Source organism: Thermobia domestica, chromosome 1 (genome assembly GCF_964235325.1).
Source record: "Thermobia domestica chromosome 1, izTheDome1.hap1.1, whole genome shotgun sequence".
Lineage (NCBI taxonomy): Eukaryota > Metazoa > Arthropoda > Insecta > Zygentoma > Lepismatidae > Thermobia > Thermobia domestica.
Genome location: NC_137454.1, coordinates 344,735,719 through 344,807,807, shown reverse-complemented (window position 1 = coordinate 344,807,807; position 72,089 = coordinate 344,735,719). Strand labels below are relative to the sequence as shown.

The 72,089-nt window shown below is 35.6% G+C and overlaps 2 protein-coding genes across 2 annotated transcripts in view; both read left to right on the top strand.

Moving 5' to 3' along the window:
* The window catches only part of LOC145668079 (uncharacterized), a 36,248-nt gene extending 25,880 nt beyond the window's left edge, over positions 1 to 10,368 (top strand). Inside the window, exon 3 of the mRNA XM_081735592.1 lies at positions 10,219 to 10,368. The gene's annotated coding sequence lies outside the window, so the exon portion shown is untranslated. The remainder of the gene's footprint in view (positions 1 to 10,218) is intronic.
* Positions 10,369 to 16,128: 5,760 nt separating this feature from the next.
* LOC145668070 (uncharacterized) lies at positions 16,129 to 50,649 on the top strand. Its single transcript, XM_081735581.1, has 2 exons — positions 16,129 to 16,698; positions 47,073 to 50,649. The coding sequence occupies exons 1-2, from the start codon at positions 16,206 to 16,208 to the stop codon at positions 47,363 to 47,365; spliced, it is 786 nt and encodes a 261-aa protein (XP_081591707.1). The 5' UTR covers positions 16,129 to 16,205; the 3' UTR covers positions 47,366 to 50,649.
* Positions 50,650 to 72,089: the final 21,440 nt, after the last annotated feature.

Sequence of the window (72,089 nt, the reverse complement as noted above, 5' to 3'; positions counted from 1 at the left end):
CATGTTCAATTCTCGGTCGACCCACAAACCTTCTTTCATGCGTAACCCAAGTAGCGGTTCGGATGTCAGTTTAAGCGAAAGTCTTCTCCTTGATAACCTCGGTATTTCGTAAGGATGTTAAGCCTAAATATACGAAACAAACCAAATTGTATATTTCTGCATGCCTAAATGCGTGTTGTTTTATAAAGAAGAAAATATTGCTTAAATATATTGATAGAAATTGGCAAAATTTATCGATTGCCTACGTAGCTTCCAGCATTAGCTTGGATTGGACTTTCAATGATATCTACGTACCGGTACTAAATTTGTAATTTAATACCTCAGTTTTAGCGTACTGATTATGGTACGTTAACCTTTAAATTTTACATGCAAAGCAATAACAGGATTTTCCCGTTATTGTCTTACATTTCAAGTAATGACGGGATTTTCCCAATGGCTAGGGCGGGAGATTCTCAATTTAAGAAATTTACTGACCGCACGTCTTTAGGCTTATGGGAGTTCTTCCGGCATAACCCCGCTGTTGCATAATAACATCAAGGCGAAACAAACTTATTTCTGTGAATATGTAATATAAATACATAAAGCAAAAAATCTAAGTCAAAAAGCCTGGTTTAAACCAAAAAAACCTAGTTTAAACACCCCCCCAGAAAACGGGTTTTTGGCATTTTCAAAAACAACCACGGTTCTTGCCAACTCTGCTTACTTTTGTATATAGGAGGTTAAAAAATTCTTATTATATACATTGGTTAATCCTGTGGAATTCATAATGCAAAGAATGTTGAAGAAAAATTGTTTGAAATATTTTTTCGAAATTCATAGTTTATTTTCGATGTTTTATATTATTATCAGCATCAACCACTAATTAAATGATTTTTTGTGTTATAGAGAAGCGATACAAAGTCTGTTTTATCAATTTAAAGCAGTATTTTGAAAAAAGCCCAAACTTTCCGAAGCAAAAAAGCAAAGCAGAAAAAACCGAGTTTTTTTCCAGAAAAGCCGGTTTTTTTCCGAGCCCTTGCATCTCTAATTAGAAGGCGTAAAAAGATTTTAAACAGGATTTTTATCTATTATTTTCATGTAGTCTACACTTGCGAACTTTTATTGCTTAAGAGTACTTCCTAGTTTTAACTCGGGAGTAAATTGACGTTTTCAGCACCTACAATGCCGTACAATGGACTGATCAATAGAAATAAATGATCAATGGAGTGCAACTAACTGAAAAAAAATTTTTTTGAATATGAGTGAGAAATGTTAATTAAAAATCCAATGGATATTAAAAAATGTTAATGTTTAACGAAATAAACGTTTAAGAAAACGCAAGTTTTAAGGTCAATTTTTGTGATTTTTAGGGTCATTTTACAGGAATTTTAGTATCATTTTATAGGTCACTTTTTAGAAAATTTTAGGTCAACAAGATTCGGGCCCTGCTTATTACATTTCTGTGGGTGATTGCTATTACTACCATGTTATACTGTAACAAAGAAGCATTGTATTACGGTCAAAATGCTTAATGTAAATTCAGATACGACCAGATTTGAGTGAAGATCTACCATTTCTGTATTGACGTCTGTGTGTCTGTATTATGTACGTTCAGAAAATATTTCCTCAATGATAAATAATGTAAAAGATTACATATACACAGGGTCCCTGCACAACTTTCTATTTGGTTAAATATTCGTGAAGTTCATGACATTTAATATGCAATACCTTGTAAACGGAACAGGCTACGCTAAAACTCACTACACTAGAGAATTTCCGAGAAAATTGTACACGAATTTGATATATCACTTGCACCTACTCCTACTTGAAAAACCGAAAGTTGAATCCAATATAGCGGGTCCAAGATGGCGGCCGGGGTGGGCAAGTGTCAGAGAAGCAGTACTTGATCAATTTTGTTTTGTATTTACCCACATTCATGTCCAGTTACATCTAAAGAAAATAGAAGTAGTTTTAAGTTAGAGCGTTATAGTAGTATATGATTGAATTCTGGATATATGAAGGCCCAAAAATATCCAAATTACCGGCACGAGACGCTAAAATTAGTACAATACACGTTGGGTCACGGAGTACTTTGTATTTGAATCAATTTTACAGAAATCCCGAGGGAACACTTCGTAAATATACCTTGTTAGACACGAGCATTCAATGACAGTAATAACAAAAGGGGAGGTTATATTTATTTTACCTGAATTCTCCGTAAATCTCCTTTTGTGACAGAGCTCTCTGGTAGCTATATGGTTAGTGTATATACGCTACTTCGGTGCAGGAGATCCAGATTTGGTTCCCAGTGGGAACTTAGTTCGAATCCCATTTTGAGCTGTAGATCTATGTACCATTTAGCATCGGTTCCGAAAGGGGGCGCTAAACTTCCGAACCAGAGAATCTTCTTGTGCAAAACATTATTCCTATATTAAACATAAAATACACGAGTTGGCAACCCCGTAGTTTTTTTTTTTTTAATTTGTCATCTCAAATCTTATGCAAATGACCTTCAGTATGTAATAGAGTTGAAAACAGGATTGAGATATTCTCATCTCTAGGTATAAATTTATTGTTACCAATTCATAAATTTCAGTGGTAGATATATTCTCGTTGTTTCTATCACAGTGTATATTACTCGTATGCTATTTTCCTTGTACTAAATTAAATGAAACGCTAATTTTATGTCCCTATAATAGAGAGTGTAATGTAGACAATGATGTGATGAAACATCCCAAATCAGAAAGATAATTAAGCTTAAACAAATTACCCACTTATTTACGTTCTATTTATTTGATTTACTTAATTTGCATGTATGTGTACTCTACGTTAAACATTAATTTGTTGTACCTTCGTCAGAGCAAATTATGTCAGTTATATATTTATGCAAACATTCGTGTCATAAACTTCATGAAAGTAATAACACAAGTACAAAACAAGCGGAAGACAGTCGGTGAACCGAGCTCAGAAGTTGCGGACGAGCAAAGCTATGGGAGACACACACCTTCTGTTGACGAGATACTCTACATCTGGTTGAGCTTGAGCACCAAATATAGCAATTGTATTATTCCTTAGGAGATAAGCTATTTGCCCACGATATTTAATTTATATCCGACTAGTAATTATCGAGAAAGAAAATAGCAAATAGACACACATACCTACACCTGGAGTGAAACTATAGGCTCTCATATGCTTACACTCGGAGGCTCGGAGGTATATATATATAAAAAAAAATGTCAATTAGGTCTATAGCAGGAATCCTCTTCGTTAACTGGTATATATTTTCGGTTTATAAGTAGGAGCTCTTGATTCGATTTCTCGGTACAATTACGTGTGGTTCAGATTTAAATTATAGTAGCCCTATAGTTTCCCGTTTCATCGTCTACTGCTGATAAGAAAGGGCATTATACTGAAATTATCAGTTATATTATTATTAAGTATTCCGTCTTTTTGCAGGTTCTAGGACTAATGAGGTGTATTTATTTTTATTTATTTATTTTAAATTTTACGTTTAAGCGTGGAAATGTTTCTTCTACATTTCTCGATCTTCAATTTCCTTTTTGTAACTCCTAATATTTTTTTCTATTTTTCAAATCATCAATCAGTTATGCTCTTCTTCCTATTCCACATTTTCCTTTCGTCGTTCCTTCTATGGTGGTATGAAAAAGAATTTCTTCGCAAGATGTGCCCAATCCAATTGGCATTCCTACGAAGGATGCTGGCTAAAAGTGTCCTCTTTCCTCCAATTCGTTTTAAAACTTCTTCGTTTCTTACTCTCTTTCTCTCCATTTTATCGTCTCCATGTTTCTCCAACGCCATTTTTCAAAGCTCTGTAAAAATTTCTTCTCTTTCTACAGCTTCTGTAGTGTCCAAGTCTCCGAACCAGGGCCGTGCAGTGGAAAATCAGCGCCCGGGGCGAGAGTATATGACGTCGCTTCGATACATATATTCCAAGCAATTTTTCCTATCTTTTTCCTTTTTTTCCCGAATTTTCGCCCCCTTACTTCGGCGCCCGGGGCCGTCGCCCCGCTCGCCCCCCTCCCTACGGCACGGCCCTGCTCCGAACCATACAGTTCGATACTAAATAATCAACGCCTGGCCAACTTCTTCCTTACTCCATTATTAAGCCTTTCAGCTAAAAGTTATCTCTTCTTGTTGAGTTCTATTGTCCATTTAACTTTTTCGATTAAAATTTCTGAGACCTAAAACAAAAACTCAGTAGAGTAGAAGCATATAACCGGATAAACAATAGCTGTTGGAACAGCTATGTACAGATTGAAAATGAATATATATATTGACTATATCTAGTTATTGTGCTGCCAAAATGTCTTGAGCCGTGGCAAAAATGCGAACTAAAGCTCACATCCTCACACACCCACGCGTTGAGCCAATAAGGGTTCAGCTGTTGCTAAGCGAGAGAAAGGGAGTGGAATTGCTTCGCCGATAGCAGCGCTTGCAACGGAAGACTAGGGATCAAGTCAATGTGGTATATCTTTAGTTGGTTGATTTGAGATTCAACACCCTTTTCAGCGCCTAGACTATGTAAGACGTGGATCTACAGATTTATGTGGGATCCGAACCACTTATGAGGAACTTCCTTCAGAGAAGGCTATTTTGTAATGAAGGATCACTCGAACTTACCCGACCAACCAACCAAAAAATACAAAATTAAATCTGGCAATCATCTTCACCTGAATTATCAAGCTCAAATTACATTATTTATTTCGTGAGGTGAGGTGGTTTTGAGTTTAACGTCCCTATCAGCAGCGAGGCTATATGAGACGGGACCTACTGATTAACGTGCAATCTAAACCACATGAGCTCCCTTTATTTATTTCGTTACACTATTGTAAATATTGAACCTTCTTATCTGATGCACATCCTTACCATAGACATGCGGCATTGTTTAAATAAAGTTTATATTCCTGAACTTGAGTTTTTCTTGGGGAAGCCGGGAGAGGGGAGTCGCCAATTTGGACAAAAGTTCCTTTTATACTCCTTTTTGGAAAATTATTATCCGAAAATAACGTGAACTATTTTGTACAGGTTATCATCACTTCGCACATAATCAAAAAATATATGTAGTGAAAATAACTTGAAAATAAATAAATAATTAAAACTAACAATATTTGCATAATTCTTTGTTCACAATATATTTATGATACGTACATAAAGAGATGTCAGTTCGTACAATTCATCAAATTTATATCCTTAGACTCATTTTGCTTTCAACCCGTTGATTTATATGTGGACTTATTATCATTATTATTGTTTTGAGGTGACTTGTAATTTTAATTGTTTGATCTTACTGATTTATTTATCTATTTATTTTATTATTTATTTTTTTATTTATTTATTATGCACTTGTCGGCAATTTGTTTTATTATCGTGAAAACTAAATTTTTCGGGCCTTATGCAGAGTCGTTTTCATGTATGATTAGCGTGATATTAAAGATTGGTTATCAGAAGTACGTATATTCAGAATCTGAGATTAGCACGTAGTAGTTTACTAACGTAAGTTAATGGCATATGAGTGATTAATTTAGAGCCGAGGGTACAGTGGCGGATCTAGCCCTTGGCCGGGGGTCTTAGGCCCCCAGTTTTCCGAATGGCAAAAATAATTTAAGCTATTATCCTATTTATATATTTTTCAAAGATTATAGTAAACTTATGATATACCTATCATAGTCTGGGTTCTGGGTGCCCCCCCCCCCAGATTTTACCTTCTAGATCCGCCAGTGAGAGGGTACCATGATTTAGTCACAGCAAATTTATATTATAAGAATACAAAGGCAATTAATTACCTGTCTTTCTTTGTTTCGTTCCTTTCACTTCATTGGGTGAAATTAACTATGAAGGAGCAAGTCCTCTACAATAACAGAACTATTTCTTAAGAATCTTCATCCCGGTGAAATTAAAACACCGCTTATTTTACAGTAATTATGTGATATCTTCAAATAGATAAAAGATAATCGAAATGTGGTACAAGAGCGCAATAGACAATATTATTTTACATGAGAAACCGTTATCACGACTCCCTTATCTGCTTTCGATTTCGAGCCATTTTGAAAATCGGCATTTATTTTCGCGTTTCTAAACAGCTGAGAACGGAAAGCCACTAAGTGACTTGTGATAACGGTACCTCACGCAAAACAATATTGTCTAGGGCGCTCTTGTTCCATATTTCAATTATCTTTTATCTATTTGAAGATATCACATAATTACTGTAAAATTAGCGGTATTTTAATTTCGCCGGGATGAAGACTCTTAAAGTTAACAATGAGAGATGAATAGAAAATTTCCAGTTTTCTGAGGGATACAGGCAACTCATCCATAAATTTTCTTTCCTTGCAATTACAACATTATCCTTCTACTATCGCTAATATTAATTGACTTACACTTATTTTTTCCATTACATCTTTCACAAATCATTAAGTTAATTATAATCCGATTTCGTAACTACTTATAAGTTGTTGTGGTGCCAAACCACAAAGAAGATATTTTGAATTTCGTATTTCATGTATTTTCATTTTTACAGACTACGCATGCGCACGTCTAGACTTCCGTAGTTGCCACATTTATTTTTCTCACGCGATGTATTGGGGTTATATTAGTTCCAAATCAACTTGTTAGCTAAACTCAAGCAGACTCTGAATACCAAAACGTACACCCTCGTTAGTATAGAACTAATTCGACACTAACTAATCGCATGACTAATGCTTGATTAACAAATTGTCTCTGAATACCGCCTCTAATGTTTATTTTTAAAATGTTATAATTTATTTATTTCATTTAAGTAATTTTAGATTTATATATAATGCAAGTTTATTTTCAAAATAGCACGACGCATTTAATTAGAGTTGAAGAACAAATCAACAAAAATCACATAATTAAAATTCCAAAGGAAACATACAAATAAATACATAAATAAACTACAAAAGCAAAATCACATACAGTAAGTATTTGTAATATGACTATTAAATAATACAAATGAAGTCTCTTCTGATTATATTATGCTTGTAATAACTTAATTCCTTTAGGTACCTATATTTCATAGTTATTATCTTGTTTTATCTTCTTTCGTGATATATAAATTGTTCATACTTTTTATATTATTATTACTTTTTATCTTTATCATTTTTATTGTATTATTTACGTAATATTTGTTCTTGTTTATTAGTGACATTCTGTTATATAGTAACTGTACTGTAATAATTTCATAATACACTTGTTTTACGATATGTTTATAAATTTTCTTTTAAGTACTTTCTACGTACTATAAGTCATTTCAGCTCCTTTATAGAATGAAATATGAAAGAAACAACGTATTGAAATTAATAAATAAGAAATTTGAATATAAATTAATAAATTTTACAATTCTACTCTCCAATAAATTCTGAAATTTACCAGCGCTGAACAAGGAAATAAAATTGTCCAAAGATAAAATACCCACTAATTGACACAACTGATTTAGCTGACTAAAATAATATACGTGTGTGTAAAAGCTTATATGTAGCTTTAAAGAATTAGGATTACTAATTAGATTTCTGAGCTTTCTGCATCTATGACAATGTTAGCTCTCACTATCTGAGGAAAGGGGAAAAAGGAAGTGGGCTGGGACCTATATGGTAGGTACCATCCTAGCATTCACTTAGTGTGAATTGAGGATAAACCAGGAAAACCTCATTCAGGATGGCTGGCCTGAAAAAGCTTTCACACCCTTTCGACCGAGTGCCTCCACCGGGAATCAAACCTGGGACCACGTACTAAAGACTAGAGCATTAACGACTACGATATGAGCGGCCACATGTGTCGCTTTAAGAAGAATCGAGAAAAGCCAATTAATTTACAAACCAATAAAAAAACAAATTAGTACTGTATGACAACCATACCACACTTACTGAGGTAAAATTGGCACACTGAAATTACCCTCAAAACAAACATTTCATTGTGACAGTTGCACAGTGCGATTAATGACGTATACCTTAAAAGTATAGCTAAGTCTTAAATTTTAATTATATGTTTAATTAAAATATTTGTCCAAAGATAAAATTGATCAGTTGATAGGTCATTTTGATCTGAACAAAATGAAGTACCTGTGGAAAAACTCTTATGAGTAATTTTAGAGAGTAACGAAGTAAAAAAGCTTTCGTGGCATTAAAAGGTATGTCATTCATTTACAATAATAATTGTAATATACAGGGTATCCAATATACAATGCAACCCGGAGTTTGGGATAATAGAACTTTTGAACCTGAAGTGATACACGAATAATAGTTATACCAAAATGAAGCCTTGTTCATCCATATGTTTTTAAAGTAGCAAGCAACGATTGAAGTACACTAGGAACAACACAGTGTTGCCAGATGTAACCGAAGGTGTAAATAATTTTTTTTTCAAAACATGTAAATTGACTCATAACTCATACATATATGTGTTCTGTTGTTAATTTTCAGCTTGTATAGTTGGAGTAGATTGGAAACTATGGAATGGAAAAAAGAATTTTTCATTTCCACCGATAACTAATGGGATGAGGCCTCTGTAATGGGTTACTAGGGAAAACGTGGTTTTCATAAATTAAAATTCTGAATTGGCAACAGTATTATTGTTCCACTTTATCAAAAGATGTGTTAACGATCTGTCTACATTATGCAATTCCTGAAAACAATGAAAAACAAACTTTGAAATTATCATTATAAAACGTTTACTTACATGTACCCGGCAACACTCCCACTATCAGAAATGAGTTACCAGCTCTACTGCGGATTCTGGGAGTGTCCCTTGTTTTGATTCAAACACTGGTTCACACTTTTAACCAGGTTGGCAGCAACTTTACGAAGATTAAAAGTGTTAATGTTCTCAATGGCACTGCGAATGTTCGTTTCCAGGTCTTGAGTAGTTCGAGAATTGTTCTTGCATACCTCCTTCTTTAAATACCCACATAGAAATGAATAGCAGTATTGCCGGATGCATATAAGTAAAAATTATATCATGATAATTTCAAAGTGTGTTTTTCATTGTTTTCAGGAATTGCATAATGTAGACAGATCCTTATACGCTGAAACATGAGCAGGATTTCCAATTCAGAGTGTTAATTTATAAAAACTACGATTTCCCTAGTTCCTTTTCAGAGGTCTCATCCGATTAGTTATCGGTGGAAATGAAAAATTCTTTTTCCTGCTCCATAGTTTCCAAGCTACTCCAATTAAACAAACTGAAAATTAACGACAGAACATGCATACGTATGAGTTATGAGTCAATTTACATGTTTTGCACACACACACAAAAAAAGATTTACACCTTCGGTTACATTTGGCAACACTGTGTGGTTCCTTTGTATTTGAATAGTTGCTTCCTAGTTTAAAAATATATGCATGAACAAGGTTTCATTTTGGTATAACCATTATTTGTGTATCACTTCAGGTTCAAAAGTTCTACTATCCCGAACTCCGGGTTGCATTGTATATTGGACACCCTGTATATTCATATCAGGTGTTCTGGGCAAGTCAGCGATATTCTTTAGGTCAAAATAAAGCGAAAATGCTATATAACGGGATAGCCTACAGGACCTCCTTAAGTCGGTAAGGGTAATCAAAAATTGCACTATGTGGCAACGACGCTGTTTAACTTAGAACCATTAGCATTGCTCCACGAATTAACACAATGTATCTATTAAACGTATTAATGAATGTGCTAAGGATATGCAGAATACAGGTGCAAATGCATTCTTGTCAACGATAGTACATTTCTTTTCCATGGACGGATCCGAACAGAGATACTTCACACTTAAGCATATATATCATAGGGAATTTTAAGGAGGTGCAGGTAATTTTATTTTCCAGCAACCCGGCAACCCTAATTACATAACTTTGTTTATCTTATCAATGTTTATATTTTCTTATCGGTGGATCTTTTATGCCAGTGTTGAATATAGCACGGGACCGGGGGTTTCCAGGTCCCCCAATTTTTTCCGTGATAAAAATAAAAGAAACTATTATTTTCATATTTTGGAAAGTTTATAGTAAACTGATGATATATCTATCATAATCTGGGATCTGGCTGCCCCCCAGTTTTTACCTTTTAGATCGGCCATTGCTTTATACAGACACTACTTAAGTAACTTCTATATAATACTTTGAGCACAGAATATATGATGTAAAAGTTTATTTCATGTAATCATTGTCTAATATTACTAATACACCAAAAATAAGCCATTATTTCTTTTATTTATTCTTGTAGACTTCTGACAAGATGAAAGCATTCGACTATATCTACGAACAACTTCCTGAGGTTCTGCAGATCTAATCCAAGTGTTATGCCTAGCTACAAGTACTTGTATTTTAATTATGCTGTTATTATTAAGTTTTTGTTGTTAATATTTTACTTGTTGAGACAATAATGAATACCATTCAAAATGTTATGTAATTAAGTAACAAACAATTAATAAAAAGTATCTAATCAAAGATTTTAGTTCAGTTATTATATTCACTTCAGTACTACTTTCCGAAAGAAAATGAGATACAGTAGACTACCAAGTATCCGGTTCCCGGCTCTTCGGCCTAGTTTTATTTTTTATTATAATTAAATGAAAAAGGCAAGGCGTTCCATTGGCAACATTGCCAAGGCATTGGAAGCCGGCGTCTGCTACGATCCTCCTACGTGTCGTGTGCAAAATACAAATTGTGGTAGGAAAAAAGCTACGTTCTGCTCCTTGTTCATTGTTTTCTCACTGTCAGTGAGTAACTTCCCTCAATATAGTACACTTGCCGCTGTTCCTGATTATAACTGTACAGTACGTACAGTACTGTATTCGTAAATTGTTCTTGGTGTATGCTTAATGTTTGTCTTCTGGTATTAGTGAGGTAAAGAAATGAGTTCATAGAACTCCGGCCTATCTAATTTTTTTGTAATCCGACCTGCCCATCCCCCACATTAGGCAGAATATTCGGAGTCTACTGTATCTACAGCTTCAAGAAACTAACATCATAATAGAATCGGTTATAAAATTATTAAATTTATTGTGATTTCAATTTGATATAATTGTATGACAGTTGTCCATTATCTGGTTTTTGTGTGGTAGTATTGCATGCATTCGGAAGCAGTTAGACCTCTTACCTACCAGACCCCATAAACCATTTAGAATGTGACCCAGTCTGACCCATCAGAGACGACATGACCAGGGGACAACGAAACATTGCCATAGCCTACATATGGAGAGTACGATGTAGCTAAGGTAACTGTAAGAAATATTATTATATCTTCTTGTTCCCTCTTCTCAATAAATCTATTCTTTTCTCTTCCCCTTATTATATCTTTGTGCAAGGGTGCCCATCAGGGGAACAAGGTGGGGCTTGCCCCCCCCCCTTCTTTAGAGGAAATTGTGCTTCGGAAGATGGAAAACCCAATAGATTTTTTAGAATAGTTACCGCAAAATTTGAGACTACATTTGAAATGTTGCTTATACTTGCCCCCCCTGAAACCACAACATGGGTGCCCTTGTATTTGTGTGTGTGTGAAAGCACTAAACTTATTCTCCTCTATAATACCGTATTGAACAGGGGTAAAAGTGGATCTGAAAAGGTAGGGGGATGCATGACGTCACGCCGTCCCCGTGTCTAACTTTGCCCATTGTATATTTTTCAGAAAGTGGAGGGACGCCACAGATATTTTCTCGAAGTGAGGGGACGCCATCCCCTCGCGTTCCCCCGCACTTTTACCCCTGGTATAGATGACTGGGAAACCTGGGGATTAAGATGTTCAATGTAATGCTAAGTTAACCACATCACTTCCTATATGTGTCGATGTCTAGTAATTAAGTGTAAAACATCCCTGCACAATCTTCTTAGGCTTTATGTACCCTCTCCCAAATAGTGATTGAGTGCCCTTTAATCACTACTTTTTCTGTTCTAAATATTAAAAATAGAATGAGAACTATAATAGAGATAAGAATTATATCAAAATGAATTCGGGATATGACTATGGGAAAGGAGGGAACCAGAAATGTTTTTAAGTACAGGGCCGGCTGTAGATATTTTGACACCCTAGACGAGAAACATTGCACTGCTTCCTGTGATATTTCATAGCTCCCTGATTTAGTGATATTACTTTTTTTTTAGTTTAGGCCAAGTGTCTTTACCTAAGCAAAAAATACTCTTCTTAACTGAATATAAGTTATGTCATTTCGATTTCGATTAATCTTTGTAGTTGACAAATACCGTGTTCGTAGGTTTTCTTGGAGTTGTTCCGTTTCCTCTCAATGTATTCATTCCATCATTGTATTCATTTCTCATCATCGCTTTAGCCTAGGCTACATAACCTTGGGATGTAAAACTGAAAGATTTAATTTCATTATGTTGAATTTCATTAAGTACGCGTTGAAGTATGACAGGATCAGTGGCGTATTTACGATTTTGTTTCGGGAGGGGCTTTGCTAACTTTCGGGGGGGCTTTGCCTGAAAATGTGAAAATTCTGCAAGATATTTCATATATTTTACTATAGTAAGTAAGATTTCGGAGGGGGCTTAAGCCCGGAAGTCCCCCCTAAATACGCCACTGGACAGGATGGTAGCATGGTTTAATTCTTTTAAGTAGTTTGCTGTAATAATTCTTCGCCCAATTAATATTCCAAATTCCGCAAATAATAATAATAATAATAATAATAATAATAATAATAATAATAATAATAATAATAATAATAATAATAATAATAATAATAATAATAATAATAATAATAAAAAGAAAGAAAGAAAGGAAACGAAAGGGAAAAAGGACCCTCTGTATTGACCCTAAAATTTGCCGTCCTGGGCGGCTTCCTATTTCGCCTACATGAGTAAGCCTGCCCTAGTTACATATGAGACTTAGGTCTATATATACAGTGAGGCTATAATCAGGGCCGTAACTTGTGGAAGGTAACGGGGCAACTGCCCCCCCAGAGAATCTCCCAGCCATTCGAAGGAGCCCACTTTAAGACAAAATTTTCTTACTCCATATACGATACAAACATGAAATTATAAATGAAGCATCAAACCGGTTCACTACATTACATGAACAAAACAGCATGCAAAAATGAGTCCTGGACCCATTTCAGTAAAAAAATGTCTACTACTAGGGGCCCTACAAATAATATTTATTCGTATGGCTTTGAGATTTGTTAATATTGTCCCCTTAATTAGTCATATACGAAACGTGTCCAGGGGCGTAACTAACGACCCACAGACCTTGGCGTGCGGGAGGGCCCACAAAGAGTAAGAGAAAGAGGAAAAAGAGAGGACAATTTTCTTTCTACGGTCCAACTTTTTCTAGGGGCCCAAATATTAATGCTTACCCCCCTTCCCAGAAAAAATCTAAGTTACGGCGCTGCCTATAATCCGTACAGATTGGGAAGTAAATAGAACTCGGTATAAGAAAAGGAGACAGAAATTCCACCTAGAAAATACCCTAAAAATTGGTTCCTCTTTAGTGCTCCCATGATGCAAGCTTTTCTTCCCAAATTTAAAATAAAACACAAAATTAGTCAGTAATTTTTATTTTTGTATTTTATGTAAACTTCCAGCTTCAGTATGCCAGTTCGATCTGTACCATTATGGTGTACTATCAACAATAATAACAAAAATTATAATAAAATGGAAGTTATTCATAAAGTCCTATTTCAACATCAGACTGAGAAGAGGAAAAATCTGGAAAAACTTAAGAATGACGGACTGCTTTGAATATTGACATTTGTATAGCAGAAACAATCAGAGATAGTAAGATGAGTTTTTTTTATGAATTCAGTGAGGGTTGCTAACGAGACGAGACAGAATTTCTGTGATGATATACAACACGAGACAGAACTACTCAATAGAAATAGAAAATCTTTCCGAGACGAGACATCAATGTAACTATATCTTTTCTAGACAGCCTCAACTCTTGTGTGGTAAGCAATAGGCCGGTAGCCAGCCCAAAAATGTAAGTGGAGGGGGGAGGCGGTAGAAGTTAGGGGTGCCCGATCCAACCATTTGCAAGCCTATCGTGAAAATTTTAGGGGGTCAATAAAAATTTTGATGGGCCGGCCCCTCTAGACCCCCGTGGATGCGGGCCTGGTAAGCAATCCTAGATTGAACATCGCAAGATGTATCATCTTAAATTTATCTCCGTATTGAAAGCAAAGAGTAGAAGCTTACCATTTTTGTTTTCAACAGTGATCACTATAAAATGAAAACGATAGCAGACAGCAAGAAGCATTTTTTTTTTTTTTTTTTTGGTATGGATTTAGTGTTGTAAAAAAAGATTTCCTCATTTGCGTCCTTATCTCTCTATTGAAAACAGAAATGAAAGAAATATCCGAAATCAGAGACCTCGAAAGAAGCATGCTAAAAACTCGCCTAAGTCCGTTCGATAATTATTCAGTGCTTCGATGTAATGTTAATCAAAAATCTTATTCTTACAGTATAAAGGTGAGTTTGCTAAACCATTAGAACCGATGGTAAGATGATCAATTCTATTATCGTATGGTGAAGGAGAGAACATTGAAAACTGGAGAATGGTTCCTAGAGGGAAGTGATAGAGAAGAAAGTTTGTTGAAGACAACAGATAAATAGGAACTGAATAATTATGATATACTTTTCTCATCCACAAGCCTCATATTTACAATGTACTTGAATTTCTGGAAACAAGAAATGCTAGAAATTGTTGTCAAGTTGATAGAACAGATACTTCCACACATTACTTCTTTTTTCTGTTTGCAACGATAGAAGTCGTAAGAATTTCTTCACTGTTTATATTTATCTAAACAAAAATTGGAAGTTTCAAGGAAGGCTGCTAAAGGTAGTCGTAGAAGGGTGCTGAGTTCAGTATTGTCGAGTTCTGTATAATATTGCAGAACCCAGTAAGATATTTTCATTATGAGATATCGAAGCAAATATATCCAGATTCTGAGGCGTCCAAGCAAATTTGGGGATTGAGAAAAGTGGTCTTTTAACCCTTCCATGGATAAACTCCTGTGGACATCCTCTAGCTACAAGTCTAGTATGTAGTAGTCAATGCTCTTTCATAGCCAAATGACTATCGTTCATACATTTTATGCTCGCGTTCTCAGATTCAAACTTCAGTTAGCACACTAGCCTCAGATATAAACCCGAATAACTATTCAGACATTACTTTAAGTAGTGATCCTATGCCACACACCACTGGTGCTCAAAAAGTACGTAGCGCGGTGGCTCAGTGGTAGAGCGTTAACCTCCGGTGCTTGGGGTCCCTGGTTCGATCCCAGCTCGCGCCGTGTGGACTTTGTGGTGGACAAACACCGTGCTCGTGGGTTTTCTCGGGGTTCTCCCACTTTCTTCATTCCACCATATCACTCATTTCTCATAATCACCGTCTCCTTTAGTCTAACCGGCATAACCGTGGGACGTTAAACTTAAAGATTTCATTTCATTTCAAAAAGTACGTAAAATTCAAATTAATCAACCAAGAAATTATAGTATTATCTGTTGAGATCCGCACCATTGCTGACATATCCCCATGTAATGTGTTTGTTATTTATTGTGCTTTAGAAAGAAAATAAATAAATAAACATGTTCTTGTTTGTCATTGGAAAACGTGCTAAAACAAACAAACCAAAAAAAAAAGTATGTCACTCTTTCAAACCAAGTCATTGGAAAGACAGTACAGAAGAATTTTAATGATCGAAAAAATAAGGAATTACTGTCTAAAGTTGCGTGTTCACGCGCACAATTTCTAGATGTAACAACGATTGTTACATGAAGTTTTTTTAAAAAAAGTACAGAATTCCAAAATACCTCAAAAAAGCTTCTATGACATATCATTTGATTTAATCAACACATCAACGAGCTTGTGGCACATGGATTGTAAGCATTTGTGTGTATATATATAATAAGGACATAGTTAGCGAATATGGTCCGCCTACTTATTACATACACAACATATACTACTTCCGATAATTAAAGGAAGGGAAAAACGATAAGACAAAGTGTACCAGTTTGCTACAGAAAATATATAGAATTATATATATAGTTTCCGAACCACACGCGAGTTAACTACCTTTTGATGCCTTGAAACACATCACACTCCAGAAACTGCGTGAGGTCATGTGTGACATGATAAAATAAGGTCTGTGCTCCCTCAAGCATCACAGTTCCTACCAGAAATTTTCCCAGTCGAAGTCATTTTTATTGAAGTGTTAGTTGGTGGTAGTTTCTGCCGACTCAACGGAACCGAAGGAAGAAATGCGTTATTCAACTTTCTTTCTGGTTTCCTTAATCGCTGTTAGCACCACAACATCTCAGCCGCAAAATGCTGCAACAATCCAGCGAACACTGGATGAATCCGAGACTGAAGATAATAACAGCAAAGAGCAACAAACGATGAAAAAGAGTTTATTTGATTGTATAGCGGATGATGATTATTCTTGTGTTCAAGTGACTGTTTTAAATAATTTTAACAAAATTTTACAACAGAAATCGCTAGAACTTTTGGATGGTGTTTTTGTAGAAACTAGACCAAGTGATGATGCTAATGAGGACGTTAGTAGCAACACTGAAGGACGTGCAATGGACAGCGAAGAGTCAGTGGTTTATACTGCAAACAGGTTATTGCGAGATCTAATTGTGAAAATTGAGCTTCTTCCCGGTTTAATGGCAAGAATTTCCCGTGGAAGGAAGGTGAATCGAGTGCTTGATTTAGTACTTGAAGTAGAAGACAGAAGGGTGTCCAGAAATGGTAAGCGTATGTTAGTGTTTCTACGTATAATAGAACTTCTCTTTGATCTTTTGTTTTTGTTTATTTTTTTTTATTTACCATTGAACGACGATAGGGGTGGGGAGAATGTATGGCAATCGTGAAAAAAAGAAAATTTAATTCGAGATTTCAACGAATTAACATATTCCATGGCCACTACACTCCTAAACAAAGCTATTTTTCGTTGTCCGTCCGTTTGTCCAAATATAGGTTCGCTCAACCCAGATCAGCGTTTAGCAACCGCTGTGTCGCGACACATTGTTGTGTCGCGAGATTTTTAATGTCTTTGGAAAGAAACACTGGACACAAAAATGTAATTTCAATAACACGAATTTTTGTTTACTTCCCGATTAAAGGCACAAGAATTATATAATTTTAAACAATTAATACACCTGCACCGGGCGCGTTTCTGCGTATTCTGTAATTTTTAAAATGGATTAATTTACAATTAACGCGATTAATTTAGAGCTCCTCCGTGGCTAAGCGGTTAGCGTACGCGCCTTTGGCTTGAGAGTCCCTGGTTCGATTCCCGCCTGGAGCTCATGTGGTTCGGATTCCACGTTAATCAGTAGGTCCACGTCTCATATAGCCTCGCTGAGGAACGGGACGTTAAACTCAACTCAACAACAACAAGCGATTAATTTACAAATACAATTTTTATGTTTCCTTTTTTCTTTTCCAGCTAGGAAAAGAATTACATGCAAGAGTGTCGCAAAAGTTTGAAACGTACTTTGGCGTGCTCAAAGGGGAAAAAAAAAGTTAAGAAACGCTGACTTACACCATGAGCGCCGATTTCGGTGGTGCCCAAGGGCCCGGCTTCCCTTTAGTTTGTTTCGGAATAAGTATTTGTATTAAAATTCTCATTGATGTCTTGTTAGATAATATCTGACAAACCTAGATGCCAAACGCCAACAGAAGTTATACAGAAACCGTGGTCACTGAGCTAGCGGTTATGCAATTTAGCACATCCCGACCTAATTTTAAACTTTACTTTAATTTAGAAAAAACGCCCCTTTTTAAAAAATTGTTTTGTACTTCAAAAACTGAGGATGGGTCAATGAAGCGTGAAAACAGAAAAATAATGTGAATGTCTCGAAAACTTCTCTAACGACTTTGTTTATATTTAATCTAATTAATGAATGTTTCAATAACAACTCCATAATTTGATGTAAGTCGATATTTTTTCTTCTTCTAGAAAAAGTCCAGGAGGGCGAGTTTAGTTTTGAAAATTTTTTCCGACGAACCTTCTGAAAAAATTATTAAGGCAATTTAGTTCATTTTTCGCAAATACATTTTTCGAAATGAGTTATAATTTTTACCTTTAAAATAGTTTTTTTACAGAGAATTTTTGTAAGATGTTTTTTTTTAAATCCATTCATATTTCTTTAATAGCACTACAGTGTAATGTAAGTAATTTCTCATAAAAAAAACACAAATGGTTAATTTACGGTTGGGCTGAGTTTCTTTTTTTCGAACACATTTCTTAAATACAACTAATAGCCTCCTCACTAGTCTAATGATTAGCTCAAGGGCTTTTCCGTGGGGTCCCGGATTCGATTCCAGGGAAATCCACGAAATTTCAACTTATTATTGTAATTTGGAAATGAAATGAAATTAAATCTTTAATATCCCACTATTATGCCCTTATGCTAAGGGAAACGATGATTTAGACAAGAGAATGATAATGGAAGAATTGGTAGAATGGGAAAATGGGAGGAAACGGGAGTGCCTCGAGAAAACCCACGGACATAAGGTCGTCCAACCAAACTTACTTGGCCAGGGATGGAACCAGGGACCCCATATACCAGAGGCAAGCACTCTACCACTGAGCCACCGTGCTTTTTCTGGTGATTCAGATTTCACTTTCAACTATACACCTGAGTCTCATGAAAACTCCGTGTTGAAAATTGTCGAAAACGAAAACGGAATCTCTTATCAACCAAAAAATGTACTTACGAATATTTCATTAATAATGTTACATAATCATTTTTCATGGAAAAGTCTACAAAGCGTTCTTTAGTGTAGGTGGAAGTTTTCAAAAAAAAAAAAAAAAAAAAAAATTAATGATATATGACTGGTCAAATTTTAGAAACAAATTTTTCAGTATTATACCTAATATTGTGTAGTTTAATTCTCATAAGAAATCCATAATTGGATTTCTTGGGGATGAAATTTTCTTTTTTTGACAATTTTCTGAAATATGGCTCATATTAATCCCATGAAAAAAAATGAGAAGTATGATTTATTCGGGGGGCGGGTGTGAGTTTTCTAAGGTCGAAATTTTCCTAAAAAGCTACAATTTTTGTTCATATTTCATACAGAAATATCTTAGTAATAACCAGAACATGATGACTTAATTTTGTGCAATTACATGTACATTTTGTTTGTGAAATCTACAATACACATTAATATATAGTTAGAATAAATGTGTCCAAATATTACGCACATAGGACTGTATATACAGGACTTCCAGATTTTCAAATTGGAAAACCGGAATATCATACGAAATTAAACAGTATAATGCACTTGTATTTTGCTGAATAATCAGCAAATAATCAGAACTAATTAAATAACAGATCAACACTTACCAAAAATTGAATAATAAAAGAGTAGATTATTCCTATCAGTTGAATCGATAACTAATTAGAAGTAGGAATATCCTTTTTGATCCATGCACCCAATTCCTTCACTCTGCAAGGGTTGTATTTGTACATTTCCTTAGTGTAGCACCGCAAGAAGAAATCACAGGGAGTGAGATCTGAGTTTCTTGCTGGCTATTCGTGAGGTTCACACCGTCCAAGCGAACGTCCAGGAAACTTCTGATCCAACCACTTACCAACAATTACTGGTGCATCATGCCTTCAATGTTTTTCCATTCCGATACTGTAGACTGCATGTATTGTTGAAACATCTAAAGGTAGCAGTCGGGTTATATTTTATCATACAGAAGATATGGGTCAATGAGTCTTGTAGCCGTCATTCCGCACCACATGGTCACTTTGGGATGAGTTTCATTATCCCAACAGTCATTTCAGGATCATTATCACGTGATGTCCAGTAACGGAAGTTATGAAGATTGACAAAACTCCCAACATGGAATACTGCCTCTTTACTCTATAAGATATGTTAAACAGTTGTGGTCAATCTTTGTGGCAAGCCAGCGTCAATTCCTCGAATTCTATACTTCGGTCACAGTCCTCGAATTTCAACTCTGATACGTAATAGGGTTTCCATGGACGAAAAGTGAGTTTCTCAATGCAAAACCACGCGTATTGCATGTCTTGATAATCTACTTTCAAGAGTTCTCTGGCGTGTTCCTTTTTTCGGGTTGCGGGTAAACGTTTCTTGAACTTTTGCCACATTTATCTCCGACTGTTATGTGGAGGGTGACCAAATCTTGTTACGTCTTTAAGAAGTAAGAAAAGAACTCTGTGTTTCAGTTCTGGCATTCTCTCTGTGACAGTCTCTAAACAAAGTGTACCATTCGCCCCATACACTGTGCGCCACCATCTCTGCACTAAATTAATTGATTTCCACATTTCATAAACCACAGTGATCTGAGCTCGCTCATAAACGCATAGACAGTCCGCTATGTTTGTTTATATTGACCAACGATTAAACTAAGTGAAGCAGCCAATCTGAAATCTTAATAAATACTTTGTGTTATGGCACTGTTTTCAACATAAAATCGTAATAATATAGCTTTTACAGAATATTAAAAATACCCAGTTATTTTTCACCAATCCAGTATATTAAATATGGTGGTCCTTTAATGAAAAAGGTTGAGAATTCCTGCAATAAAATAATGTGTTAAAAAGTGCAACACAAATATTTTTAACAAATAAACTTTAAAGCAAAGGAATTTGATCACTATTTTAAGCGTTGTGCAACAACATCCACATCATGTTGACATCACACCATGCAATGTCTTGCTAAATGTGTACGTGTAGGCCCTGGAAACATGTTGCCAGGCTTTACTGTAATGCTTTATGTTACTTGTCTATCTCATCCTTAAGCTCTGCATATCAATGCAATTTACCGAAATTGAATAAGTTATTGAGCAGGCGGTGCTTCTAATGTGATGGAGAAGGGCATCTGTTATGCTCAAGATTATCTTGAATAATGTTCTACGCACCTGTCAAAATTTTCCAGATTTAATCACAGCGTGATTGGCAGCCTATATGAATATTTGCTTTGTCCTTCATAAACTCCATGTAAAAATAATAAGTTATTACATATATTTAGGAAAAAAATGTTTAAAGTGTTTGTTCTGTTGAGACATGTCTTGTTAGTTAATTAAAGAGGGAAAATGTTGATGTAGAAGGAGTAAAAAAAATGAACAACATGTAATTAAAATCGGTAATTTATTTTTATGTATATTCTGCTTTTAAAAGCAAATTTCAGTGAAAAATTTTAAAATGTAGGTCAGTGCTCTTCAACATTTCCCTTTGGTCACACCCTGTTCGCTTAATTTTTCATGACGCCCATTCATTCATTTTTCTTGAGATATTAGAGCTCCCTCGTGGCTAAGCGGTTAGTGTACATGCTGGGAGTTAAGATCCCACCTTAAGCTATAGGTCCACGTCTCATATAGCCTCGCTGCTGAAAGCAAGTTAAACTGATCTCACATCACACACATCTCCTGATATAAGACACTTTGGTATATTATACCTTACACTACAATAATGAAACCTATATACAGGGTGTTTCAAAACAACACCGGCAACGTTTCTGAGGTGATTTCTGACACCAAGATAAGACTAAAAGTATAGACCAACCTGGGTGCACAAATGCTTTCTTTTGAAGTTATAGGCTGCCGAAAACATTAAAAAAAATTAACTTTAAAGGTCCATAGCTCCAAAACTATTGGACCTACCGTAGTCGGGTCAAGACTTTATTTAGGAACTAGTACGTGCGCTATCCAAAAATACATGTTCCAGACTCCTAAGGTACTCATGCAACGTTTTTTATAGAGGGAGTTTGGCTATAAGCACATAATTTGAAGTACTCGCCAACTACTTCTATAAAAATTGTTGCGGAAGTGGCGCAGGATTGGGAAACTTGAATACTTTTATAGCCCATATATACTACTAGTTTCTTAGTGAAGTTTTGATCCGACTACGGTAGGTCCCATAGTATGAAGCTATGGACCTATACAGTTCATTTTTTCATGTTTTTCACCGACAGCCTACAACTCCGAAATGACGATTTCTGCACACAGATTGGTCTATACATTTTGTCGGGATACGGACAAAACCTTGCGGCCGAAACATCGCCGCCCAAAATCTCGCGGGCCAAAAACCTCGCGTGGCCAAAACCTCTCCGCCCAAAATCTCACGTGGCCAAAACCTTGCCACGCAAAACCTCGTAGGCTAATATCTCGCCTGGTCAAAACCTCGCGGATCAAAATCTCGTTTGGCCAAAACCTTGCGGAATGAAACCTTTCCTTAAAATTTACCCAATGAGTTTCTTAATATGCAATTCCATATTACATATAATAATAATAATAATAATAATAATAATAATAATAATAATAATAATAATAATAATAATAATAATAATAATAAGAAGAAGAAGAAGAAGAAGAAGAAGAAGAAGATACAAAATAACGTGTGCATGGGCTTTCTCGGGGTATTCCCATTTCCTCTAACTTTCTTCATTCCATCGTTTCCTTCATCCTAATTCTTGATCCTTTCATAAATATTATTCAATCTTGTTAGAATTTACTAAGGTCACCGTCAAAGTGAAATGAAAATAATCTCAGGCTAAAACCGCATATATGTTGAAAATTTGATCGAGACCAGTCGGGTGGTTCAAGAGTCATTCAGTCACAAACGCAGCCACTTTCAGTTTTATGTATTTATATGTGTCTATTCCTTTTCGTCAAAGTGGAATTATAAGAAAACATCCCAGGCTCCAACCTGATCTTTGTGACAAATTAGATCGAGATTGGTCTCGTGATTCAAGAGTTATTAAGTTTTATTATTTTTTATATATATATCTCCCCCTCCCCTTCGTTGCGCCGTCAAAGTAAAATTATAAAGTACATCCTAGTCCCGAACCTCATCCATGTTGAAGATTTCATCGAGATCGATAGGGTGGCTCAAGAGGTATGATGTCAGAAAAATACTCATTTTCATTTTTATATGGGATAGATTTTCAAAGCAAGCGTTAGAATTTTTCTTCTCATTATGTTAATGCAATTATGTGTTATTACAAAATATATACATATAGAAATATATAGAGCATTCTACATTGAAGAAATTATCCTGACGACGTTTTATACTGACGACATTTCTTCCCAGGCGAGATAACATCCCGCGTAGTTTAGACCAGGCGAGGCAAGATTCTGTGTCCTGAGATTATGACCGCAAGATTTTAGCCAGGCGAGATTTTGGTATGACGAGATTTTGGGACGCGAGGTTTGGACAAGGCGAGGTTTTGGTCCGCGAGGTTTTATACCCAAACTCTTTTTGTCTTATCACGGTGTCAGGAATCACCTCCCAAACGTAGTCGATGTTGTTTTCAAACAACCTATATATATACTCACACAAAATTAAAGAAATCGAAATCTCTATCACGTATTTAATGTGCTGAGTGTGTTTTACCGCAAGTTTTTCCGTTTAAAAATCATTAAGAAAAATCACATGAACCCTTCATACTATTATATGCTACACCAAAGTTGAAAAACTCTTACCTAGACACTGTTCAAACATAATAAACCGAATGTGCTTTACCTACCTTCCCCTCTTATAAAATTTACCAAATCCTGCTTAGCTTTGGTCTAGCACCATATAAACCTTTGGTGAACTCGTGTTCCGGTCTCGATGTACATGACATTTCGTGTTGTCCATTGATTTATTTGGAGAAGTATTCTACTTAAAAAGAAAAAAACTTCACAGACTTTTTTAATACTTCGATATTACAGATTTCTTCATCAAGTCTAGCTAAATGGTGCAAGTTTTGTCAAAATGTGTTTGTATTATATAGGGAATTAATGAACCAGATTTTATACATGTAAATGGTAAGAGGTGATTGTTCACATCAAAATAAGAAAAAAAAGTTCGTATACATCTGTAAGGAAAAGTGCATACCATCGGAGCTTGGGCCATCTAAAAGACTGGACATACACTTCGAAACACGCGTTACATTGAGCGGAGGAACACTGAAGATAAGTCATACATATACAAACGAAAAACTTATATTTCACCAATATGTAATGGGTGCACTGAGAAAAATCCGTTATCTGGACAGAAATATATTGTGCAAATATACGGAAGCCATATGTTTACTACGGAAATATGTACGGAGCATACATTATCCAAATGCTATATACGTATTGCCTTTATTTTCGCTTAGATGTTACATCATGCTGCTGCAGGACGACTGAAATCTAACAGTCTTCCATATACGTATGTTACATAAGTCAGCTGTATATTATTACATCCAAGGGCGCCCATGATGTGGTTTCCAGGGGGGGGGCAATATTACCGAGGTTTCAAATATAGTTTCAAATTTTGCTATAACTAATGTAAAAATTCTATTGGGCTTTCGATATTCCCAAGTACGATTTACTCTTAGGGGGGCGAGCGCCCCACCTTGCCCCCTCCCGTTGGGCGCCCTTGATTACATCCATCTGTATATGAGATTCTTATCGTCTACATACAGTCATATGGAAAGTACCGGTACATGTAGATGGGACACACAATACGAACAGTGTTATAAAACATACGTTTTCAGTTATAGTCTACGTTCGCTGCAAGATGTTATATAAGTAGTACTTACATATAATCGTATAGGTGTCCAAAAACTACAGGATTTATGCATGTAACCTTCGTTTTTACGTATTCCACATACTGTATTTTTCCCTGTGTGAAAAGATTCCTCACAAGGGAATTCCAGGCATGCTCGGAACTGAAGGTGAGTCTAAAGTGTATATCTCTTGACAATAGTGACTCTTGAAAGCATGAATCTTGACAGTAGTGACTCTTGAAAGCATGAATCTTGACAGTAGTGACTCTTGAAAGCATGACTCTTGACAATAATGAACACCAATGTAATGGAGGGAAGTCGAAAGCTATGACCAACCAGCTCCGTTTTTTCTTATGTTCGAAATAGAGCCTGTTACGATGTATTTTGACACTCTTTTGTACGGATCTATTTCTGGAACTATGTACTTTTCCCAACAGAAGCATAGGAACTAGTATTGTCCATGAGCCGAGAAGTAAGGTTTTCTAGTCTCGTCTCGATTCTCGGAAAGTTTTTCTCGCATCGTCTCATTTTCTAAAATTTGTGTATATAATTTATGCCCTAACTTTTTTCTATTCTTAATTTCATCTAGAATTTAACAGAATCCCTCCGCGTTACGAGAGACTCTTAAAGGGTGTAATATAAGCCTAAGAATATTTAAACCGTATTTGTTATTGAAATATATTAGGTGATGATTTTCGTAGCTTTAAATTTTGATAAATGCTCTTCATTTTGTATGTACAATCATTTTATCAATTTAATCGTGTAACACTAAAACAGCGCTTGAGATTCAAGACCTAAATAAACTAGTGTTCCCCACGAGACTTAAGAAGAAATTTTTCTTGTCTTTTCTGGATTCTTGTCTTGAAAACGTACTTATTGTCTTGGCTCTTGTCACGTTTTCGAGACAAGACGAGAAATTTCTCGTCCCATGCGTAACATTTATAGAAGCTTCTTTTTCCTTAGTTTGATGTGAGAAATTATTTTCCACAGTTTATAGGTCTCATTTCATTAACATCCTGTATATAAATTCGATAGATAAATTAAAAAAAAAGATATATATAAATTCTATCATTTGATAGGTAAATTACATCATTTGGAAATTATATTATTTGGAAACTATATATCAAAGAATTTAATTTTCATAGAGAGAGGACTTCTTTAATAGATTTGGAGAAGAATATTAGTTAAATAAAATCATTAATAATAATTAGCGGCATTCAGAGAGAATTCGTTAATCAAGTGTTAGTCATGGGATTTGTTAGTGTCGTATTAGTTCTATACTAAAGGGGCACTTTTTGGTACTGTATTTAATGGTATTCAGAGTCTGTTTGGAGTTCAACTAATAAGGTGATTTGGGTATGATTAACTTATATAACCCCAATACATCTAGTGAGAAAAATAAATACGGCAGCTACGGAAATCTAGACGTTCGCATGTGTAGTCTGTAAAAACGAAAATAGGTAAAATGAAATACGAAATTCGAAATGTGTTATAAGTAGTTACGAAATCGGATTGTAAGTAACTTATTAGTCTCTGAGAGATGTACTTATGGTAGGAATAAGTAGAAGCCTATTATTACTAACGAATATGTTTTAATTATAAGAGAAGATGATTTGTTGATCAGTTGCATGTATCCCTCAGAAAACTGGGAATTTTCTGCTCATTTCTCACTGTTCACTTTAAAAAATAATTCTGCTACTGTAGAGGACTGGTTACTTCAAAGTTAATTCACCCGATGAGGTGAAAGGAAAGAAGGAAAGAAAGAAAGGTAATTAATTGCCTTTGTATTCTCGTATATTTACTGTGGCTAAACCAGGGTACCCTCTACTTTAAATTAATTAGTAACATGTGATTAACTTAGTCAACTACTACGTGCTAATCAGAGATTCTAAATGTACTTCTGATAACCATGCGTTAGTCAAATTCTTAGTATGGCGCTAAGCATACTTCAAAACCACTCTGCATAAATACTAATATTAATTTCAAAAGAAATGAGAATATAAATTTATGAATGGACTAGAAAATAAAGTAATAACGCCCTTAATCTAAACGGCTTTTATTATTTCCTCCTTAATACTAGGGCAAACTAAGTATAAGCTACTCTTTAGTTTAATGTTTTACGATTTTGCTCTGTAGACAAAGATCTATGATAACTATAAAACAATGTCAATGAAACAGTATAGAGAATGTAAGTACTGGGAATAGATTGGAAATCTCGAAGAAAATCCACGGATACGATTTTATCTGCAAAAGCTCATATGACCTAGAGACTCAACATACTGGAAGATCCTTTCACGAAAGTCGCTATACCATTAAGATCCTTGCCCTCATTTATATGTTGCCTATTGAACATTTTTTTTTTCTTCTGTGAAAGTTCACGAGAAGTTTAGTAATCGAAACTTAGCTTCATCACAGATACTGTTATAAAACGAAATGCATTTTTCACACAAGTAACTCATCAAGTGATGCAATAATGTGCATCCAGGTAAAACATGCAAATAAATTATATTTCCAGTTTGCAGCTTGGTATGTGTCACGTATATCACCATATCTTCACAAATACATTTTCATTGTACAAGTACCGTGCATTTGAATCTGATTAAAATTTATAATTGTTTTAGTCATTATTAATTATATAGGCTTCGCTGGTGAGCATTTATTTGAATTTTATCTTCATTTTATGCACCTTAAGTACTTCCTTGTGTCACAGGGAAAAAAATAAAAATCACAATATATTACCCAGAAAAATGCATAAAAATTTCCTTCGTTCCACTTTGTTTTATTTCCCTTAATAAATTTAATGTATATTATTTTTAATGTTAGCAAGAAACATCAAGATTTTCAGTCTTTGGTTTAAGTCAAATTCAGGCTCGTCTGATATTAATTTTTTTTAAAAAATGTACATAAACCATAATTGATACAATTTCTTACTGATTATATACAAAAGGTCATCTCAGGTATATGGTAACTTACTCGATCGTTAGCATGCGTAAACAACACGCCAGAGAAGTTGTTGCAAATAATTGAAAAGTGTTGTGTGCTGACTTGCAGGGAGGATGACTGTTGTGTGTACGAATAGTCATGTGTCGCCGAAAATTACCTTTTGAAAGAACTACATTTTTATCCCTTTCCATTATTAATTATATACGACAAGTTAAAATGATAGACCCGATTTTAGATTTTTTTTTCTGCGAAATCTAATGTGCATATGTTATTATGAGATATGGACTATGAAAAATAAACTATCAAAGTTTTCTTCAAACATATCACAAGTATTCTATGTGAGTACCTAGTGTAACACGGCACACATCAAGCTCATAGTCTATCTCCTGCCAAAAGTTTTGTAGCATGTTGTGGTCAATGGCTGGTGTTATGAGGGCATGGAGGTCATCCAATGTTGATGGACTAATAAATTGCCTTCCGCGTAAGTGGGTCTCTCCGATATTTGGTACTGAAATGCCATTGTACACTAATCACAGACTTATTTACATGATCATCAAGCACATAGAAAGATCTCTATTCTCCAGTTAAAATCATTTTCCTTAACTGCTCGCCGCTAACTCTTAGCCGTAGAAAGTGGAAACTAAATTTTGAAAGTTAATCTTCCGAAGCACGTGCTCAGAATAACATATATCGTATTTATCCATGTATGCCGCGCACCTTTTCTGTACAAAAACGAAGTCAAAAAACAGGGTGCGCGGCATACACGAGGAAATGTAGAATTGACTGAGCTACCAAGCATTTAAAATCACGGGGAATTTTTATTAACCTAATACTGGAATATTGTGAGTAATTTTACAAGAGTAGAAAAGTTTTAATATAAAACGACAAGTTAGAGCTCATCTTTCCTCTTTGCATCAACCGGCCTTTCAAGAACCACTTGCGGCAACTGTACACTGAATGGATGGTGACTGCAGTACACGAAACAACGCCAACTGGCCGAATTAAGAAACCTGCACTTCGCCTTTTGTGCGAATGGATTATTGAAGCATGGAATTCAATTCCAGAGGATCTTGTCGTCCGCAGCTTTAAAAAATGCTGCATTTCCAATGCCAGAGATGGGAGCGAAGACTTTCTTCAGTCCGATGGTGGTACGTGCTCAGCTCCTCGGGAGACGACGGCAACGAAGAAAGCTAGACACGAGAGTGATTTCTGTTAATAATCACAGTATTGTTGGATTGTCTCTGTGTATAACGATTTTAATGATTAATGATTAATGATACATTGTACCGTTTTTCTGAGAAAATTGATATGCGCTGCTTACACAGGTTTTTTCAATTTTAACGTTCCAGAAATTGGGGGTGCGCGGCTTACACGGGGGCGCGGCATACACGCGTAAATACGGTACTTATTAGATTTTACAGATTTCATTGCTTAAATTGAGTCCTTCATATTCACTTGCTCTGTAATTATTGCCAAACAAGTAAAATTTTATGACAGAAGATTCCTGTGTGTCAAAGAGAATGGTAAAACGCCCATGTAAAATCGCAACAAAGCAGCACTACTATGATTGTAGGACTCTCCAATAATCAGTAGCATAATTATGATCGGAGACCTAGGTGATCCTTCGATGTCATGCAAAAAAATGCGTTTCTTGGTGTGACATGAGAATCCAGCATCTCAAATAATTATAGCAAGGATAATACAACAAATTACAATAAATCACATAAATATTCAAGTTTATATTTGTAAAGAAGCAGAAGTCTCGACTTAATATGCTCCGTGCTTCACATAAATGGAGAGAATGTCGAATAGTTGAAAGCTGAACGAACATAATCTTGCTCGGGACATGTGTAAGTTGGTAGTAATTCTGGACGAAGCACGGTTGTACCTGTCGCACTGGGATTAAAAGGGAGCTATAATGACAAATTTACGTTACGTAGAGTGGATAAAAAATAAAATCAATGCAAGTTATTTGGAGCCACTATTGTGCCATGATATTCCGTCCCTATTCAGCATCGACACATCTCGTGTTGTCATTCATCAGGGCCAGGGTTGCCACACTCGGGACTCGCGATGATGCCAAACACGGGTCTGAATTATGCTAGATTTTTGTAAGTTATGCCAGATTTTCAAATTATATTTCCTAACTAATTTTAAAGATCCGCCCCTATTTATCTTCATTATTTTAATGAAGTGTATTAACTGTATTCATGTACAAAGCTAATATGACGCTGTCAGGAATGATGGTAAATGGCACGTTATAGGGGAAGATGGTCGAATTTATATTTTATGAATGGATAACATTTTAAGAAATATATACACAACATGCCGCTTCCGACACAGCCCTGAAGCATTTCTTTTAATGTATTACTAGCTGTCCCCAGACGCTCAAATTTCAAGTTGTAAATTGAAAGGGACAGAAACATTCCAGATAACCACACATTCAGGTGTCAGTTGACAGTAATAAAACTATAGGTAAGTAAATATGTTTTGTAGAATCACGTTTGCTATTTTTGAACATTTGCGTTTGCTCTGAATTCAACAAAAAACTACAATCGCAGAAATACTGACTGGTTTTATTGCTCCAACCAGGGCCGCCCACAAGGGGGATGTATGGCACAAGCTGCGCCATTGAGAAAAATTTTGGGGGGGATTTTACTCTACTTTCGAACTAGCAATTTTACTGTCGGAATAGCATTAAAACACGATCTTGAAGCTAATTTTCAAAAATTTTCCGGGGTGAACCCCCGTACCCCCTGCTTCGATACTCGATGAATGAAGTACCGCGCAAGTAGCCGTATGAAAGGAAAGGTTGATTCGTTTTAAGAGAGAAGGGTCGCCCACAGGAGGGATGAATGGCGCAAGTTGTGCCATCGAGAAAAAAATTGGGGGATAAAAAAATGGGGAAGAATTTTACTCTAATGTCGAATAAGTAATTTTGCTGTCGTCAGAATAACATTGGAACACGATGCGTTTTTTTTTTTTTTTAATCTCGAGAATGAATCCCCCTACCCCCTCCTTAGAAACTCTATGAATGAAGTACCGCGCAAGTTGCTATATGAAAGGATGGGCTGGTCGGTTTATCGCTTTCTGTAGGTAATTTACCCATTTTCTGCTGGGAGCATTTATTTATTTCTTATTTATACTATGTACGACACTTAATAAGTAATGCTGTTCAATTGCTACATGATGTATAATAAATGAATTAATGATAATATTTTGTATAGTTTTCTGTTTGTGCGATTACATTTTCCACTTAATTAAAAAGAAGAGAAATCACAAAAATGAGCGCCAAGTTCTGGTGAACAACAGTTACAAACACTCAAGGAATCACTTTCAAATTTAGATTTGAAACTTGCCTATGTTGTCTGTTGAAAACTATAAAGTAGTTTGACATAATTGTGAGCTAGTGGTAACCATACAGACAACAGCCAAGTTTCAAATCTAAGTTTGAAGTGAGCCAGTGAATATTTGTAACTGTTGTCTACCAGAACTTGGCGCCTATTTTTGTGATTTCAATTCTTTTTAAGGCCACTCGTACTTGGCTCTTTTACAGGAATGTTTTTTGTTGGATATCACTTCTTTTTGTAGGCTAATTTCGAGGATAACATTTTCTTTTGGTATCAAACTAATAACTTGAAACTTGCGTCTTACTTTTCATGTACAAGGGAATTATACCAATATTTTGCAAAGAAAAAAAATAATACTACTAATTGTAAAAAAAAGAATACCTGTTCCATACACAGTGTGTAGAAGTTTTTATACCCTTCAATATCCTTATAGAACATATTTAGTATTGTACACTACCAAGACTACTAATAAAAGTAATGCCATTTTTATAATTACTACTGCCCCTACTACTACTACTACAAGCATTCTATAATACTACTACAGGAAATAAAAACAACAACAAAAATAACAATTACTAGTACTATAAAAACTACTGCTACACTGGGCAATTGTTTTGAGAGGACTTGAGTTTTGAGGAGGGAAGATATTATTGGGGGGAGTGCGCCATCAGCTTTGGGGGGATGGGCACCCCTGGCTCCAAGCATCGCTTCAACTAAAAAGAATAATTCCCGACGGTCCTAGAACCATCTAAATTTTCGTTCTTTTTCTGTTCACCAGAGAAAAGAATGAAATTATGCTAGATTTGGTCAGGATTCTAAAGTCAAGATGCTAGATGCTAAATGCATGTGGATTATGCTAGCTCTAGCACCAAGATGCTAGATATGGCTTCACTGGTCAGGGCAAGGAAAAATCAACGGTGCCCTACTTTAGCGAATGGCACGTGAAATGAGAAGTTATGCAATGTATTTTATGGATATTTACTTGAAACTCTCTGTTGCGTAGTCGACGTCTTTAAATAATTTGTCAAGAATAATGGGACGGACTTGATCAAATTTTGTTTCAACGCATTCTCTTTCAGTAGAAACTAAGATCCCTGGGCAATATCTAAGAGAAATGGCTTGCACATCGAGCACACCAGCTTTGGAGTAATTTTTTCTTAAACTAGTAAGGGTGCAAAAATTCGTTACAACAAACCTAAAACGGTTTTCAGTAATCTACTTACTCCTTATCTCTTATATCTTGTTCACATCATGACAAATCTAATTGATTCAATTGTGTAGGAAGAGATAGGATTAATTTGAAGGAAATTTTGTTATGTAATCAAGAACGACAAATCATAACAGAAAAAAGCTCTTGCAATTAGAGATACAAGAGCATCGGTCCAGCAAATTAATTTCAATCCAACTAGGCTTTTCATATTTCGTCCCGTTTCGAAACTATTTGACATCTCAACTCTAGATGAAATCTTTGATAGTCCTAAATAAGTAAGAAACAAAAGACAATATAATTTGTTGTCGTCATATTTAAGGAATTGGAACAGTTAACCCTTATATGTGGAATTTTTGTATGCTTAACACTCCCGAGTGGAGTAACCCGTATTATGTATGCCGTAGGAATGTATCGTTTTCCTTACACAGTGAGACATTTTTACTACTATTATTGTTATGCTCTTGGAAAATTCATGACATTTTAAGATTAGGTACGTTTTTCAGATTTGTTAAATTCTAATTTATCACAGAAAAGTCACTACTGGGGAAAGAAATGAATTGCACCACAAAAACACACAGCGAGCATCAAACTAGTGTGAACAATTGTGCAAGTGAGGAATCCCAAAGAATTAGTTTTTGTAAACAGAATACTGAATAATTCTCTTTTCCTAAGAAAATATCCAAAGTGTCAATAACATCTACGTATAATTACTTTTGATGTCACTGAATTTATTACGATTTAAAAATAGCTGATTGTAGCCAGATTCATTTTCAAGAATTAGTTTATAGGGATAAGGATACACCTTCCTTGCTCTCACCGTAATTATTAATACGAGGTAGAGCATAAAGGAAAATGCCCTAGTCTGTCTAAAACCTTACTCCACAGTTGGAAATTGTTGTCAAACTTTTCTTTTGTCACTCGTACAGTCCACGTACGCACCCATTTTTTTTAGGGGGGAGGGGAGTCGAAGCTTTGGGATGGTGATCCAATACTACAAGCCACTACGTTTATGTAGTATTCAACGGGTATTGTTCTGTACCCGATAAGTAATTGTAAAATATTTGCATCTGTATTTTCAGAATAAAAAGGATAGACCTAGATTGTTTTTTTTTTATAACAGAAAGAGTATAGATTGAGTGTAAAATCAAACGTTTATGCTACATCAATCATTTCCTTCTTAAACAAGTAGGGGTATAGGCATATTTTTATTAAGAACGTGTACAAATATATGTTGAGTTAGAAAGTTTTGTGAGCGGTCCCGGACCCGGTGGACTCCTCCCCTGTGGGTGCGCTCTGGTACAGTCCAGGGGCGGATCCAGGAGAGGCATCGGGCCGATCGCCCCCCACCCCCAGAAGAGGAAACTTTCTTACTTTATATATAAATAAAACCCATCCCAGAGTTTTAAGCTCTTAAAAAGTAAGTAGCAGTATTAAAACCCATCGCTTCCCCCAGAAGTCTGTCCTGGATCCACCGCTCGTACAGATGAAAATGGAAAATGTGTGGAAAGTATGTGACTACAATATTGGAGCAGTTCCCTTAGCTCTCTAAAATGACAAATCCTTTTTTTTCTAATTTTAGGTCTCAATTACCACCAATATTACTTCATAATTGTTACAATAAATACATAAATACATTTGCAAACCCTAACCATAAGAAACTACATGATTTACAATTATAAATGTAGTCATTTTCGTTTTATTTCGTTTCGTTACATAACAAATGCAATTTTTTCACATCGTGCATTTCGTTCCATTTTCTTGTCAATTCTTAATAGAAAGGGAAGTTATTTATCTGAGCACTTTGGATGCTAAATAAAGAGTGAAGTACCTTCTCGGACGTTCAGTCACGTTTATTTGTTTCACATCTCTAATTATGAGATTCTCAAGAAAATAGTTTATACACGAATTCAGGATTTAGTTTTGTATTGTAATATATCTAATTGTGTTGATCATTTATTACCTGTGTTTACTTGTATAATATATTTCCTGTTTCTCACGAAAGTATTCAGATAGAACATTGAAAAACATTTTTCGTGTTATGATTAATAACACGAACATTTCATTTTTAATTATTATTATACCTCTGTTATATATGTGCCAGTGTTAATATTGATGAAAATATGAAATATACCTCTGTTCAGCATAGATCGAAGTACAGGGTTACCCAATAAAACCTCTCACTTTTAAAGGTTAATAAAAAAAAAACTTCACAGATAGGAAGTTGTTTATTCAAAAATAATAAATTTGAATTATTATTATTTGAATTAATAATATTCATAAATGACATTGAAAACAGTTTGTAATTAATATGTTCCGATTTGAAATAACACAATTGACAACACAATTTGAAGGCCATTTCTGAAGGTCACAGTTTGTAATAATAATAATAATAATAATAATAATAATAATAATAATAATAATAATAATAATAATAATAATTATTATTATTATTATTATTATTATTATTATTATTATTATTACTAATATTATTATTATTGAACATTATGTTGAAAACTACGTCTGCTAAATGTTGTCTATTGTTATCAATACACATTTGAAGACAAATTCTGAAGGCTATAATAACCCGAAGAGTCATGTCTTGTGTAATAACTTACCTCTGGCGCGTAGTATTCTTGGTTCGATCCCGGATCAAGTATGTTTATGAAGCACAACATCATGTCCGTGGGTTTTCTGGGAGTACTCACGTTTCCTCACACATTCTCATTCCATCAATTTTAATTTGACATATTCCAATAGAATGAATTTCCAGAATACACAGAGCTCAAAGAACGTTTAGAACTACCTAAAGATCTAAACCAGGCTTTAGGATATAATGCCATCTTCAGTGACCGTATACTAATCTTTATTCCTATGACTTGAATGTTTAAGTCTTCATCCCGGCGAAATTAAAATACCGCTAATTTTACAGTAATTATGTGATATCTTCAAATAGATAAAAGATAATTGAAATATGGAACAAGAGCGCCCTAGACAATATTATTTTGCGTGAGGTACCGTTATCACAAGTCACCTAGCGGCTTTCCGTTTTCAGCTGTTTAGAAACACGAAAATAAATGCCGATTTTCAAAATGGCTCGAAATCGGAAGCAGATAAGTGAGTCGTGATAACGGTTTCTCATGTAAAATAATTTTGTCTAGGGCGCTCTTGTTCCACATTTCGATTATCTTTTATCTATTTGAAGATATCACATAATTACTGTAAAATTAGCGATACTTTAATTTCGCCTGAATGAAGACTCTTAACGTGATCTGAGGATTTTATTTTTTCTTCTGCCTTATGAGCTTCTCTTATTGTTCATTTTAAAGGTTTTTTTGTTATATATTCCATATTTTCTTATTTATTGCTTCGCCCTTTTTCCGACCTCTGTTTTTTTTTGGGGGGGAGGATTTCTTAATTTGTAGATCTTATAGTTGATTTACATTTTTATAGGTCATATTACGAATTTTTAATCTTGTATCTACCATTGGCCTTAGCATGAGCTAAGGCACGCTAATATCCACGCTACTGATGTCCTCATTAAACTTTAACTATTCAATAAATCAACGCAACGTTAGTCGTTTTCTGAAACTGTTACTGCAAACCAAAGTAAGTGGATTTCTTCTCTTGACCTAGGCAACCATGAGGTTTCAATTTTTTATAAGTATTTTAGCTCAAATCTCTGTCATAATTCATATATTTACCACGCAAAACATTTATAATTAATCACTACCTAGGAACTTTAGTTAATGTAATATTGTTGAAAATGTCTTGAATAAATTTTCTCCTGTGGATTATTATCATTAATTTTGCGCATGTGTTCACATAACCTTCTTTGCAATGTGTTTTTCATTACGAGGAAGTTTAAATAAATTACTTTCCGGAAGTACAACAACTCATGTTCCACTTGAAGAAATATACATTCCTCATATTCGTGAATTATTTGTGTGCTTGCGTGTGGCTTCATCTTACCCACATCCTAACATTGATTCACCCTACTAAAGAATTGTCACTCGTTAATTAAAACGTGACAAAAACGTGATCATATTAATTTTATTATGACAAAAAATGTCAGCCTTAGAATGGTGTGCGAAATGAATGGAAATATGGTGAATTTAATAGACATGTCAAGACAAACATTTTTAAAACATTCTAACCGTCATTACAGTAAGTTTATTAATAGTTATACGTTGTACACATATACCATTAAAAAAACTTAACTCTTAAAATAATTACTCGTTTTCAGTAGCGAGGCCAAATACCGTTTCAAAAGAAAAGTTTTGTTTATAAACGGCAAAAGTTTTCTCAATTTGATTCCAGATAAGTACACCTGTTTGTATTAGCACATATAAATTTATGTGTACAAAATTACTTTTGAGTAAAATTGCTTGTAAATTGAATAACTATTTTCAAATATGTAAATATTCCTGAATCTTTCTTGGTTGCTAACCTTTAAAAGAAAAGAAGTGGATCAAAGTTATTTTAGAATTTTATTTTTCTCAAAGCTCATTCTGATTTCGTGATGCCATTTTTTTGATGATTGCGATATTATTTTCTGATAGCAGACACTTTCACAGAGACATCAATGTCATTATTCCCTGTTTCACTTTATTTAATCGAGGCTATGATTAATTAGTAGAAATCATTGAAGTAAAAGAACAAAAGTTGAGCATTATTTTGTGATAAGTAAATGGTAGTACGTTCTATGGTTCACCTTTTAAAAACTTTGAGCAAATCTTAACATGGTAGTTTTCAAGATGGCCGCCGAGACCCTTATATTTCCTTTCACGTAAAGAAGCACTCCTTATAATCTTATTCCAATACAACCTATGCACGTTTTCACCACCTGATTACACTCTCACTTCTCCATCTATGACCACTTCTCCATCTATGATCTAGGAGTAGGCCACACATATCCAAACGTTACTACAATCATACCATATTTTTGACTTGTTTCCAAAACTTAATACACCAAATTACACCATTGCCCTGGACAAAATAACAACATATGCAAATTAATGTAAAGAAAATTTTTGTTATTCTTCTCTCCAATGTTACGCTTATACAACTTTTCAAATGATAAGTTACTTGATCTTGAGTGGACTGTCTGCTTTCTCCAATCATAGTTACGGGGTGTTGTCAATTTATGGAGGCAATAGTATATACTGTGGGTTCCTGTCACCACGGCATGGCGCGTCCTCAGGTTGCGGATCGAGGAGAAGGCCTCTAGATATAGAGGTTAGCTGCGAATATACTGAATAAGCAGTCGCGGACAGACGACTAGGAGTGGTCCTCCAGCTTGGGGGTTTGGGTAAGGCTAACACCCTCATCCTGTAAAAAAAGGTACTTGTTCAGAAACATTCACAAAAGCCTCGGACAAGGACTGATAACTTGGCACGACATCAGCAAAAGAAAATGGACATGAGATTTGGAACATGGAATATTAGAAGTCTTTATAGGGCAGGCGCGTTAAAATCTGTAACTAGTGAGTTAGAGAAATACAGGATGGACTTAGTAGGAGTTCAGGAAGTTAGGTGGGAAGGAAATGGATCTGAGAATTCCGGAAATTTTACGTTCTTTTACGGGGAAGGAAATAAAAATCACCAGTTAGGAACAGGGTTTTTCGTTCACAAACGAATATTACCAGCAATTAAACGGATTGAATTTGTTACTGACAGACTTTCTTTTATTACTCTTAAGGGACGGTGGTGTGATATTATTGTTTTAAATGTACATGCTCCAACTGAAGATAAGGGTGACGATATAAAAGATAGTTTTTACGAAGAAGTTGAACGGATATTTGACCAACTCCCGCGATACCATATGAAGATTCTATTAGGGGATTTCAATGCGAAGGTAGGACGAGAGGATATTTTCAAACCGATTATAGGGAACGAAAGTTTGCATAAGGAAAGTAATGACAACGGTGTTAGACTCGTGAACTTTGCAATATCCAAAAACCTAATCGTGAAGAGTACAAAATTCCCACATCGCGACGTTCATAAATACACTTGGACATCACCAGACGGAAAAACACATAATCAAATTGATCACGTTTTAGTAGATAGAAGAAGACAATCTAGCATAATTGACGTCCGGTCGTTTAGAGGGGCTGATTGTGACACTGATCACTACCTGGTAGCAGCGATAATACGGGAGAGATTATCGTTGAATAAATGTAATCCTCAATGTCCGAAAACGGAGAGATTTAATTTAAAGAAATTAGAAGAGAGCAAGGTAAGAGAGGAATACCAGATTGAAGTTTCGAATAGATTCTCGGTTTTAGAAGACTCGGAGTGCACTAGTGTTGAGGATACTTGGATTGAAATTAGAGATAGCATTAAAAGTTCAGCAATAGAAAAATTGGGACACGCAGAAATACGTAGGAACAAACCATGGTTCGACCAAGAATGCATTAAACTAGTAGAGAAGAGAAAACAGGCAAAATTACGGTGGCTACAAAATCCGAATGAAACAACTACACAAAATTTCGCAGATATCAGGCGGGAAACTTCCAAAACTTTTAGAACAAAGAAACGGGATTTTTTGAAAGCTAAAATTAAGGAACTTGAAGATAATAGTAAAAATAAAAATATTCGGGACATGTATAAGGGGATCAGCGAATTTAAGAGAGGCTATCAACCTCGTGCTTATATATTAAAGAAATCTGACGGAACAGTTCTCACTGATACGGATAGCCTCTTAAATAGATGGAAAGATTTCTTTGACGATTTGCTGAACACGCAGCCAAAAACTAATGTGCGTGGAGAAAAGGAGATACACACCGCAGAACCGTATATTCCAGAACCCAATCGAATAGAAGTGGAAGCCGCCATAAAGAAATTAAAGAAACACAAATCTCCGGGTGTAGATGAAATTCCGGCTGAGTTAATTTTAGCTGGAGGCGAAAAATTGTGGAACAAGATACACAAACTCATTCTCCTTATCTGGAACAAGGAAGAATTGCCACAAGAGTGGAAAGAGTCAATCATTGTTCCAATTCACAAGAAAGGCGACAAAACTGACTGTAATAATTATCGAGGCATTTCTCTTCTGTCAACATCCTATAAAATCCTTTCAAATATTCTGTTAGCAAGATTGACCCCATACGCAGATGAAATTATTGGAGATTATCAGTGCGGATTTAGACGAAATCGATCAACTATCGACCAAATATTTACCATTCGCCAAATACTCGAAAAGAAGTGGGAATACAATACCCCGGTACATCAACTATTTATTGATTTTAGAAAGGCTTACGACTCGGTTAGGAGAGAAACATTATACAACGTTCTTACAGAGCTTGGAATACCGAGAAAGCTAATTAGATTAATTAAGATATGTTTAAGTGAATCCCAAAGTAAAGTCCGGGTAGGAAAATTTTTGTCCATGAGCTTCCACGTCGAAAATGGCCTGAAACAAGGAGATGCGTTGTCGCCATTATTATTTAACTTTGTGCTGGAATACGCCATAAGGAAAATCAAAGATAGCAACCAGGGCCTAGAGTTGAACGGCATTCACCAGGTTATGGCATATGCTGATGATGTAAATTTAATAGGGGATGATAGGAGAACAGTAGAAATAAATGCAGAGATATTATTAAACGCTTGCAGGGACATGGATTTACAAGTAAATGCAGAGAAAACTAAATACATGGAAGTGCGTCGGGACCGTAATACGGCAAATTGTGGATGCGTTAAAATATTAAATAATACTTTTGATAAAGTGGATACTTTCAAATATTTAGGATCAATATTAACAGACGAAAATCATATTCACGAAGAAATTAAATGTCGACTAAAAGCAGGGAATTCGTGTTACTATTCGGTCCAAAATCTCTTGTCGTCGCGAATTCTGTCGAGGAATTTGAAGCTTAAAATATATAAAACGATAATCATGCCTGTTGTTCTGTATGGTTGCGAAACATGGTCGCTTACTCTGAGGGAAGAACATAGACTGAAAGTATTTGAGAACAGGATCCTGAGAAGAATATTCGGACCCAAGAGGAACGAGAATGGGGAATGGCGGAAGCTTCATAACGAGGAACTACATAATTTATACGGTTTACCAAACATTGTTAGGGTCGTCAAGTCTAGGAGGCTTAGGTGGGCAGGTCATGTAGCTAGAATGGAAGAAAGTAGAAACGCTTTCAAAGTCTTGACTGGTAGACCCATAGGAAAACGACCATTAGGAAGACCTAGGCGCAGATGGGAGGATAATATTAAGATGGATCTCGCAGAGATAGGAATACAAAGTAGAAACTGGATCCAATTAGCTAAGGATAGAAGTCAGTGGAGAGCTTTTGTGAACGCGGCACTGAACCTCCGGGTTCCATAGGCCATAGAGTTAGTTAGTTAGTTAATAGTATATACTGACTTTTCGCACCACTGTGAATGTTCTCAATATCATACGCGCTATCTAGAAGTATTGTATTATTAGATTAATTATTGTCTTTAGCAAGTCTGAATTATGAACACAAACGTACAAACCACATGTTTCTATGTCAACGGGTTGTTATGATGAATGCTTTTAAATGTTTCCATATAAAACAATTGGGAAAATCTTTATAGTATGTTGTCTCGCAAAACTGGTGATAGATTTTGATTCAAGCTTGTGTTCAATATTTCCCTCTTATAAAGAATCGAACCTGTAGCCTATCACATTGTAGTAAACAAAATAACTTACTAACACTACTTGGGCTCTCTTTGCTTGGAGTTGCATATGTTACTGCGTATTTTTAAACAAACATTTTCATATGTATAATATAATACAAGTAGTGTAAATAAAGAAAGTAGAAGATTCTTATTCTTTCGAAGAACAATTTTAAAACAAATTTTTGTGTATCCGATATAGGCAATCTGATTTTTTCTTCGCGTTTCACGTCTGACTATTTCATCATCCATTCCCCTCTCTCTATCTTCTCTTCTACTCAACATTTGAGCTCATAATTGCTGAATAAATATGCAGGCATCTCAATAGTACCATAAGTTACTATATTCAAAACAAACTTGATTGCATCGAGACGCGAAGAGCTTATATAATTCGATGGGAATAAGGCTTCGTATTCTTTCTTAGTAAATAGAGTTCTTATTCTGCTTCTGTGAGCTATAAAAAATGTATTTGAAAAATGATTGTCAGTTTCTTTAAGTGGTTCCAAGAATTATTTTTAAGGGTTTATAATTGAATCGGTATTTGCAGAAAGTGTTTAAGTTAATTTTGTATACCTTTGATATACTAAAAAGTAACTGTTTGAATCCAGGACTACAGACCTTTCTTGTGCTCTACCTATAGTTCAGTGTTTATTTTACCTCGTTGTAACACCTTCTACACTTGTGCTTCCTATACACAAAGTTGTGTATACCCCTAAAGAAATGGGAACGTTCATGAACAAAATTTCAAACAAATATGACTGAGGTCCTTTCTGCAATCATCGATTCAACGTTTTTTTAAGGTAAGAAAGGAAGAGGAAGAAAATAAAACAAAGATAATGACTAAATCTGTAAAAGCAGAGGCTTAAGAATTTATTTAATTTGTGTCATTCATCTGTGTTGAAGCAGGGAAGTTCTCACGGAGTGAAGCTACAAATTGACAACACCGTGTAACTTCGATTGGAGAAAGCAGACAGTCCTCTCAAAGCCATGTAATTTACCATTTGAAAAGCACTATAACGATATAACAGGAAGACTGGGAATGATCCTTTGGGCAAAATATACAAGAAAATTCATTAAATAATGAATAACAAAATTTAAGACTCTGGCTAACACAGCGACACAATACAAACTATTATATACGATAGTGATAGTAGGATAAAATAGAGGACGAGCTTTCCAGAACTCCTCTATTATAATAGTTTCTAATAGAGTTCTAATATAATAAATTAACACAATTAATTTAGTTCATATTTATATTTCCATCATGGATAGTAAATATTCTTAATTTTATTAGAATAACATTTTTGACATTATGGATAATGCTATCATTTCATTTGTTATAACATTAGGTGGAGAAAAAGCGAGAAGGCAAAAGATACTCCATAACCCCGAAACGCTATGTTAAACATCGCGTACAATTGGTTGCTGCCCATGTTGCTTCTAATCTAAAAGGACTTGTATGAGATATGATTTTATTGTCTCCAAATTCTTTCAATTCTATTTGGATATCTCCCAGTTTTGGACTACTCTATACCTTAAAACTGAATGGGACAAAACACTTTGGTTTATTTCCGTGTAATGACCTTTTTCAATATGTACTAGTATAAGACAGAATCTATTGCGTTAAATGGGACGCAAGACATACTATGTCACTAAGTATCGAATCCAAAACCACACACAAGGAAAGTGCACGTGTTAGCGACTTGGTCACGAAAGCGGATTATGACTGTTAGGTGACAGAACAGAATTGAAATATTTTTCAATGTGATCATATTGTATATCATCTAAGGCGAACCTCATTTTGAATGTACTAAAGAAATTCCGTATACGCAACCGTGTGCATCAATGCAGAAATTCTTTTTACACAATATAGAATGTTTAGAATGCATGAAAATGCAAGTAGAAAGGAAAATACGAAGACTGAAGTTCAACTAACGAGCTTAAGTCAATTAGCGAAATACCAATAATAGGCAATAATATGGCCTACATGTTTACTCTGATGCGATGTGTGATAACTAAACTAGACAATGCTCATTTGTCTCCAATACTGGATAAGTTGTTTTGATACTTAACCTCACGGAATGCACAGTGCATGTACAGTATTCCTAATTTAAGATGCAACTTAAGGTCCGGAAATGCAACGTTTATTTCTAAAACTACCTTAAGGAGCAGTACGAGAAAAATATTTCTCTATTTTGGGTTACGATTTTTCTTCATTATTTAAACTTAAAAATTTGTTTCCTCGTTTTTCTTTGTTCTAACATTGAGCTGTATGAGGGAAGGATTTACAGTTTATGTAAAAATCCGAATCACTTCCTCCAGGAGTCGAATATTTTCCGTTTGTTGTATAAGTTTTTATACACACAAGTCAATGGAGTTGGTGAGCATATATTTTAGGTATTATAAAATATATTGAAGTTTCAAGCTTAGCTGGATATATGTTACTTCACTAACTAAGTCCATGGCCTATAGAACCTGGAGATTCAATACCGCTTTCACAAACGCTCTCCATTGACTACTACCCTTAGCCAACTGGATCCAGTTTCTACTTTGTATTCCTATTTCTGCGAGATTTATCATAATATTGTCATTCCGCCTTCGCCCAGGTCTTCCTAATGGTCGTTTTCCGGTTGGAATTTTAGTTATAACTTTGAACGCGTTCCTGCTTTCTTTCATTCATGGCCTGCTCACCTGAACGTCCTAAATTTTATGATCCTAACAATTTTGTTAAATTGTATAAATTATGTATTTCCTTGTTAAGAAATTTTTGCCATTCACCATTCCCGAATATTCGTCTCAAGATCCGGATATTTGTCACAAGATCACCTCACTGAGAATAAATAATAATATGATTTTCTTAGATAAAGAGAAGTTTTTCTTAAAATATGTAAACGAGTACTGGCAGTGAAAAAATAGGCGATGTTCGATATAAAGTGAATTCGTTCGGAATATAACAAAATAAAATATATGCAAAGCATAAACCGAGTTACCTACGATTTTATGACCTGATATACGTATATACAAAGGTCACAAGAGTTGTGTAGAATAATCTAATCCTCCACATGTCCACAATAGGGCGTTCGCCAAAGTTCATATCTGGCAAAAGGTTGCGTCACATAGTCTTGAGAATTTGTGATGTGTTTTTGATCAAATGTTTCTGACATTTTTCGTCACTGATCTTGGAGATCTCTTTGGTTTTGACTATACTTGTAATTTGGTATATCAGTAACAAAAGTGTCTGGTTTTGCCAGGTTTGATTATTTATGGCCAATATATGGATTTTCCGTTCTCCAAATCATTACATTGTGTGTGTTTTACAGCCTCTGAAGTGAAATATATCTTTATACCCAGACATCTACCAATTTAACCACCAATTATCTGCTACCCCCGCTCGTACAATCATGTTGTAAAAAGTGTAACCATTGTACTCCCTGTTGTTAGCCCTTATAAAGTATATGCCACTTTTTTTGTTTCAGGAAGATTATGTGTTTCCAATTACTTGGACGTGTTGAAAGAAATTGTTCTACTATACTTACAGCAAGATATCTTCTAGACAGTAACATTTTAAACACAAATGTCGCTGTACCATAGCATACGCCGACATAAAATGGCAGAAACCTAGAAATTCAATCTCCCTATACAAGCTCCCTTGATCATATTCAATCATAAAAAGCAGTATTTATGAATGTTTTATTTCTTTGACATCTCAAACAGATTACCCTGTTTCCATAAAGTCATTTCATACAGACACTACCGCCAAGAGTATGCGCATGTATTAGGAAGGATCGCGATAAAACCTTCCAGTCTCGTCTTGTTAGAATATTCTCTCAGGAGACAGGATTTAGGACATTTACTTAGCATAGGTAGTGGGACCACTATACGTACGTAGAGCAGGAAGTAATGTAAGTTCATTTCCGTTGCATTAGAACGAGGTATATGAAAAACTAAAACATATATATATATATATATATATATATATATATATATATATATATATATATATATATTAATAATGACTCGATATATCACACACATAAAGCAGACTAACTACCGCATTATTACACAAACATTTATTTGGATAGATAATATCCCTACCATATAAAGTCATCCTAACATTGTATAGTGTAAGAAATAAGAAGGAATAAGAAGGAAAGACATTGAGAAAGAACAAATTTGTAAATGTATATAAGATTGTGGTGTTGAAATTATTATTTATGCTGTAACTTTTGGACAAAGAAGTATTTAACAAGCTATTAGTCCATTACACAAAGTTTGCTCAACTATTATTGTTACTTATCAATAGAACATACTTCTTAGAAATCGTAGCTGGTAAGTTATGTCACACAGTATACCCAAGGTCGTAACTTATTATTCACTATACTCGTAATTGTAATGATATTTAAACGTGGTGTTGCTTGCACATATGTTTTCTACAAATTAAAAATCAAAGATTTGATCTCTTGTAGACATAAAATCTCGGATGTAAACGCTAGTAGAGGTTCTAACCCTAATTTAGCTGATGATAAGTTCCGTCTCATAGAATATCAGTGTTGAAGATTGACGTTCAATATCAACGTATCACTCAATCAATTCTGAGTACTAAAGATTGTCCTACTAACTCCTTAAGTATAATACATATATAGCAGTGCTAGAACTAATTTTACATGATGATTGAACTAATGGGAGTATTATTACATAATACGAAATTAAAATGCATAATAAGGAATGGAAACTTTTACTCACACATAACATTCTAAATGCGGTATATTTTCCTTGCGCCACACGACACTTGTTTCCTTACGCGATAGTATAGTTCAACTGACGAACATGTAACACGTTTCTGTTTATGGTAATCAAAGCAGCGCTAGTGCAATTCTTGAGCTTATGCACTGTTGTCGAGAATGAGTTCATGTCTTTAACCTATCTGCAATGAAAAATCAAAATAATGACTATTGTGACTACTTGAACAGTGTCAAGTTATCTTCAGTAGATAGTCCAATTTTATTGGCTCCGAGTTTCTCACGTACATGGAGATGCACATGAGCGTGACATTGCGTGGAATCCCATTTTGTTGGAATATAAAATTTTTGAAATCATCTTTCAATTGGGGAAACGATGAAAACTGACATATCGAGGCATTAGACACTGTGGTGTCATGAAGAAAAAAGATGACATACGCTTCTATTTCTGAGATGGAATAGAAAGCGTTTTATTTTTTTTTATGTAAATCTTGTTCATTCTATCATCTTATTACGATTTTGGTCATATTTGAATATTGTGTCACTCAACCTTTCTCTTCGAGCAGCGGTAAAGTGATTTTTGATTAAAAACAGTAAAATCAGGTGACTTTGTTGATTATCCCGACAATGTCAAGTCATCATGAACACGTCAACTTACATCGTCATTCATAGGATAAGAATAAAATGTTTCATTCTTCAACATTAGACAGGTAGAAAATTCCTGGCCACAAGATATGCATCCATTTTAATATGTTCTTCTGAATATTAATCTTGTAGCAGTTTAGACGGTAGATCTTTTTACGCAAAAAAAACTTATCATACTATTTTCTCTCAAATAACTTGATCGTTCGGCACTTGCACGTTTACACAAAAAAAATCGGTACTACCGCTACTAACAGAGAAAGCTGATGGTTTTTTGGTTACTTTTCTTTCAGTCTTCAGAATGAATAAAGCACAAAAGCAACTAATAAACACGTCGTCCAACACTGCTTGCAATTCTATATCTTCGTATTTTTTGGCGGTTTTCCACATTACTTGTCTACAACATCGAAATCACCAACTGTTGAAACGCCGAAGCCAGCGTTCACATGTATCTTGCGACGGAGCATGCTCACCATAAGCTTCTTGAAGTAATCGGTATGATTCGGCAGCAGTTTTCTTCAAATGAAAACAATCAAATAGTGCTGTCCGCGAATGCTCTTTGTTCGGAATAAATTTCGGCATATTGAATACTACAAATAGAACAACACAATGCATACACTTTTCCAATTAACACTCGTACGCGTCTGCCATTTCTTGATGACACAACAAAATGGCGCAGTGTGAAATCGTTAAACATTTTCTTGCTTCAGTCACTGAGTCACTTTTAAATTTAGTGAGAAAATAACTGGAATTACAGCAGTGAAAGTAAATATACGGTATAAATTAAGAACATTTAAAAGTTGATTAAAATTTACTTTCTCAACGTTAAGTACAATAATTCAGTTCAAATGATAGGTCTTTGATGTCACAGATGTTTATTGAAACTTAACAGTTCAATATATTAAGTACTAAATTAACGTAATGATAAGTAATGATAACATATTCAATTCATTTTAGTTTACGCAAATGTTTAATACATATCTTTACTTAGACTGTTAGTGCTAAAATTCATTCGTACATTATTTCTAACTGAAAATAGACGGCAATATATAATCTCTTTTCTCATTTGTAGGTGCCAGAGGTCAGAGCCCTATCATGACGCTATTGGGAGGTGTAGTGAAAATGGCTCTTGTTGGAGTAGCCGTTGCAGCAATGAAGATGTTATCCTCGCCTGTAAGGAATATCTCCTTAATTCTCGCTGTTCTTAATGGACTCAAGAAATTGTTTGGACCAAAAATACAGCATAACCAGTACCCGTACTATGGAGGCCAAAATTACAATAGTGTTGTTTATGGAAGATCCGACAATTCTTACAGTCATGAACAAAGTGACCCACAATATTTAACGAGTGGTCAAAATAGATGAATATCTTAAATAATAGACTGAAAGACATTTTCATTTATTTATTTTTTATTTATTATAATAAATTATTAAAACAACAGTTATAAATTAAAAATCAAAACTAAATGTATAAAGCCAAACAATGAACTTTCATGAAGCACAGTGAATCCATAATTTATCATTGTTTACACATTTACATAATGAAGCATGTATAGGCCTCCTTCATAGCGAATCTTGAATTAGTGATTTTATCTAAGAAAACAAAATACTTCCTTTACTATAATTTTGAATACATTGTAATAATAGTTTCAAGTAACCACCATACCATCGCTTTCTCTTGCTAGGAAATGAGGTTTATTCTCCTTACTCTTACTTGTGAGTGTGTTTAATTCTATATTTTTGGACGAACTTTCTCACGTTTATGTCTCAGATTGTTCGTGTGTATGATTTTAAAATTTAACCAGAGTACCAGGGTAAACTAAAACTTCCGAGGAATTTTGAAAGTTAATAAGAAAGAAAGAAAGTTAAGGCTACTCTATGATCATTTGAACTTCATTTGAATCAGAAATTCATTAACTTTTTAAACAATCAAAACTACTCGTTATAGGAATATGTTCAAACTTTGTCATAGAAGCTAATCTGATAATGTTAAAATATATTGAAATTAAAAGCTCCTTATTTAGAAAGATTATTTAGTGTGAGTTGCAACGAGGCATGTTAAGTTTTATGTGTTACGCTAATTAAATCAATTCTAATATGATAATATCTTATTTTCTGTTTGACTAATGAACGAAAAATATTTTTTCATAATTTTGAGTATCATATTCCTGGAACAAATTTTAATTTCTAACATTTACAAAGCATAGACACCTGAAAATACAGATAAGGTTAATATCACAGTTATTTCTTATTTCATTACTAAATTAATTATCTGTATTTTATATCAACTAACAAAATGAATAATGTAAATTTATTTGTATATTTTCCCTCTTTGAACAATTATATTAATCTTTTAAAAGGGAAGTTTATTTTAGTAATTATGTCAACTGCATGCTTTCAAACAACTTAGAATATATTCTATTGGTACACTAATAGATAAATATAAAACTGTACTCTTAAATACTCAGTAAAATTTTTGTGTTGAGTTTTCGAAGTGTTACCTCGAAACATGTATACAAATTTTGATTTACTTTTTACATAAATTCTTATGTAAAAACTCTAGTCTTTAAGTGCATTTATTCTTAGGTTTTACATCGTGTACTACGTGTTAAAATCAACGCTACATATAATATAAATTGATTAACAAAAATAATTAATAATTTCGAATTCTACTACTAGAAGATGATAATTTTGGGGTTTAAATTTATCACTAAGTCAGAACAAAAAGATACAAATTTCAAGTCAAAAGAATTTTTATTTTTTACCATGATTGTAAATCTTTGTAATTTTAAAATTGATTTGCGTTATGGTAATGATTTCCATTCTGAGGTAACATATTAGTAGTTTTGTTAAAGACAGGTCCAATGGATAAAATCCAAATTAATATGTCAGTAGATTTGTTTGTTTGATAATTTGAATTGCATAAAAGTTATATGTTCATAATATTGATCTTAATATCAATGTAATTAACTAAGGATAGTGTTCAATTAAAAGAAACCATCGAATTCCTTCTTATTATTTTTCTGTTAACGATTGGAATGTAAGATTGCAAACGTATGATTTCAAACTAAGATCTGGTGTATAAATGATTCATCTAGATGTATTATATTTAATGTGTTTTTATGCTGTAACATGTATTGCTAAAGTTATAATGCATTTCTTGCAATGTTCTATTTACACTCATATGATTCATCAAGATGTATTATATTTAATGCTTTCTTACATTATCCAATACCATGTATCACCAGAGTAATGTTTTATACCGTGTTAATCAATGTTAAGTTCTACTAGTAAGCTCTAGAATGCAAACTTTATAAGTATTAAAAAATATTACGTATAATTACACCACTAATGTCACAAACTACTACCATTACGAATCATAATATTAATCATTAAATCTACATTAAAAAAAAGTATATATGTGAAGTTCAGAGCACAAGGAAATCTAGTCCAGTTAGCAAAGGGAAGAAAAGAAATAAAAAAATTGTATAGTATGCCTAAGTACATGGAAATTTTAGCAGTCTTTTACGTCATAAGAGTTATTTGCAATATTTGTATATGAATCTTTTTTAAATTCTGAAAAGTGCTTGAGATAGAAATCTTAAAGTTTATATATAATACATATATGAAATAAATAAAACGTGGACCTGATTCCTTTATGCGCTGAGCACGTAATATGTACTAAGCTTAACAAGGTTAAAACATAGTTAAATTTATTTCATGTACAGTTCATCACAAAATAAAAAATTTTCATAGTGAAAGTTATTTTGTTACACTGTAAATCTTTGACAAGCTTATGCCATTCCCATACCAAAACTTGTATTAACATACAAATATTTCATAGTTCAAATCCCTTGCATTCTATATATGTATGAAGTGCCACGATGACTATTTTATTCTGAGTAGTTTGTTCTCTAAATGGACATTTTTTCGGTAACGAAAAAAATGAAAATAAATAAGTTATTATTCTCGGATTTTCTCATAAAAATAATGAATGAATCGCACAATTTCAGCCAGTTAAATGAATTTATCTTATCATGTAATTTGCAAATGAAATTTTGAAAATTATTCTTCAGATTGTACTAGACAAAAATTGCTTAAATAAAGTATCAATCGAATTTATAAGACCTCAATCATGTAACTGAAATGTTTTGCTGTTATTGAGGTTACCTAAAAATGCCGATTCATAAGTGTTGCAATTTCAATTTCTCAATTATATCTATATTAATCGTAGAATATAATTAAAATAACGTCTCTAAACCCTAAGTATTTCCACCTTAATATGACAATATTAATTCGTATTATCTTTCAGAATTCTATTTAAGTTTAAATATTTCTTTAAGTTTTTCATGTATCAACCGTTGAGAATACTGAAGAGAAGCTTTGGTATTGAGCTACACTGGGTTGTTATGTCATTAACGATTTTTGTGTGTAATGCTCATATATATGTTCTATTTAATATGTAAAATCAACATTATTTTACTATTTTATTGAAAATATTTTCCGTATATTACAAGGCATTACCAGAAATAATTACAAATCTAAAATTTAATTAATAGGCCTTACTATATATATCATCACATTTCATTGACGTGCTTGACAACATATCATTTGTAACTTTTTCTTTAAAAAATGAGTGTAAAATATTCAATAACTACAATAAAAGTGATAATTAATTTGTAATTTTGCTTATTTGTTATTTGAACAAGAAAGCTTTCGTATAATAAAATTTGGTTTATGTGCTTATAGTCTGTGATTTAGGGAGTTTCAAACATCACGCGATAATAATTAACCGACATTTAAAACTTGTTACTGCGTGGTAATTGAAGATTACTCATTTGATTACATTCGTCTAGAACAAATCAGGTGAATTTTACAAACTCATTGCCGGAATAGCCCTTCCCACTATATAATGCATCTTTGGATCCAGGTTTAGTTATCAGTTGGAGAACACAATTAATTTCACAATCATTCATTTTCATTAATCATTCGGTTCTTTACCTTAAATTGTAAGCGTGGGACCTTAAATTACAATAATTTATTTTTAAGTCTCCAGAATCTTTCTTGCGTTATCGACGGAACGTGATCTTTTACGTTCGAAACACTTTAAGTTTGTGGACGTACTCCAATTCATTTTATGTCTACATAATGTTTGTTTAAAGTTGTAATAAGAAATTAGTAGCTGAACACCGAAGGTATGGAAAAAGATTCTATGAAAATATAAACTTCATACGTACGTATATTTATCTTAATCGAACTGAATTCGGTACTCCCAGTCTCTAGATGCTTCATCGTAAAAAAAAAAAAATCAGATATTTGATTGTGTTTTCGAGAACTGAGAATACCTTGACAGTTTTCAGTATTAATTTATATATTTTTAATTAATCGAGTGATTCTGCTTTTGTAAAGATAATATAGATGTCCACAAAAGAAAGGAATCAGTATAAAATTTTGTTAACATAGGTACGTTACGTTGCATTTCACTAGAGTGCATTACTTACATTAATACCTGCGTAAAAGATAGTGTAAAAATGGTGACTGCATAAGAAAAGACTTGTGCGTTCTGAAGTCTGACACATGTAAATCGACTGCTAAAGTACAGAGAAATTTTTTGACATTGCAGGAGTGATCCAACATACCAAAAATATCAGCACTCATGGATACATGTGTGTAAAAGAAATTCTCATGTCTAGAAATGTCATGTCATGGACCTCAAGGTCTCCAGATCCAATTACTACAAATCTGGCTATTAAAGTATGTTAAGGTTAATACATATGCACCAAAATTACCCCCCTCCCCTTCCCAAGGCAAGATAAGTTCAAGATTTTTACTTGTAGCGATTTCAAGTCGGTGATGAGACATAACACAAGATGTAAATTAAAGAAATGTTTATGCCATCTACACGAAGAGTCACCTAAACTACCTTTAACTTATGTAGGAAATAATCTGGAGTGTTAGTTTTAAAACATGATGATACGATAGCTAGGTATTTACATGAATCAATTTGATATTCTATATTATTCATTCATTAAAATATTAGCACTTTCAAGTCTGTAGAAAGGACAAATAAATCCTGTACCATCATTGGAAAGTTACACAATGCATTACGAAGCAGAGAATCTCTAAACAGTAAAATTGAATATAATGTAAACTTCTTGATTATATTTATACTGGATTATTTTCGGTACGATAACACGTGGTGAAATAATGCATAAAAAGTAGGTTAATATTGTCAATCACGTTTAGTTTTTCTTCAGAAGCTAATTTTTCGTTAATTATCGCTTGAGTTAAAATATACTATTTGATCGAAATATTTGAAGAACTATAGAATCAAAATAATTGTTTTTATAAAAAGTACATAGCCTTTGCTATCGGACAAATGTAATTTACTTATTTTTCATTTATTTTCCTACAAGCCAGATGAGATAGTTTGTAACTTTGGCCAACTGCTTGCTTTCATAAATAGTGTAAAAAGTAAATAAATGAACAGGCAAAACTGATTCGTTACATCTCCATAGGTTTTCCGTATTCAATAAACAGACACAAAAATGTACAAGCACAATTTTAAAAACTAACACACTACAATAAAAAATACTAAAAATAAATTATTATTCATGTATTCTCAACATTAAATTAAAATAAATCAACGTAAGCATAGAATAAAATAATACCAAAATCTTAAAATTGAACATGCAAGGCATAAGTTATAAAAACACAATTATTTCTTTATATCGTAAGAAACAAAATTATTAAATATTATTCTATACACAATAAGTTGTAATCAACACAAAATTATATTTCCAAAACTCTATTTAAAAGTCAAGTTACGTGCTGATTTTGCCAGTTTTCTAAAAGCCAAAGTGTAACTATATTGAGGCAAATAAGATTTTAATTAAAAGTAATGTGTGAGTTAGCTATTTTTGATTGGAATTAAAATAATGATTTTAATTAAGAGTAATATATCATTTTTTCTATTTGTAATTAATAATAAAATAACGATTTTAATTTAAATAAATGTTATCCTTTTTTTAAAAATCTAGTTAAGTAGAGCACACACAATTTTTTAAAGCAAAAATACAATAATAACGTGTCAGAGACACTTATCCGAAAAATGGAAGACATTTATTTATTTATTTATTTATCACTATAAATCTTCAACAACATACTTAAAATTACTACTGGCATAATAATAATAATAATAATAATAATAATAATAATAATAATAATAATAATAATAATAATAAAATTAATAATAAAATGTCTTCTCATTATACCAACATCTAGTGCACTTGACTCTGCAGTAGCTTCATTATTATTTGGTAATAGCACATCATGTATCCTCGTCGCCAAAAGTGCCTTTACATCGCCGTGACGGGTATGTGACGCCGCAGTACAGCAAGGAAGGGATGGTTGCATAAGAAATTATGGTTAATTTTGAAGAGTTTTTATTTTGACTAGGAAAATAACGTAGGTATAGGGAGTAAAGGCACAGATTTGAACCGTCAGTACACTGCCATCTCTAAAAAGATTCGTATTCTCAGTTTTTCAATTTATTCTCTTATATGTTAAATTAATAACTGCTAACAATTGCTACTAGCGCTTTTTACTCTTCAGAAATTTCCTACGACATGTTCGCAGGACACTTTTCTAAGTCCTAAATTTGTGCGTGAATTATTTCATTCGCTTCACTGACCTTATTTGAGAATGGAATCTAATTACACTGAGCGTGAATATGTTTCGCTGTTGTCAAGCAAGGGCCGTAATAAACATAAATAAGGTTCTTATTATTAAATAAAACACAGAAGTATTTATTGCGTGTATAGCACAATATAATACAGTAACTAAGCAACATGATAATCAATAACACCAGCAGAATTTTTTCCAACGGGAGGGGGGGGGACAAAAGGCCCATATAGAGTTTTTCGATTTATTGCCCTATATATATTGTTTAAATTCATAATTGGTAACATTTATAATTGGTAGCATATATCTTCTTACTTTTTAAAATCGCCGCTGTAGCCTATTAGTCAGAACATTCATCTCCAGACACGATGTAGAGAGAAGAGAAAGAAAGAGATATGACCAGTAGCGTAACTAATTTTACTGCGCCAGGGATCGATTAATAATCAATTTACTCATACCCGCCGCCTGCCCCAGGAATTTCAGCTGCTGCGTTATATATATGGTTCTATGTCAAAAGGGCCAGACAAAAGGGCGAGGAAAGGGCTCAAGGCAAAACGGGCTCACGTCAAAAGCGCCCTGCGTCAAATGGACCCGTGTCAAAACGAGACCCGCTACAAAAGCCCGAGTCAAAAGGGACCTGGTCGAAAGATCTCCACAACAAAAGTGAACGAGTCAAAACGGCCCCGCGTCAAATGGATCCGGCTCAAAAGGTTCCTGCGACAAAAAAGACCCGAGTCAAAAGGGTCCTGCGTCAAACTTCCCAAGCAAAAACGGCCCCGCGTGAAAAGAGCCCAGGTCAAAAGGTATCCGGTCAAAAGAACCCGGGTAAATGGCCACCCGCGACAAAAGACCCCGACTAAATACGGCCCCGGGTCATGAGATCTTCACGCAAAAGACCCTGTGCCGAAAGGGCCCTAGTCCAAACTGCCCCGCGTCAAAAGGAGCCGGGTCAAAAGGGCCCGCGACAAAGTGGCCCTGGGTCAAAAGAGGCTTGGTCAAGAGGGCCCGCTCAAAAGGGTCCGAGTGAGAAGGACTCCGCGTCAAAAAGGCTTGGGTCAAAATGTCTCCGCGACAAAAGGTACGAGTCAAAACAAGCCCTGGTCAAAATGATCCGGTTCAAAAAGTCTCGAGTTTAAAGGACACTGCGTTAAAAGAGCCCGGGTCAAATGGACCCCGCCTCAAAAGGTCCCGTTTCAAAACAGCCCAGCGTGAAAAAGGCCTTGGTCCAACTTTCTCCGCGACAAAATGACAAGATTCAAAAGGGCCCCGTGTTAAGAGGGGTAGAGTCAAAAAGGCCCTACGTCAAATTAACCTAACCAAAAGGGGTACGCTACAAAAAGGCCCGAGTCAAAAAGGCTCGGGTCAAAAGGTCCCGCGACAAAAAGACCCGAGTCAAAACGACCCTGCGTCAAACGGGCCCGAGTAAAAATGGCTCTGCGTGAAAAGAGCCCTGGTCAAAAGGGACCGGATAAAAGGACTCCACGACAAAAGTGCCTGAGTCTAAACGGCCCGGGGTCAAAAGATCTCGACAACCAAAGGGCTCGAGTCTACAGGGCGCGGGTGAAAGGGCCCCCGTTTAAACGGCCCCATCTAAAGGGCCCGGGTCAAAAGGACTCTAGTTAAAAGGGCCCTGCGTCGAAAGATCCCGAGTCAAAAGGACTCCAACTCAAAAGGGCCTTATGTCAAATGGACTCATGTCAAAACGGGCTCCCTACAAGAAGGTCTTAGCCAAAAGGTACGGGTCAAAAGTCTCCGCAACAAAAGTGTCCGAGTCAAACCGACCTGCGTCAAAGGGTCCCGGGAGAAAAGGGTCCTGCGAGAAAAAAGACAAGAGTCAAAAGGGCCCGGCGTCAAACGGGCCCGAGTAGAAACGGCCCCGAGTTACAAGAGCGCAGGTCAAAAGGGCTCTGGTAAAAGGGTCTCGCGACAAAAGGCCCTGAGCAGAAACGGCCCCGCTTCAAAATTGCCCGGGCCAAAAGGGCTCGAGTTAAAAGGTCCCTGGGTCAAAAAGGCCCCGCCTCAAAAGGGCCTGAGTCAAATCGGCCCAGCTTGGAAAAGGTCCGGGCGAAAGGGCCCCGCGACAAAAAGACACGAGTCAAAAGGGCCCAGCGTCAAAATTGCCCGGTAAATACGGTCCACGTGTAAAAAGCCTGAGATGAAAGCAACAGTGGAAATCAGGCATGCACAAGGGGAAAATATCCCCTTAGTAAATTGAAGTGTTTGTGCGAAAGAAGGAAAAATATCTGTAGTTATTAGTAACAAATAGGAAATTTGAATGGTGAAATTAGTTTTGTTTGGCTGTTGATTGTTCTGCAACAATCGCTATTGCTTAAGTCGTTCTCCATTAAAGTTTGTTTGCACTTCCGACTGTCTGAGTTTGTATTCTCGATACATAGCCTAATCAAACTCTATCTATTATTGACTTTCCCCTTAGTTCTAAAATTTCATTTCTACCCCTGGATCAAAGTATAGAATGAAAAATATTCTGTGGAAAAGATTAGTATAATGTTGCTGTGAGAAGACATATGTGGATCTGTATACAGGTCATTGGGACAGAACAATAATAACGACACGCGTAGACGCACTGATTTGGAGTGGATGTTTCCTTCTGAGTACTCATATCTTTATAGGGAATATATACTTGACACAGCGTACCATTTAAATCTGCGCAGTACGTGAATTCCGCCATATTGCATATGACACAATATTGTTTTAAATGTAAAAGGTTATGATTTTACACTTCAACCTAGGCTTGAATATTCTCCCAAATGAGAATGTGAACTCATTTTTTACACATCATCTGTTTGGGACAGGGAATGCTATCTTTGACATATGTATCTAATAGAAAAAATGTATTGTGACAGGGCAGTAACAAAGACACGCATGAACGGAGTAAACGAAAATGTTACAATTTGGCATTGGTGTAGAAACAGCGTTAAATGATTTAGTGTACATCATGGCAGCCATCTTGAATTCCGTATATTGTATACCACACAGTGGGTGATATCAATAAAACGGAGAAGTTACTCATTATTCCCTAATTTGTAGTAGTTACTCGCATTGGTATCAATAAAAAGAGAACTGAGCACTACTCGTCTCGGCTGACCTCGGAGAAGCCCCGCCCTTCTGGAGAAACCACACCTCTATTCTCGAGCCGAGTAACGATTTCGCGTTTGATATCAATAAAAATCAAAGACTCCTCTGTGATGCTAGTAACTTCTTTAAAATTGTGGAGCAAGCTAAATAGGTGACTCCGTGCGAAATATGGCAGAGTATATGATTGTTTTACTACGTAGAAAAACTTATAAACTGCACAGAAATATTAGAAATGGAGATTACAAAAAGCAGTATAAGTTTAAGAAAGAAAATGTAGAGTGGTTAGCACAAAATTTTTAAAAGAGAATCAACCGAAATTCGGGGTGGTGCACTACGTAATGATGAAAAGATGCGGGTTTTCTTCAAGGGTGCCGATCCTGTGGGGGCCAGGGGGCACGGGCCCCCCAAAGCTCATGTGGGCCCTCTATTGTATTTATGAATATACAATATTTGGCATAATTAGAGTGCAATTTGTCTTAAAATCCTGATATATATACCTTCTGCATCTGAATGCCCCCCCCCAAATTTACAGAGAAATCGGTGCCCTTGGTTTTCTTGCGTTACGTGAGTGATCCGGGATTCCAGGTCGGAATGTCAGGGGATTCTGGTGTGGCTCAGAGTATTGTGTCTATGACTACCTGAAAATGGATTGTTTCCGGAAGTGTGCGTAATATGCAAACAGCAAAGGCAGAGTGGCAAGAACAATATACATTTCCTGGTGCTATCGGAGCACTTGACTATACACAAGTGGCATTAAAGAAACCTAGTATTTTGGAGAGTAATACGTTAATAGGAAGAGCTATTTCGTGGCTAAGCGGTTAGCGTACATGCCTTTGGCATAGGAGACCCGCGTTCGATTCCCGGCAGGAGCTCATGTGGTTCGGATTCCACGTTAATTAGTGGGTTCCGTCTCATATAGGCACGCTACTGAAAAGGACGTTAAACTAATAATCAACTCAACTCAACGTTGATAGAAATGGTGTATACATGAGAATGTATTTGTTTATTTCAAGGCGAAAGGGGACAGGTATGGTGTGGAAAACGCAATCAGATGGACGTGCTTTATGACGTGAGTGGCTGGACTTTTTTAAAAAGAAAACAAAGGAGTCAAGTGTCTGATTTCGTTCTTAAAGCCAAACAATCTACAAAGACCTTGGACAACACGTGATATGCGCTTGTCGTGTTAATCTTGATATTGCTGGATTCGAATCAACATCCATCAGCTCAAATAGGTTCATTCCCATGGTTTCAGTATTACTTTCTTCTATCCCGTTTTTTTTATTTTTTCTTCTTTTTTATTTTTGTTTTATTCTCGCTCGAATATTAAAGATTCTCTTTTGAATTTGTATCTCAGTCGTAGATGTATTTGGTATTTCGTTGCATTTCACTGTAATCACCTTCAAAGTTTCGGCTTTTCTTCGTTTACTTTCTGGTAGCTGTGACTTTGAAAGTACCATTGGAAACTCTTTTTATAATATAAATGCACTTTGACTGAAACTGTTGTTGCTACCTGCCCGTTCCATGGCGTTTAGGATACTACGCCATAGGTTAAAAACAACGGAATGACCGCGCGACGGATGGGAGAAATGAGTAATCACTTCTTTTATTGATACGACTCACTACTACGCGCAAAAGAAACGCGAGTGAACGTTCATAAATCTGGAGCAGTCTAGACCTGAGTAGTGGCTGGTTTTATTGATACGAAATTGAGGGAGGAGATTACTCCAGCTGTAGTTACTCCGATTCACGAGCAGGACTTCTCAGGAGTAGTTACTTATTTTTATTGATATCACCCAGTATTTCGAAATAGATAGAGGTAGATGCGTGTCACATAAATTGATGCTAGAATCTTCCTACAAATTACCTTCATTGTCCGTTTCAAAAGCATCGGAGTCTACATTACTTATTATTTTCGTAATCCTTCAGGCGCGAAAATACGCCACTATCATAACCACGAGGTGACCCGGTGTTATTCATACCCAGAGACGAAGTGAATCTTAACTAATTACAAGAAGGGTGTTCAAACAGCCATACACACTTCCACTGGCTAACAGAAAAAGGAGAACAAAAATATCTACACGTAATTTAAATCTACGCAGTACGTGACTCGTACCCACGAAGGTGACAAATATTCGTGAAAAGTAAACAGAAGGGAATCGTTTTATGTTGCTGTTGTTTCCTTCCGTCGCAGGAACTGACCTTGGTAGGTGCGAGGCAACCAAGACCAAAGTTGTTTCCCTGACTGAACGCCTTGTAAAGAGAGTAACTATAGTTGTCCATGGGTCTCATGTCTCATAGTTCTAAGTATTTGCAGCTATACAGCGAGCTGTGTGCGTTCTGTGCCACTCTATGTCCCCCAGCTGTGGTTGTGTTTGCGAAAATATTGTTTGATTTTCATTGGGGTAAGGCAAGACAATCTCAAGAGAAGCCCTTCACCGTAGCGAGTGACGTCACACAAAGTAGTGATAGGCAGGCACACAATGTGCTGGGTGGAGACAGCCAGCTCAACACGAGAGTTTTTTTTTAAAGAAACAAGCTGTTTTACAGACATTTTTGTAAATCATGATATATATATATATATATATATATATATATATATATATATATATATATATATATATATATATATATATATATATACAGGATGTTTCAAAACAACACCGACAACGTTTGGAAGGTGATTCCTGACACCAAGATAAGACAAAAAGTATAGACCAACCTAGGTGCACAAATGCTTCCTTTCGGAGTTATAGGCTGTCGAAAACATGAAAAAATGAACTTTAATGGTCCATAGCCCCAAATCTATGGGACCTAGTCGGGTCAAGACATCACTTAAGAACTAGCGTGTACTCTATCCAAAAATACATGTTTCAGAATCGTGCGGTACTTTCCCAGCAAATTTTATAGAGGGAATTTGGCTACGGGCATATAATTTGAAACCCCCTCCAACGACCTCTATAAAAATGTCGCGGAAGTACCGCAAGATTCTGAAACTTGGATATTTGGATAGTGTACATATTAGATTCTAAGTTAAGTCTTGACCCGACTACGGTAGGTCCCATAGTTTTGGACCTTTAAATTTCATTTTTTCGCGTTTTCGGCAGTCTATAACTCAAATTAAGCATTTGTGCATACAGGTTGGTCTATACTTTTTGTCTTATCTTAGTGTCAGGAATCAGCTCCCGAAAGTTCTCGGTGTTGTTTTGAAACACCATGTATATAGTAACTTTGAATGATACGCACTAAGTGCTAAGAAGAGAAAGAGAGAGAGAGAGAGAGATAGAACTTAAATCTTATCACATTAAAATTGTTATTGTCCGCATTATAATGGTAATAGAAAACATACGTATTATATAAAAAAAAATCTTAGAAATTATATTTCTGACAAAAATTTCAAGAGGATAATAGGTTAGTAGGATTTATAACTACGGGTTCTTTTAAAATCTTTGCATCATGCTAGATCGCATAGGGAATTTTTCCTTTAAATAAAACATATCTGATTAGAAAGAGATTATGCTTCTAAGAGAAATGTTTAAATTCAGTTTAACTTTTAAATACTTGATGAATCAAGCAAATTGAAACAAGTGGCATGAAAGGTAACTGAGAAATTTAGTATTTGGAGAAGCAAAAATGTAATGTGCAGAATACAGAAATTTCTAGCGCCGTCTCGGAAAGGAGACGAGAAATGTATGTTCTACTAAGATTTAAGACAAGAACTGTAAGTCCAAGATAGAGACGAGACGAAAAACGACAATTCTTGCCTCATTTTCGAGACAATATATGTATGAAGTCGCATGGGGACAATTCATAGAAGTCTTAGATACCAGTGTTTTAGTATTACATGATTTATAGTAAAAGTTCATAAATTATTACAGTGGTTGTACGAACACAATGAAGAGTAAAATGAAATCTTTCAGTTTTACGTCCCACGATTATGCCGGTTAGGCTAGAGGAGACGGTGATGATGAGAAATGAATGAAATGCTGGAATGAAGAAAGGGAGCAAACGGGAGAATCCCGAGAAGACCCAAGAGCCTGGACAATGAAGAGTATTTATCAACATTTTAAGATACGCAAGTTATTACATAATATACTTCAATAATAAACAGGCACGTAGCCAAGGGGTGGGTCCGGGGGGTCCGGACCCCCCTTCGAGACCAGAAATTAAAAAAATAAGGAAGGACGAAACAAAAAGAAACAAGAAATAGGAAGAATCAGCGATAAAAATAAAGATAAAATATAAAGATAAAAATAAAGCTAAAAATAAAAATATTTTTTTATAATCGCTTCCCTGTAGTATCAAACATGTTATTTCAGAAACGGTCTTCTACTGCTTCTTTAACTTGTCATTTGGAAAAGACAATAATTGACGGAATAAGGAAAACAAAAAGTTATGTGGAAAGCAAGTCCTATTAACATTTGATTCAACAGAGAAAGGAACGCAGATATAAAATAATTTTACAAGACATTATTGGACACGTACTTTTTTTTTTAAAAAAAATAGTTGAGGTCATAGTGAAAGAAAAATTGTTATATTTGGATGAACAGAAGAAGAAACGTAGATATTGTAATTTTTTAAAAATATTTTTGTAAATATTCTTTTATTCGAGATTTCTTCATAGTTTGTTACTAAAATACTTACTAACATGTATGGGCACCGATCCTGGGGAGCCAAGGGGGCCCGGCCTTCCAAAGGTCATGTGGGCTCCCTTGTTGTATTTATGAATATACAATATATTGGCATAATTTGAATGCAATTTATCTTAAAATCCTCATATATGCCCTCTGCATCTGAATGAACCCCCCAAATTTACAGATAAATCGGCACCCTTGCTAACATGTCATAATTTAAAGTCTTAACAAACCAATATATGTTGCTAGTAAAATAGTTTAAATTGATCAAGGCCCTGGTGTGATAACCACAATATTTCATATCAAACTCTCCCCCATCACGAAATCCTGACTAAACGAACCAAGAAAATAGTTTAGAATGTTACCAGTAAAATAGTTTAGAATAATCGAACTCTGGTATGATAAGCACAGTATTTCATGTCTCGGACCCCACCTGTTACGAAATCCTGGCTACGTGCCTGTAATAAATATGATTTAAATGTTGATATATTACACTCTTAGTGGAACTCTCGTAAGTCGGAAGCATTCTCATAATTTCTAGATAAAATTAAGAAGAAAGCCAAGGCATAAATTTATAAAACGAGAAGAGAAATAATTCTTCGAGAATCAAAATGAGACGAGAATCCAACACTTAATTTAAGAGACGACAGGAGAAAACTTCATTTCTCGTCTCGTCTCGTGAGCAACACTACGCAAACGTACCGGTAATCAAATAAAGTCTTCCGTGTCACTAAGGAGGGAGAAGATTGATGGCTCAGTAGTGCAGCCTTTAAATTTGATGTGAGGACTATAATTCAATCCCAAATATAGTATGTTCCTCACGAGAAAGACGAGACATAAGATTTTCTCGTCTCGTCAATTTTTATAGAATTCTCGTCTCGTCTCGATTTTCGAAGACGATTGTTTCTCTTTCGTCTGGATAATCTAAAAAGTTTTTCCCGTCTCCTCTTGTCTCGTAAAGTAGTTTCTGGTCTCGATTCAGAAGAAATACTCTGCTAATTTTTATGTCGCTTGATGGCAATTTAAGAGAGTACTACAAATCTGTTTTGAGATCAGCCCTATGTAATTGGGAGAGAGACGAAACCAAATCAAACAAAACGTGAATTTTAGCTTTCTTCTTGAGAACCGAGATTATATGAGACGTAGATGGTAGATCTACAGTTTAAAGTGGAACTCGAACTCGAGCTCTCATACAGAAAAGGCTCGTGTGCTAGTCGTTAGAGCAACAGTTACGGCTACGATAATAACATATATATATATATATATATATATATATATATATATATATATATATATATATATATATATATATATATATATATATATATATATATATATATATATATATCAGTGATTAACGCGGACTTTAGTAAGATTGTGGCTTAAGTCAATAAAAAATACATGATGTAACAAACACTTTTAACAATTAGCGAGAATTCTCATTGGAATACTTTGACAGAATCCACATATTTGGATGTTCGTAATTATTACATAATGTGGAATTATATATAGAAAGTTGTCACATTATAATCACACTTTTTTTGTCTTTACACTGTGGAGTATGCAACGGAAATTTTGGGATTTAACTTCTCGTAAGATATTATGTAAAAATAAATATGTATTATGTTAGGATATATATTCAAAACTCACACTTTGTATTTCATTATTGAACTTAGTGTAATATGAACTTCTAACTTTATTATATACAGTATGGTACCTGTCTTTCTTTTCCGTCTTACTCTTATAAGTTCTCCTAGTAGAAGTTGCATACACAAGATTCGTTCGCGATGCCCTTCCACTTTTCATGCCCTAACACGTTTGTGATACCCCCAATGAAATGAAATGAAATCTTTGAGTTTTACGTCCCACGGTTATGCCGGTTAGGCTAAAGGAGACTGTGGTGATGAATAATGAATGAAATGGTGGAATGAAGAAAGTGGGAGGAAACGGGAGAACCCCCGAGAAAACCCACGCACACGGTGTTTGTCCACCACAAAGTTCACTTGGCGGGGTCTGGGAGGATCGAACCCGGGACCCCAAGCACCAGAGGTGAACGCTCTACCACTGAGCCACCGCGGCCCCCTCGTGATATATATACTGCTGCGTTATATTCAGCTGCTGCGTTATATATATATATATATATATATATATATATATATATATATATATATATATATATATACAAACAGTATACAAAGTTATTTGTATTAAGAAATCTAAGTTTTTACTTATCTTTTTCCTAAGTTATCACTACATACTTAACTCGTAACTACTATCGTGGGGTCAAATTTGACCTAGCACATTTCTAGCTGTGGACAAAATATATATATTTTGTTTCACTGGGGTTTCAGTCGTCTATTCTCGTTGATCTTGCTAGAAGGCCGCAGTGGCTCAGTCGTAGAGCGTTCACCTCTGGTGCATGGGGTCCTGGGTTCGATCCGAGCCCACGCAAAGTGAACCTTGTGCTGGATAAGCTCCGTGTGCGTGGGTTTTCTCGGGGTCCTCCCGTTTCTTTCCACTTTCTTCATTCCACCATTTCATTCATTTCTCATAATAACTGTCTCCTTTATCCTAGCCGGCATAATCGTGGGACGTAAAACTTAATGGAGGCAATTTTCAGTTGATCTTGAGATCTCGTACCGACTAGGTGTTCGTGTCCATGCGCTTTGTTGTTTCGATGTTTTCGGACCTCTGGGGTCGAAATTTTCTCCAGGATAGTACTTGCGCTATCTGTTTTCTGCATTACATTTTTTCTGTGGTTTTCTTGGGGAGTGTTACGGAGGTGTGTGCAGAACTCCGAACTAGCAGATCGTGCAGAAGGTGGTTTCTTGCAATTTTCTACAGTATATTGGACGTTGCATGCTTAAATGTTCTTGTTTTCTACCATCTTTCTAAAGAACCAAGAAGGCTTCAGAGGCGAGACTTCATGAGGAGTATTCGGATGACTCTCATTCAAGATCACCTAAAAAAATTAAGGGGCGAATGCGGGACACTTTCTTGTAGGCTTCGGCATTCATTGTTACAACTAACTGGTGGGAACATCAATGAAGACCGTCCACAGACAGATTCTCCAGCTAAAAGGAGGAGATGTGCTATTTGTCCTCGAATTGATAACAAAAAAAAAAAAAACGTCCTTGGATTTGTTCTGTGTGCAACCGAAATGTGCACAAGGGTCATTCAAGAAGAAACACTATATGTACTGACTGTCAGTAGAACAACTAAAATGTCTTTATTTGTTCTGTATCTAACGGATGTGTGATTAAGACACATTTATGGGTCGTCACATATTACGTAACGCGGCAAAGGGGGAGAGGGTTCGACCTTGCGTTAAGAAGCCTGACAAGGAGGGAGGAGGGGATTTAGGTCTTTGTTACTTTACACTTTTTTCTGCTGTAATTTTTATTTTTATTCTCAGATTTATATGCAATCTTTTAAACAAATAATTTTATTCAGTCTATTCTTTTTTGTAAATTAGCTAGAATACTCGTCTTCATACGGGGAGAATATGTTTCATTTTGGATATAAATAGAACCAAAACTGTCACCATCAACTTACGGACTCCACAAACTATGGATTCGCCACAAATATCGGTCATTTTCGATCATTTTTATATACATCTCCCTTCCCCAAGTTGCATGGCTACATTTTAATTTAAACGGCATCGAAAGTGTTACTGTTCATCTCAGCGACCCCAAACACCATGGAATCATACAGAAGAGATTTGAAGACGCACTAGACACCAGCATAAATGAGGGCAAAACCTGCATGTATTACAATACAATAAAACTCCGTTTTGTGGCTATCGCAGCATTGGATTTAGGGAACATGCTTTTTCGGAGTTAGTTGTTAGTGATCGTAACCACCGCCTGAAAATGCCCTCATGTTCCCACTCGTGTTGCTATTTTTAAGAATGTTATCTGAAACCTTTGATTTGAATCATTACTCACTCTATTCTTCTAAGGGGTTTTGCATGGGTAACAGAAGCAATTCTTTTTCGTGAAATTATATTTTCCGCGATGGAACGATCCAGGATTTGTAGATCAAAATAAGATATTAAAAACCTAATTCGTACTAATTTTTTTTTATTATTTTTGAATTTGAATGTTTCTGAAGAAATTGAGTTTATTCTCATTCTCGCACTGATTTAGGACAAGAAGAATATGAATAGAGGTAAACTTAAGTCCGAAGTCCAAAAAAATGCTCGAAAGCTTGTTCACAAACGAGATGTCCCTGCTTCTCCACATTCACAGCCACTTCGAATCTGTGGTCGACGAGGAAGAGAACTTTGCATCGTCGACACTGGCGAACTTCAAATGCACGAAGCATCCTGGATCCCTGAAAAAGATGTCAATGTTAGTTCTTTAGATCCTGTTCCACCTTCATCTTCCTTGCCAGTATTTAATCATTGTCATCATCTGACCAAAAAGGATAGGTGTGATCTCCTTCGGAAAACGACAGTATGCAGTTTTGAAGAATTAGGACTGTTAATTAAGCAATCTTATGGGGTTAAAATATGATTACCATCCTACCATTTTCTAATACGTACCGGTACTTTGATTTATTGGCGAAAAACACTACAAATATATTCAGAATAAAAGCATTTTGTAATAAAAGTTCTCCCATTAAAAATAGTGTTTTATTATAATAACTCCCAAAATAAGCAAGATTGGTGAAAAACAAAAATACAAAGGTGTTATGTAACGAACGGGGGGAGGGGTTCAGCCTTGCGTTACGAAGTGTGACAAGGGGAAGGGAGGAGGTAAAAATTGGTCAAAAATAACGTTATGTAATATGTGGACGGTTTTTAAGACTAAACATTGTGTGTATTGATAGGTAGCAAAGCAGGCCCGTAGCCAGCCCAAAAATATGAGGGGGGCGGTAGAAGTTAGGGGGGTGATCCAACCATATTATTGTTCATCACTATATTATAGTAGTTAATTTGTAAGCCTACCGTGAATATTTTAGGGGTACAGTAAAACTTTAGAGGAGCCCGGCCCCCTAGTCCCCATGTGGGTACGGGCCTATAGCCAAGCAACTGATGAAACAAAAAAGCATCCATTGTCAGTTTTTTTTAAATGACAAGTTACATTTTCTCAGCACTAATAATTGAATGCTTTCCTTATACGAAAATAAGTTTATTTTCATACTTTGTTATTTTCGGATAACAAAAAACTTTATTTCATTTAAGTATGTTGTTTCGCTTTGTAATAATCTATTACTAATAGACAATTAGTCAAAAAATATTTTGAAAACATTTTTTGTCCCCAAAACTAGTTAAATTCATTAAAGTATAGGACTAGTAAAAGGTCCATAATCAACTGCTAATGGTAATACGTTTTAACATAGTTTAATTTCAAAACAAATAATGGGGTTAAATCTGACCCCACGATAGTACTTATGAAGTTTAAAAATAACGATATTAGTGAAGAGTTAATATGAATTATGTTAATAGGAAATTAAATTAAAAATTGTTTACTCTACATAATATAATTTAAGAAAAATAATGATAATAATAAAATAAAATAATGCAATAATAAACAGATAGTAATAAAAAAGTTTTATTTTTTTACGGTGATCCTGGATTCTGTCGTGTTGAACAACATGACTTTCTTCAATGCTGCCTCCAGAAGGGCGATAAATACGTATTAGAAAGCACTCCAGCTCACATTTTTGGTTAGCGAACCACATATAGAAAAATGTCTCAAATTTATTTTTCAGACCTGCGCCCCTCCCCCTCAAAAATTCCTGGATCTGTCCCCGATATCGGTTGTTGACAATTAACTGATAATAGTCATAGCGTACCTTTTGAAATGTTTTCGAACGCTCTTTGCATAAGGAACAGTTCTCCGTATTCTTTCTTTCTTTTTCTTTTCTTTTCATTTTTTTCGTCCTTGCGCTCTTTTACTGTGCTGGAAAGGGACTCCAACTATTAGCAGTGTTTCGACAGGGCGCTTTAAATTAATAAGCTAAAGCGCCTTGGTTTGGCATACGCTATGTAGAACAGCGAGCAGCTCTGAAGTGGAATGTTTTCAAGACCAAGGCCACCGTTGCATTTTGATAAGTACACTGTCGCGTGAATCACCCTTAGGGAGTGAGTATGCCACAGCAATTGCACTGTGTTTCCGTATGATACTGAGATATTTCGTTGGCAAGGAAAATAGTTTTGGAAGGAACCAAAGACGACTGTATATAAAAACATTAAAAAGGTATACTCGGCCTGCAAGACTTACATGCCGGGCTTTACTTTGATGAATAAGGACAACCACAGTACATGTTGTTGCACGAAAGTTGTAGTCTACGTATCTGCTATGCGACGTTGCCAAGTGACGCCTGATATTTGGTGCGATCAGGAAAAGGAAAAAAAAGGAAATGAAATCTTTAAGTTTAACGTCCCACGGGTATGCCGGTTAGGAGACGGTGATAATGAGAAATGAGTGAAAATGGTGGAATGAAGAAAGTGGGAGGAAACGGGAGAACCCGGAGAAAACCCACGAGCACGGTGTTTGTCCACCACAAAATCCACACGGCGCGAGCTGGGATCGAACCAGGGATCCCAAGCACCGGAGGTGAACGCTCTACTACTGAGCCACTGCGCCCCCAATCAGGAAAAGGAATCACAGACCAGTGTTGGGCAAAATCAAATGAAATCAATTGCAATTGATCAATCAATTTAAAGTAATTGCTCTGAAAATTAATTGCAATTGATTTCAATTGCTAATGATTTCAATTTGTAATTGACAATTAATTTCAATTGCAATTGAATTCAATCATAAAATTTGCAATTAAATTTTCGTCAATTGTTAATTGTTAATTGGTCACCAGGCAATTGAAACTTTTTAATTGTTAATTGTCAATTGCAAAGGGTGCAATTGAAACATTTAATTGTTAATTGCAATTGATAATTGAAACTTGTTTTGTTAATTGTAATTGTTAATCGCAATTGAACTCAGCAATTAAAACTGAAGATAAGAAGATGTGTGTATATTGTGTTGTCCACTTGTTACTGTTTTACATATTTCAAATAAGGTACTTATAAGAAATGCTGGATAACTACCATCCCTTCGCCCCCCTGGGAAGAAAGCCGTGAAACTAAGAATTTTTTAAATATATTATGTTTATTTTTCTATCCCCCTCGAAAGAACTCTATATGCCCGTCATGCATACAATAGGAATGGGCACGAGCGAGCTCGAGCGAGTTTTCTTTAAAACTCAACTTGACTCGAAGCAGAGATCTTTGAGCTCGACTCGAGAACTCGGCTCGAAACATTTCCCCCAACTCGACTCGAATTCGGATCGAGTTTCCAGTCGAGTCGAGCCAATTCGAGCTAAATCCTTTGTGTAGTTCCAAGTACTACTATCTTCAAGTATCCTACATAGACAATATAACTATCAATGATACTACTACTACTTCTATAACTAATTATTATTATAACACCGTGTACCTGTATGAACATGGAATATAGGCGGCTTTTATCTCAATACTAAAAATTAGTTGACTGTCAATCTCGGTCAAGAAATCTTCAGGAGGCAAGGACATCGGTCACGAGGTTCTAGGTTTGAGATCAGGAGAAGCAAGTATTCGGACTCGAGCCGAAAATTATTAAAAGTTATAGGACTCCAGCCAAAAATGTTCAAAATTGCTCGACCCGGGTTTAGAGTTGTCAACGACTCAAGCGGCTCGCTCACAGCTCATTCACTTATCGAGCCGAACCGAGAAGTGAGCCGAGCCAACAGCTCATCCAACCGAGCCAGCTCGAGCCGATGGCTCACACAAGCCGAACCGAACCGAGCTGATTGCTTACCCCAACCGAGCCGGTTCGAGCCATCAGCTCATTTAAGCTGACTCGAACCCAGCCTATGGACTCGTTTCAACCGAGCCGAGTCGATGACTCGTTTCTACCGAGCCGGTTCAAGCCATTGGCTCAATTGAGCCCAGTCGATTTGTCATCCCAACCAAGCCAGCTCAAGCTGTACGCTCAGTTGAACTGAGCCGAGCCGGTTGACATCACTATCCCGTTTGGGCTTCTACTTTGGCTAAAAAATTGGACCGTGCAGTTCTCAGCCTTGATGGTAAGAACTGCAAAAAAATTAAATGAAATCTTTAGTTTTACGTCCCACGGTTATGCCGGTTAGGCTAAAGGAGACGGTGATGATGGTAAATGAATGAAATAATGTAATGAAGAAAGTGGGAGGAAAGGGGATAACCCCGAGAAAACTCGCGAGCATGGTGTTTGTCCACCACAAATTCCACACGGCGCGAGCTGGGATCGAACCAGGGACCTCAAGCACCGGAGGTGAACGCTGAGCCACCGCGTCCCCTGGTAAGAACTACAGTATATACTTAGGTCTATATTGGTGCTCACCGCGTCATTAACTTGTTCCGCCACCAACGAATTTCGAGGTACATTGTTTTGCATCTTTTGTGCGAGTTTTGTGTCGCTTTATGCGCTTATTCCCACATTTTGTGCATCACCGGAAGTGGGTCAAAATGGGCCTACAAATATGGCGGAACAAGTTATTGCTGTTTTGCCACCAATGAATTTCGAGTTCGTTTCCTTCACATCGTTTTGTGCGTCTACTTCCACGTTTTGTGCGTCATGGGAAGTGGGTTAAAATGAGTCCCCGTATTTTCACGTTTTGTGCGTCACCGGAAGTGGATCAAAATGGGCTTCCAAGATGGGACTAAAATGATCAAGAGTTCCGCCACTATCGAAATTCGAGGTCGTTAATTTTACATCGCGTAACCTTTTGTGTGTCTATTTCGACGTTTTGTACGTCACTGGAATACGGTCAAAGTTTGCCTCAAAGGTGGGACGAAAATGATCCACTGCCCCGCCACTACCGAATTTCGAGGTCCTTCCTTTCGCATCGACTACTGACTTTTCGTGCCGTTTCATGCCCCTATTTGCACGTTTTGTGCGTCACCGGAAGTGGGTCAAAATCGGCTTCCAAGATGGGACGAAAATGACCAAGAATTCCACCACTGTCGAATTTCGAGGTCGTTAATTTCACATCGCGTACCCTTTTGTTCTCCTATTTCGACGTTTTGTGCGTCACTGGAAGACGGTCAAAATGGGCCTCGAAAGTGGGATAAAAATGATCCACTGCTCCGCCATTACCGAATTTCGACGTTCTACCTTTTGCATCGACTAGTGAATTTCGTGCCGTTTCGTGTCCTTATTTCCTAGTTTTGTGCGTCACCGAAAGTGGGTCAAAATGGGCTTCCAAGATGGGACGAAAATGATCAAGAGTTTCGCCACTATCGAATTTCGAGGTCGTTAATTTCACATCGCGTACCCTTTTGTGCGCCTATTTCGACGTTTTGTGCGTCACTGGAAGACGGTCAAAATGGGCCTGGAAGGTGGGATAAAAATGACCCACTGCTCCGCCACTACCGAATTTCGTGGTCCTTCCTTTCACATCGACTAGTGAATGTTTCGTGCCGTTTTGTGCCCTTATTTCCACGTTTTGCGCGTCACCAGAAGTGCGTCAAAATGGGCCTCCAAAGTGTGACAAATATGACCCACTGTTCCGACACTATCGAATTTCTAGATCGTTACTTTCGCACCGTTTAGTGCCTTTTTTGAAAGCTTTCTGCGCCTATTTCTCGTCTTGTGCATCACCCGAGGTGAGTTAAACGGGCCTTTAAAGTGGGAGTTAAATGGCTCATTGTTCCGCCACTATCGAATTTCGGGGTTGGTTCTTTCTGCCTGTTGTGCGTCGCCGTAAGTAGGTCAAAATGGACCTACGAATATAATGAAATAAGTTAATGTTGTTCCGCTACAAACGAATTTGGAGGACGTTTCCTTCACATCGTTTAATGTGTATTTTGTACCGTTCTGTTCGCCTACTTTCACGTTTTGAGCATCATCAGAAATGCGTCAAAATGATCCATCAAGGTGTGAGGAAATAGAGCCATTGTTCCGCCACTATCGAATTTGGAGGTCGTTTCTTTCGCATCGTATAGTGCCTGCTTTGCACCATTTTGTGCTCCTGTTTCCACTAGTGCGACAACGAAAATGGGTCAAAATGGTTTACAAGTATAGCGGAATAACTTAATGCTGTTCCGTCACCATCGAATGTCGAGGTCGTTTCCTTCACATTTTTATGCATGATTTGTGTCGCTTTGTGCATCAGTGCAAGTGGGTCAAAATGGACCTTGAAAGTGGAATGAATATGTCTTTTTCTGCCATATTTGTAGGTCGTCATTGACCCACTTTCGTTGGCGCACAAAACGCGAAAATATGCGCAGAAACGGTAAATACATGCACTAAACAATGCGAAAAAAGCGACCTCGAAATTCGATCTTGGTGGGAGAGTGGGTCATTTTTCTACCCACATTGAATGCCCATTTTGACACACTACCATTGATTTACCAAACGTGGACATAGGCTTACAAAACGGTAGAAAACACGCACAAGACGATGTGAAGGAAATGACCTCGAAATCGTTCCTGACGGAACAGCATTAACTTGTTCCGCCATATTTGTAGGATAACATTGAGCCATTTCCGGTGACGCAGAAAACGAGGAAATAGGCGCACAAAACGACACAAAAATGGAAATTTAGCTTAATTAGATGGAAAGTTTAAGTTTGTAAGCTTAATTATATGGAAAATGTTATACATTTTTCCTTTACGTTGGTCTACTTTACGTTGATTTGGGACTTCCAAATTTTAT

Coding starts and splice junctions, on each gene's coding strand:
- LOC145668070 (XM_081735581.1), top strand. CDS start 16,206: ATGCGTTATTCAACTTTCTTTCTGGTTTCCTTAATCGCTGTTAGCACC. Junction 16,699..47,072: donor CAGAAGGGTGTCCAGAAATG/GTAAGCGTATGT, acceptor TCTCATTTGTAG/GTGCCAGAGGTCAGAGCCCT.